Here is a 72,089-nt window from a genome sequence, read left to right as displayed (position 1 = left end):
TGATTTTCTCCCCCTTTACACAATTAGTTTTGCCCACAATTTTTGCTTTTTGCTCCTGATTTTTCTCCTCCTTTTGACATCAACAAAAAGGTGTATAATAAAAATACATGAGTGGACATAATCTTATGTTCTTCTCCCCTTTGAAATCTTAAAGTTTTAAACTTGTTCAACCATCAGATTTGAAAATTTTAAAGTTGTGTTGTTGAATGTAAATTGCATTGTGAACATACACAATGTGGCTAATTTCAAAGATTATGTGAGGATGCCAAAAGTTGATTAATGTGATATCAAATGGGAACAAATGAGCCGATATTGAAATTATTAACCAATTGTGAAAATTAAGTAACGTTGCTCCCCCTAAATTATGTCATCTACTATAATTCTAGGCAACCTCTCGACTATGCATCAGGCCTAATTCAAGCCTAATTTTGATAAACCTATCCTCCGCAAGTGGTTTCGTGAATATGTCCATCCATTGTTCATCCGTGCATACAAACTCAAGTGTCACATCCTCTTTTTGCACACAATCACGAAGAAAGTGATGTCGTATTTCTATATGCTTAGTTCGTGAATGTAATATGAGATTCTTTGAGATGTTTATTGCACTAGTATTATCACATCTTATAGGAATTGTGTCATAGCTTAATCCAAAATCCGTCAATTGTTGCTTCTTGTATAGAGTTTGAGCACAACAACTTCCTATCGTTACGTATTCGGCCTCAACTGTGGAAAGAGCTACTAAATTTTGCTTCTTGGAAAACCAAGATACTAACGAATGTCCTAAGAAATGACAAGTACTACTCGTTCTCTTCCCATCCACTTTGCTACCTGCAAAATCAACATCTGAATAGCTGATAATCTCAAAAGATGTATACTTAGGATACCATAACCCAATTTCCACAGTTCATATCAAGTATCTATGTATTTGTTTGACAGCTAACAAATGTGACTCTTTTGGTGCAGCCTGAAATCTTGCGCAGAAACATATGCTAAACATTATGTCAAGTCAGCTAGCAGTCAGATATAGTAAGCTACCGATCATTCCACGATATAGCTTGACATCTACTGGTATACCTTATTCATCTTTGTCTAATTTTAATGAAGCGCTCATAGGTGTACCTAGTATTTTTTCCATCTTCCATATTAAACTTTTTGAGCAGATGTCTAATGTATTTTGATTGATTTATGAATATTCCATGTTTTACTTGTTTGATTTGAAGTCGTAGGAAGAAATTTAGTTCACCCATCATGATCATCTCAAATTCATTTTGCATAGTGCTAGCAAACTCATTGCACAAGTCTTTATCTGTGACTCCAAATATGATATCATCTATATATACTTGAACTAGAAGAAATTCATCTTTCTTTGACTTTATGAATAGAGTTGTATCTTTCCTTCCTCTGATAAATCCATTTTCTAGTAGAAAACCGCTTAGCCTTTCATACCAAGCTCTAGGAGCTTGCTTTAAACCATACAGGGCTTTTGTTAATCTATAAACGTGACCTGGATTCTTATGGTTTTCAAAGCATGGGGGTTGTTCTACATATACATCTTCACTTATGTAGCCATTTAAAAATGCGCTCTTGACATCCATTTGATATAACTTGAAATCTCTATAAGCAGCATAGACTAAAAGCATTTGAATGGCATCCATTCTAGTTACAGATGTAAAGGTTTCTTCAAAATCTATTCCTTCTTCCTGGTTATATCCCTAAGCTACTAGTCTAGCCTTATTTCTAACAACTATCCCGTGTTCATCTTTCTTGTTCTTATATATCCATTTTGTTCCAATGATTGATTTATTCTTAGGTCTAGGAACTAATGTCCATACTTTGTTTCTCTCTAACTGGTTTAACTCTTCTTGCATGGACAACACCCACGATTCATTCTCAATTGCTTCACTCACATTCCTAGGTTCTTCTTGAGATAGAAAGGCAAAATGACTAGTCATATTCTTAAGTGAGGACCGTGTGGCTACTCCACAAAATGGTTCACCTATTATTTGATTAATGGGATGATTCTTTATGTACTTCCATTCTCTAGGTGGCTCATTAACCTCATTTTCAGTTTGATTAGTTCAGTGGATGGTTCTTTAGTTTCACTTTTCTTTCCTGAATCATCTTTAATGGACAGTTCTTCAAATTTCTTATTTATCTCAATTTCATATTCATCAGTTCTTTTTGAGAAGGGATTTGACTCATCGAACACTACATGAATGGATTCTATAACGGTTAATGTTCACTTGTTGTATACTATGTAGGCTTTACTATCTAAGGCATACCCTAGGAAGATACCTTCATCTAATTTCACATCAAACTTCCCTAAATGTTCTAACATTTACAGCCAAAGACATGAAAATATGATATGTTTGGTCTATGACCATTACATAATTCATACGGACTCTTATTTAGAGATGGTCTAATCAAAACTCTATTTAGAACATAGCAAGTGGTATTCACTGCCTCGACCCAGAAATACGAGGTAATTTATGTTCTTTAAGCCTAGTTCTGGCCATTTCTTATATAGACCTATTCTTCCTTTCAACTACACCATTCCGTTGTGGTGTTCTCGGAGCTAAAAAATTATTAGTTATCCCTAATGAATTGCAGTAATCTTCCACACATTGATTTTTAAATTCTCTACCCCTATCACTTCAGATTTGAGTGATAGTATATCCCTTTTCATTTTGGATTTTCTTGCACATGTTTATGAATTGTTCACACGCTCATCTTTGTGACCTAAGAATAGTACCCATGTATATCTTGAAAAATCATCAACTATGACGAATGCGTATGATTTTCCTCATAAACTCTAAATTGAGTTTGGACCAAATAAATCGAAGCGTAGCATTTGAAGTGGCCTAGTAGTGGAGATTTATTTCTTCTTCTTAAAGCTTGTTCTTGCTTGTTTTCCTAGTTAACAAGCCTCACAGATTTTATCTTTGATGAATTTTGTCTTAGTCAATCCCTTAACTAAGTTTCCCTTAACTAGTTTAGATATTAAGTCCATGTTTACGTGTCCTAATCTCCTATGCCAAATCCAACTAATTTCATTCATGGCAGAGAAGCATGTCACACTCTATGAGGTTAAGTTATCAAAACTGGTGGTATAAACGTTTTCATGACACTCGGCAGTGAATAGTATCTTATTATCAGTTTTGTGTTCAACAATGCATTTGTCATGTTCAAAAGACTCTTTGTAACCTTTATCACACAGTTGGCTTATACTCAATAAGTTGTGCTTTAAACCATCAATCAGTAAAACATCATCTATAATTAGTGATGAATCATTACCAACTTTACCTACACCTATGATCCTTCCCTTAGCATTATCCCCAAAAGTGACAAATCCTTCATCCATGGGTGTGATGGATGTGAACTTCGTTTTATCCCTAGTCATGTGACGTGAACATCTGCTATCCATATACCATCTGTATTTTGAGGAGAATGATCTTAAGCATATCTGCAAGACACAATCAGTTAACTACTTTTGGTACCTAGATTTTCTTGGGTCCATGGGGGTTAGTACTAGATTCTCCTTTGACTTTCCAAACTTTCTTAATTTTGACATCTCTATTTTTGAAAGGACAGTCAAATTTTATGTGACCCAGATTCTTACATTTTAAACATGTAATATTTTTATGATAGTCTTTAGATGGAACATATGATTTTGACTCTCTTACAAAATATCCCATGTAAACATGTCTCTGTTTTAGACTTTCCTTCCCATTAAAACCAAGACCTTCCTTTTCTTGGGAATTTCTTTGAGCTCCTAGGAGTTTTTCAAAATTATTTTTTCCTTCAGTAAATTTACAAATAATCTCATAATTATCTTTCAAATTCTTTTCTAACTCCTTAATTTTCAAATCCTTGTCCATCATAAGAGATGCATGAGATTCATTTTGGCGTTCAACTAAACTTGAAAGTTCTTGACTTTATTTTTCAAATCAAACATTTTCTTAGTTTTCTTCTCAAGCATTTTAATAGCGTACAAATATTCTTTTTTCAGTTCCTCATATGAAAGCATGTCATTATCATTTTCAGACTCACTAGAATAAGAAGAAGATGGTGAGAATGATGATTGTACCTCAAGGTCATCATGTGCCATTAAACACAAATTTGCAATTTCATCATCACTGGATTCAAATTCTAAACAATTTATGTTGTGCGTATCCCAACCGACTTTTAGCGCCTTCTTCTTTTTCTTAGAGGCTTTCATTAGTTCGGGACACTCGGGCTTGATGTGTCCAACCTCTCTGCAGTTGTAGCATGTTGGTGGATCTTCCTTCTTTTTCTTCATGCTTGACACTCCTCTTTCTAATTTTGAGTTTTGAAATTTTCTGTTGAACTTATTATTCTTCTTCAAGAACTTCCCGAACTTATTTGTTAGCAAGGTCATATCGTCTTTTGTATCAGAATCACTTCCTTTACTAGAGTTGTTTGACAATGCCTTAAGCACGGTAATTTTCTTTGCCTTGTTCTACTCATTTTCCTCTTATTTTTTGCAAGCTCATGGGTGATAAGTGATCCAATGAGTTCGTCAACAAACATCTCCTTGAGATTTCTCCCTTCTGCTATTGACGTAACTTTCGCTTCCCAAATTGGAGGTAGTCCCTGAGTATTTTCCTGATCAACTCATAAGTAGGGTAAGTTTTTTCAAGTGCATTTAAAGAATTTGTGATGTGTGTGAATTTAGTGTACATGGATTGAATAGATTCATCAGCTGTCATTTTAAATGCTTCACGCTTACTAGTGAGCATGTTTATCCTACTATCTTTTACTTCCTTAGTACCTTCGTATGTGATTTCTAGTTTTTCCCAGATTTCTTTAGCAGAGTTACACATCATTACCCTATTAAATTCATTTACATATAGTGCACAGAAAAGCAAGTTCATCGCAGTAGCATTTATTTGCACTGATTTCCAGTCATCTTTAGTATACTCATCTTTAGCTTTAGGTACATTTACCTTATCAATTACTTTCATGGGAACTTGATTTCCCTTAGTAACTATTTTCCATACCATCCAAACTACATTTAATAGGTATATGCGCATTCTACATTTCCAATAGGTGTAATTTACACCACAGAAAATTGGGGGTCTAGTGGATGAGTGTCCCTCACCGAATGGAGTTACACCGATGTGTGTCATGTGATCTTTTTACAAATGAACTATTAAGTCTATATACACCAGCTCTGATACCAAATGTTGATTTAGGTGTAATCCCAAGAGAGGGGGTGAATTGGGTATTTTAAAATTCTTTAAAACCTGTTTACCACTTAGTCCCTATTTCTAAATTTAACAAATTACTTATCAAGTTTGTGTGAGGTTATTCAACATACATACATGCAATATAAGTAATGAAGTGCATTGCGGAAATTAAAAAGATAAGGGAAGAGAGAAGAGAAACACAATTTTACGAGTTTCAGCCAACCCGGCCTACATCCTCGCCTTGAGCAACCCACTCAATGATTCCGCTATAATCCCCGCTCCTTAAATTGAGACAGAGCTTCCCTTACATCCGTTGCTTACAAAAGGTACAACTTCCTCCAACTCCGTTGCTTACAAGAAATACAACTCTCTCCTCAAAACCGGTTCACAACCTCAACCGTGATTACAATATAATTTCCAATCTGCAAAAAACTCAATGTTGCTTCTAACAAAGCTAGTGAGTACAATTGAAATTCCTAACACATAATCATATGATCAAACTTGAAGCTTAATATGTATGTCACGATACAATCGTTAATGAATGAATATGCTTCAACACACAATTTCCCTTTTCATCAAAACTCCCAAGTAATGATATAATTAAAAGCTTTGGAGAAAATTAGGGTTTTAATTCACTTTGCGAAAATGCACCAATATCTAATGTGAACTTATCAAAAGCTTTATCTTGAATATTATATCAATCAAAATCAAAAAGTTTTCTTTCAACTATTCAATCACAACACGACCTTTGTAATATCCAAATCTATATATATATATATAATATGATTTCCAAAGATAAAAAATTGAATATAAAGTTTTCCAAAAAAAATATCCCTCAATAAAATAAATATTTATGAACACCGAGGATATTTAATCAAGTGTTTTTAATATATCTAAAATATAGATCCTTTAACTGAATACACACTTGAATAAAAACTATTTAACCAATGACGAAACCCCTTATCAAGTAGTGATATTATCTAAATAATCTATACGAAAGTATACATAAGATCAATCACTCGGCTTATTTCAACAATAGATTTTGAGATGAGAAGTTCTTTGAAAAATATATATCAATCCAACAAATCAGTTTATAAGAAGAACTCTATGAGAAGAAATATTAACGTGCAGATCGATTTACCAAACTTCAATACCAAAATAATTCCACAATGATAGTTAGACTGCCTTTTGAAAAACAAGACAACCTTAGCTCAGATTTGATGTAAGAACTTTGAAATATCGGGGCAAAGGTTTCAGCAGCATGTTCAAAGTTGTGCTAAACTTGAAATCTCTTCAATCGTATGCCAAAGGTTTGTTCTCTTCTCTTCTCCTTTGGGGCACTAAGGTCTAGATGTTCATTATATAGGTATCTTGCCCTTAGAATGAATCTTAGTCGTTGGATCAAAAATTAGCTCGCATGTTCTTTTAGTAAAAATTAAATTTTTAAGCTTTCCCACAGGTTCAGACGATTGAAGTTCCTTAAAGCTTTGAAAAATTAACCTGGACACAGGGTCAGACGACTAAAGTTGGGGTTCAGTCTTCTGAAGTGTCGGGTTTAGACGACTGAAGTCTGAGTTCAGTCTTCTAAGGTGCTTTTGCCAAGTTATGTATTTCACCATAAATTCTTCAGATGGTTGAACTTAATCTTAGGTCTTCTGAAGAAATTCTTCAAACGACTGAACTTGAAGTTCAGTCTTCTGAACTGACCATTTCCTGGATTTTTCTTTTTAATTTGAAAAACCTATTTTGCTCTCTTTCTTGGTTCTTTTATAAAACATTTTTTGGGGTTTTAAAAATATCCCTAAGTCCATGAATGTCCTCTAATGATGTTCATGAAATGTATGAGTCCTAAGGTCATTCTAGAGTATATTTTGAGCCTCAAATTAAATCATATGAAACATGTGAATACATAAGTTCTAAATACCCATTCCTATGACATTCTTTAACTTGTCGCTTGCATCTCCATTCTTCAACTCTTTTAGTTCCATAGATTTTGCCAAGATGTGTATGTTTTAATCTTCATGACTTCCATGACTTGTTATCTTTCCATGCTTGCTAAATATTGTTCATGTTCACAATCTCAATGTTCATATCAAATACCGGGTGATTTGTCATTATCAAAACCGAATTTGACTCATAGAGTCAACAGTAATGATTTTTGAACGAGTCTAAGTTTCAATGAACACAAGAAATGGTAGTAATTAATTTGGCATTTTACTTCAAATAGCATTTAGTTCTTGGCCTTTCACTATATTTTATACATTGTTGTTCTTAGCCAAGTGTTTTAGATTTTCAATGATAAGCCTACTATGCCTCTTTTCTTACAAATTTCAACGTGTGAGAGACACGAGTTAGAATGACTTTAAGTTTTATCTGATCATGCATAGAATAACTTTAAGTTTTATCTGATCATGCATACGTTTCTTTGTACATGATTTTATTTTGGGAAAAATTTAACGAAATTTTAGCAACATGCCGTCTATAAATTGAACATTTTTCCATAAAACCTATACCTGAAACAGTATATTATATTCGATAAGGAAATCATTTAAAGCATACAACAACCTAAATCCACTACTAGCATGTAATTCACAATATACTATATCAGCGATGCAGTTGGAGTTCAACACAACCATGCATTCAGACAATTGTTCAATCAACAGGTCATATAACATTATAACAGACATGCAACGAGTTAGAATGACTCTAAGTTTTAACTGATCATGCATAGGTCGCTTAGGTATTATCAAAGATCACATTAAATTTATGTAATATATATTACATTATATAAATTAGGATATTATAATAAAACTGTATTTTTAGAAATTAGAATTTGATTCCAAAGTAAAAGTCAAGAATCAAAAAGCAAGCAAAAGAAGAAATCACATTCTTGCATAAAATGGGAATCGGAATAAATGATCGAAAAATAAATATTAGGAATAGGAATCAACCATTTTGAGTCTGATTCCTATAGTTAATTCTCAATTATCAAACACAAACTAAATTTCTTTTATTATACCTTTAGTAGAAGTAGCAGCCTATTCTAACTATTGTAAGTGTCTAATTTATCTCATATAATACAATTACCTTCTTTTATCACTTCATCTTTAAATTTTATTTTATTCTCTTTTTAGGATCTACCCCTTACATCAACCTACCTTAGTCTTTCTTTTCCATTTTTAGTGCATGTATCTAGCACTAATACTTTATATAGTGAAGAGTAAAATTTTTCACATAGGATAATTTACAATCTGTATATACATTATAAACAATCTACCTTGTTAAGAGAAAGCCTACATCTAATTTTATCTTTTTTTCCTATTTTCAAGGTTATTACGTAATTTTCTCTTAAAAGTATGCATTCATTATTATAAGATGATATGATATTTAAGATCACATCAACAGAAAATCTCCGATATTTTAGAAACCAGAGGATCATATTGTCATCATCTCTGCCATTTTTGCCAAGAGGAAGATCATGATGATCTTTTTCAAGTTTCTCCTTTACTTCCTTACTAGCTGCAAAACTTGTAAGCCAAGAGTATAAGGGCTTATTTGGCAGTTATTAATGTGTGAAAAATGCAGATCAAGTAACTAGGATGCAGTACTAATTATTTAAAATCTCTCCCACAAACACACAAAAGTAAATTTGTTTATTATTTTTTCAGTTCTGTTGGCAACAGAAGTCGCACCAATTCTTTGTGGGCAATTTTCCAAAATTATGGACATAGTTTCCTCTTTTGAGCTTGATTTCCAACAAGTAAAAGTTATTTGTGGCTCCAATAACATTACTCATCTCATTTGGTGCTTATACAGTTATATACTTCAACAACACCACCTAAATAAGATACAACCGGAAGAACAAGGCATAACACATCTCAATATCACAATCATAGCAAAACCCTCAAAATCAAACAGTATTGACAAGCAACCTTTCCCGAAGATTTCATTTTCTAATGAAGCAAGCAGAATCTTAGTCACTCTTTCTAAAAGACTCAAAGAATTTAAGTGACTGGTTAAGGAATTTTCAATCATTTCATGTTCACTACAGCCAAGCAAAGAGCACAGAAATTCCTCAACCACAAAAGCATGTACACAAGCACACAAAAGCATATAAAACAATTCGAACCCACTTTGAGGTTAATAACCTTAAATGCACTATCTAGTTGTAGAGAAAATTCAGAAAAACATGAAAAAAAAAAATTTTGAATTTCAACACACTATTGTCTCAAATGAACTATTTAGATCAGTTGAGGTAACTTTTTTCCTATTTCAAAAAACCCAAAAAGCGTAAGACGCTCATTGAGAATTTGACTTGTTTTTTTTTTTGCTTCTCGAGCCTGTGGAGCATAGAAGAAAAGAGAGGAATGAGGTAGAAGAGGAATCAGAACCTTGTGGGAATCGTCGGGCATTAAAATTGACGGTGAGAGGCTGCAACGACGACGAGCAAGGGGCTTTGCAAATGGGGACAGGCAAGGGGCTATGACGGTCTGCGAACAGCGACCAGCGAGGGGCTGGGGCTACGATGGAGAGCGGAGGATTGGGAGAGAAAGAGGGAAACAGATCAAGGAAAAAAGATGGATCGAGAGGGGAGGAGGGAAACAGATCAGGGAAATGAGGGAGATTGGGGGAAACCCGAGTAGGTAAATAGGTTTTGGGCATTAGGGACGAATCTAAACCATCACTAATACCTTATTATTAGTGATGAATTTTCTCAAACCGTCACTAATATTATTAAGTAAATTATTTTTAAATTTTTTAAATAAAAAAGACTATTAGTGATGAACCTAAATCGTCACTAATACCCTATTATTAGTGATGAATTTTCCCAAATCGTCACTAATTTTGTTAGTTAAGTAAAAAGGCTATTAGTGACGAATCTAAACCGTCACTAATATCCTATTTTTAGTGACGAATTTTCCCAAACTGTCACTAATATTGTTAACTAAATTATTTTTATATTTTTTAAATAAAAAGACTATTAGTGACGAACCTAAACTGTCACTAATACGCTATTATTTGTGACGAATTTCCCAAATCGTCACTAATAGTGGCGAATCAAAATCGTCACTAATAGACCCTATTATTAGTGACAAATTTTCCCAAACCGTCACTAATATTGTTAACTAAATTATTTTTATATTTTTTAAGTAAAAAGACTATTAGTGACGAATCTAAACTATCACTAATACCCTATTTTTAGTGACGAAATTTTCCCAAACTGTCACTAATATTATTAATTAAATTATTTTTATATTTTTTAAATGAAAAGACTATTAGTGACGAATCTAAACCGTCACTAATACTTTATTATTAGTGACGAATTTTCCCAAACCATCACTAATATTGCGAACAAAATTATTTTTATATTTTTTAAATAAAAAGACTATTAGGGACGAATCTAAACCGTCACTAATACTCTATTATTAGTGACGAATTTTCCCAAACAGTCACTAATATTGTTAACTAAATTATTTTTATATTTTTTAAATAAAAAGACTATTAGTGACGAATCTAAACCATCACTAATAACCTATTATTAGTGACGAATTTTCTCAAACCGTTACTAATATTGTTAATTAAATTTTTTATATATATATTAATACAATAATGGTAGCAATGGTTACTGAATCGTCACTAATAAGTGACTTTTAGTGACAAATTCAATTCATCACTATTACCCCAAAAATTGTCGCTAATATTTTCTTGGGATAATTTCTACAAGAAAAATTGTTTCCCGCGATAATTTGAGTGGGTTTAGTGACAAAATTATTAGTGACAGTTCTACAACCGTCACTAATATGTTCGTCACTAAAAGCCAGCTTTTTTTTGTAGTGGAGGTTGATATCATCAAAGCACTTGTTGATCTAATAGGTCATACCCGGTTTTGATTATGACAAATAATCATGTATTTAATGTCTATTAAGTTTGTGTGCAGGTTTATATTAATAAGATCATTTGATGGCATATGAAGACTTGAAGAATAAAGACCCTGAAGATTCATTCATTGTAATTTATATTATGTTCATTTCGGGTCTGTAATAGTAATACAGGAAAGGTCTGTAATTAATAATGAATGCATATCATGCATGTAGGAACCAATAAACTCAAAGACCTTAGAATGACCCTAGGTCCTTGCACTTACACGTAAGATTGTCCCCAAAATCACATATAATATCAGGGGAATCAATTGAATTTAAACAGGACTTAAAGGGCTAAAAGAATAGGGTTTCGGTCGACTGAGCCTTGGTGCTCAAAACACCTCGATCGACCGAACCGTTGAAAGGTTAAATAGTTGACTTGACTTCGGGCGATCGAACCAAAAAGGACTTCACCGCCCTCGGTCAATCAAACTTGCTCGGTTACCTTTTCCACCAACTCAGCAGCCCGAACTTTCACGTTCAAAACTACCTTGGGCTACCGAATGCTCAAGTTTGGTAAACCGAACTTGATACCAGGCGACCGAATCACGAACTTTTGGAAAATCGTCTTCAACAAATCGTTCTTGTTGGCCTGACAAGGCTTACAATTCTTATTTTGATGATAAGAAATCAAGACAAGTTTGATATGGTTTTCAAGTTAAACTGTTTCAGGAAGAAAGCAAAGATCAAGTATTTCAAAAGCCGAACTCAAAGGCCAATAAAGCTCATGCTGGACATACTTTACAAAATTTTGAAGAATTAAAGATGATTGAAAGCTCAAAGATGATATATGATCATGGAAAAGCAATGATTTACATAAAGATCAAAAGTTTAGAGTTTTAAGGATGTCTCTATGTAAGTACTTTATGTAAACCTCAATATAAATTGAATTGAAGCTCGTACGAATAAAAAGACACTAAGAAACAAATTTTTGAAAGACCTTAAATTATGTTTTAAATCAAAATAAAGGTCTCGAGAAAGGAAGAAATTTTTCAAAGTAAAAAAAGGGATTTTATGAGAGCCAGCCGATTGCCCAATATAGGCAGTAGACTACAAAAAATTAAAGAAATTAAACTTGGGAGGCAATAAGGTCCTAGGCGACTGCCTGAACCCTATCAGGCACCTGAGTGGTCAAGCTAGGCGACTACCTATGTCTTGGCAGGTGACTGCCAGCCTTCTAGATATATAGTTTTGACTATGGCAGGCGACTGCCAGGTCGTGGTAGGCGACTGCAACTTGAACAAATTTTTAGAAAACTCAACAGGAAGATTTTTTAAATGGATTTCTTGGGCTCTACTCCTTTTGTATTCCAAGCAAACTTGGGGGGCAAGGAATTATCTTTTAAACATCTATAAATAGCCCCAACTATAATGATTTTACACACAAAGAAATTTTCCAGCGATCAAAGTACTCTTAAAAGCTCTCAATCTCTCTTGCGCTCATCCTACGCTCACTACTGAATTACTGCTTATCCCAACTCCGAATTTGAGTCTTCAAAGTATGAATCTTTCAATACTTGAAAGATAAATTCGGTGATCTAAATTCAATTGAGCTTCACTCTCTTTATATTGATTTACATTAAAGTATATTTGTACTAAATATTGTACTAACCAGCTCTATTGTGAGAGTGTCTCTTGTACACAAGTCTTTCTCTACTTATGTCTTGTTTCTAGATGATTCAAGGTTTTTGGACCGTTGTGCCAAACGAGGGGATATCGTTTGGAGAGGTGGGCTCTAGCCTAATTGAAGGAGTGTTGTAAACGGTGTTGTTCCGCCCAGCAAAGGAACTGACATAGTGAATCCTTTGGTGGTTTGTCAAAGGCAAGGACATAGGCTGGGTATAAGCCGAACCTCGTAAAACCTTGTGTTCCTCTCTCTCTTCTCTACTCTTTACTTTTCAGCATGTTTTACAAACTAAGTGAATGCTTTATAATTCTTGAATCCTGAGTGTTTGGTTATTAAATAGACTGGAAGATAATTTGTTTTGGTTTGATCAGCATTGATTGCGGAAACCGAAAGGGACTATATTGGTTGATCATCTTAAACTCATTAAACTGAAGGTTTATTTAAAAGCTGAACATTAGGAAGAAGTGTGATTGTCATTTCAACATAGGGGTTATACAAATCCAACAAGCATTGCATATTACTACAAGACTATTGTCACAAGAATCAAGCGTTTGATTATGGTTGATTTGGATTGATTATTTTACAAGTATTTTGTGATTGTGTTTGGGTTGTGTTTATTGTTACTTTGTGATTGTGTTTTGTTTATTGTTGTAATATAAAAACCTTTTTAAAAAAAAGGAACATAAATCTTTTAAAACCCAATTCACCCCCCCCCCCCTTTCTTGGGAACTATATCCTATTTTCAATTGGTATCTGAGGCAAGTTATAGTAAATATTAACAAGAAGCTATAAAAATATCAAATGGCACACACAGGAGTAGCTCCCTTCGGAGAGGGTCAATCCTCAACCCGACCACCTATCTTTTGTGGACATAACTACACTTTTTGGGGGAAAAAAATCGTGTTAATTCAGGTGTAATCCTAGGAGGGGGGTGAATTGGGTATTTTAAAAATCTTTTAGATTATTTACCACTTAATCTCTATTTCTATATTTAACAAATTAATTGCAAGGGTTTGAAATTGATTCAAATTATTATCTCAATAAATTCTATTTTACTCAATTAATTATCAAGTGTGTGTGGGGTTATTCAATATACACACATGCAAGATAGGTAATGAAATGCGTTGCGGAAATTAAAAGGAGTAAGAGAAGAGAGAAGGCAAACACAATTTTTATGAGGTTTAGCCAACCTAGCCTACGTCCTCGCCTTGAGCAACCCACTCAAGGATTCCACTAAATCCCTGCTCCTTTAACCGGGACGGAGCTTCCCTTACATCCGCTGCTTACAAGAGGCACAGTTTCCTCCTCACTCGGTTCACAACCTGAACTGTGATTACAATATAGAATTTCAAATCTACAAAATAACTCAATATTGCTTCTAACAAAGCTAGTGAGTGCAATGGAAAACCTAACACATATCCATATGATAAAACTTAAAGCTCAGTATGTATGTAACGATGTAATCGTTATATGAATGATATGCTTCACAAAATTTCCCTTTGATAAAATCTCCTAAAATAATTATATAAGTAAATGCTTTGGAGAACTTAGGGTTTTAGTTCAACTTACTAGATGCAAGAATACCAAATGTGATCTTATTAAAAAATTGGTCTTGAATATTATGAAGATCTAAGTTCTTACTTTCAAATAATTTATGAAGTTGAATCTTTGAATGAATAAAATACTTTTGAGTATTGCAAAGATTTAAACACTACTTGTCATAACAATATTTCTCTCTCTCTCTCTCTCTCTCTCATACACACACACACACAAACACACACACACACACACACACACATATATATATATTGAGAACCTTTAGACTTTTCAATCAAGTAGATTTTGCAATAACAAAAATATTGAGTCTTTGAATGAAAATAAGAACTTGAAGATCACCAAATATTCAATGTTTAGAAAATCCTTTCACAAATAAAACAACACAAGGATTTTTATTTTTCAATAAGAGTAATAGATGTATGAGTATAAGATATGAAAAATCTTCAAGATATCTACATATTGAAAATGCAAACCAATCCTTTGTTTACCAAACCTCAATCACCAAAGCTTGCTATCAAGATGTGTAAATGAAATCCCTTCGTTTTGCTGAGATGATTTGCCCAAACTTGATGAGTATAAGTTGGAGTGCAGACAATCATATTGTAATATGTTCAAGTCTCTCAATTCCATTCCAAAAGTTAGGGCACTAGGGTTTAGAGGTTGATTATATAGGTAAACTTGGCCTTAGGATAAGTCCTGACCGTTGTATCAAATTGATCAAGTGTATAACCCATGTGTTCTCTCGTTAAAGATTAAATTTTTAAACTTCCCGCAGGTTCAGACGACTAAGGTCTAAGGTTCAGACGTCTGATGTTCCTTAAAGTTTTGAAAAAATTGAACTGGACACAAGGTCAGACGTCTAAAGTTGAGATTCAAACTTCTGAAGTCCCTGCTTCAAATGACTGAACTTAAGGTTCAGACGTCTGAAGGTGTTCTACCTATTCTATGTTTCAACAATTAATTCTTCAAACTACTGAACTAATTCTTCAATCTTCTGAGGAAATTCTTTAGATGTCTGAAAGTAATCCACAGTCGTCTGGGCAGTCCAACTTCAGCTTTTTTTTTTTTATTTTATTTTCAAAAACCATTTTTGCTTTCTTGATTTGCTTCTTCATAAATCATTTTCCGGGGTTTTAAATAGAGTCTCTAAGTCAATGAATAACCCCTAAAATATTTTCATGAGATTCATGAGTCTTAAGGTCAGTTTAGGGTATATTTTGAGCTTCAAATTAAATCATATAAAATATGCAAATACATTTAATTCTAAATACCCATTCCCATGACGATCTTGAACTTGCCACTTGCATCTTCATTCTTCTACTCTTTTAGTTCCACGGATTGTACCAAGATGTATATACTTTAATCTCCATGGCTTCCATGACTTTTTAGCCTTCCGTGCATGCTAAATATTGTTCTTATTCACAATCTCAATGCACATATCTAATACCAAGTGATTTGTCATTATTAAAACATGATTGGACTCATAGAGTCAACAAAACGAATGCAATTCTATCTTCAACATATGGATTGGAAATTTTGGGAAGTTGTCATGGATGGAGACCTAATTCCTACCTAATAGTGGATGGAAAACAAATTCCTAAAGAGAAAATAGACATGACCAATATAAATTGCAAAATGTTACAAATAAATTCAAATGCCATAAATGCCTTGTATTGTGCTCCAAACGCTAATGAATTCAATAGAGTCATGGCCTACAAAACGGCCAAAGAAATTTAGGACAAGTTAGAAGTAATTTATGAAGGAATGGTAAATGTTAGAGACAATAGGATTGACATGCTAACTAGTGAGTATGAAGCTTTCAAGATGAATCTAGATGAAACAATCACTAGCATGTATACTAGATTTACTCACATAATAAATTCTCTAAGTGCCTTAGAAAAGACTTACACTACCTACGAAATGATTCGGCAAATACTAAGAGGCCTTCCCTTCATATGGGAACCAAAGGCCACTGCAATAACTGAAGGTAGGAACCTTAAGAATACCGTACTAGATGAACTTATAGGTTCACTACTCACTTATGAAATGACATTAAAAGAAAGAAACCCTGAACCTAAGCATAAGAAATCCATTGCCTTAAAAGCGGCTAGTGAAAGCTCAAGTGAAGATGAAAGTGAATGTAGTGATCTAGACCAAGATGAATTAGCATTCATCACTAAAAGACTTGGCAAGTTATATAGGAGAAATAAAAAGCTCCCTAAAAAGTTTAGTAAAAAGAAATTTGAAAAGGGGGAAACTAGTAGGAAAGAAAACTAAAGTAAAAATGACCCTCCTATATGTTATCATTGCAAGAAACCAGGACACATCGAGCCGGACTGCCCTTTACTCAAGAAGGATAAAAAGAAGAAGAAGAAAGCCATGAAAGCTACATGGGATGATTCAAGCTCAAGCGAAACGGAGAACGAGTCAAGCGGACAAGAGATAGCGAATATGTGTTTCATGGCAAATAATGAAGAGGTAAATTCTTACTACTCCTCATCAACGGAATCTAGTAATGAATCTTGTGATGAATCTTGCGATAGCATGCCCTCCTATATAGAACTACAAGCTGAGTTATTTGTTTTACATAAAAGGTTTATCAAAGTCTCCAAAAGAAACATAAACTTGAAAGAACAAAATGAAAAAATAATGAAACAACTTGAATTTTCTAAATCCATTGAAAAGGAGAAAAAATTTCATATTGATAAGTTAGAAGAAAAAATAGAAGATATGACTCAAGAAATGGTCAAAATACAAGTAGATGATCAAACTAAAAAGGATTTAGAAATAATTGAACTTAAGAAGTCAATAGAGGATAAAGAGAAAATCATTTATAACTTTACCAAAGGAAAAAAAAAATTTGAAAAGATGATTGACCAACAAAGATTGCATGGAAATAGAGAAGGAATCGGATATAATGGAAAAACAAATAAAAGAAGTAAGAAGTTATTCATGGGATATTTTGTTAAAGAAGCAAAGTACTATGTTAGTACTTCCTCAACCAATATACATGAACATACGACTTGCTACATGTACAAAAATAAAGGACATGTGATGTTTAACTACCCACTCAAAAAGAAATATGTTAAAGTTCAAAATGAATGGAAAGTTAACAATGGAACTAGAAATAATTCAAAGAAATTTAGGAAGGTTTGGGTTCCTAAAACTAACACCATGAATCCTTCATTGTAGGTGTGCTTTAGGACAACACCATCAAGAGAAAAGTGGTACTTGGACAGCAGGTGTTCAAGACACATGACCGAAGATAGGACCAAGTTCACCACACTAAAATAAAAAGATGGTGGATACGTGACCTTAGGTGACAATGCCAAAGGTAAAATTGTTGGCATTGGTAAAATAGGTAAAGAACCCTCTCTCACAATTGATGATTTGTTGGTAGAAGGTTTAAAACATAATCTTTTGAGTATTAGTCAATTAAGTGACAAAGGTTTTGAAATAATTTTTAAGAAAGACAAATGCATTATTCAAAATCCTAAGAATGATGAAACCTTATTCACAACTCATAGGGTAAATAACGTATATTGTGTAAATCTTGATAACCTAGTTAATCAAAATATGACATGTTTGGCTGCCATGAATGAAACTAGTTGGCTTTGGCATAGGAAACTAGGACATGCAAACATGGACCTATTATCTAAACTATCCAAGAAAAATTTAGGAAAAGGATTACCAAATACAAAATTTATAAAAGATAAGATTTGTGATGCATGCCAAAAAGGAAAACAAATCAAAACAAGTTTCAAAAAGAAGAAGTACATATCAACTAGTAGACCCTAAGAACTCTTGCACCTAAACTTATTTGGTCCTACTAGAACACAAAGCTTAGGAGGCAAACAATATGTCTTTGTGATTGTAGATGATTATTCATGATTCACTTGGGTATTGTTCTTAGCAAATAAAGATGAAGCTTGTAACATGCTAATCACTCTATACAAGAAACTACAAAATGAAAAAGGCTATAATGTAACTAACTTTAGGAGTGATCAAGGTAGAGAGTTCAAAAACAAAGATGTTGATAAATTTTGAGATGATCATGGAATAAACCATAACTTTTCAGCACCTAGGACTCCACAACAAAATGGAGTTGTTGAAAGAAAAAATAGAACCCTCCAAGAAATGGCAAGAACCATGATAAATGAAAATAATTTACCTAAATACTTTTGGGCGAAAGCCGTAAATACAGCTTTGTTGGCCTAATAAGGCTTACAATTCTTATTTTGATGATAACAAATCAAATGATATGTTTAATATGTTTCAAGCAAAAGTTTTCAGGAAAATAGTAGAGCTCAAGTGCAAAAGGAAGATTATGAATTACAAAGAATTCTTGAAGAATACAAAGTAAAGCATATGGACTATAAAGAGCATGAAGAACAAAATCATACTGTGAAAAGCTCAAAGGAAAGATTGCAACCACAAGGCTGATGGAAGAACAAGTTTGAAGACTAAAAGAGTTATATTAGGGATATTCTAATTGTAAGTACTTCAAGGTTAAACTAAAATATAAAGTGGTTTGAAGCTCATAGAAAATCAAAAATATTTTTTAAACATATATACTCTAAAGAGTTTTTTTTTTTTTTTAATAAATAAAAAAGGCTTAAGAAGAGAAGATTTTTTTATAAATAATGAAGGGTCAAGCGACTGCCATGATGAGGCAGGCGACTACTACATTAAGAAAATGATTTTTCAAAAAGTCAGTAGCTAGACAGGCGACTGCTTAACCAGCCAGGCACCTGCGTGAACAAGCCAGGCGACTGCCTTGGTTCTGACAGGCGACTACTTGCATTCTGTGTTGAGAGTTGCTTTGTGACAGGAGACTGCCACTCGAACGTTGGTATTAATTCTCTCAACGGGAAGATTTTTTAAACCATGTTTTTAAACATATTTATTTCAAAATATTTGGAAATGAATTTTAGGAATCTTTGGGAGTAATGGTTGGCTTCTAAAAACATCTATAAATAGTCAAAAGCTTCAAAGGTTTGAAACAATGATTATAGAGGCAATATTGAAAGGTTTTTTAAATTAAGCAATTCTCAAAAGCTTTTAGATCCAGCAATCTTCAAAGTTTTTAGATCAAACAACTTTTCAAAGGTTTTTAGATCAAGTGATCTTCAAGTATTAAAATTTCTCAAAGGATCTAAAACTCTCTTGTGCTTAAAAATTCTAATCTGATATTGATTTATATTTTGAAGCAGAGCTTTCAAAAATCAGAATCTTTCATCTTTCTTTGAAAAATTATTTGGTAATTCATACTAAATTCTGAGCTTCAAATTTCTTATATTTGAATTACCTTGAAGTATAAGTGAGCTTATCATTGTACTAATTTACTTTATTGTGAGAGTTCTCTTTTGTACACAAATTTCTTTATCATCATTCTTAAATGATTCATAGTTGTCATTGGACCAAACAAGAGGTTATTGTTTGGAGAGGCGGGCTCTAGCCTAATAGAAGGAGTGGTTGTAAATAGGTATTGTTCCACCAGGTAAAGGAACTGATATAGTGGAATCCTTTAGTGTTTTTCCAAAGGCAAGGACGTAGGCTATGTTGAAGCTGAACCTTGTAAAAATTCTTGTCTCTTTCTCTCTGCTTTATTTTACATTTCCGAGTATAAACAGGTAGCTCTCGAGGTGTGTGTGATGTGTGTGACTCAGTACACCTAAGATACCGATGGACACCTACAGAACGATCACTTAGACTCGGCCTAATTGATGTACCCTCAAAAACACTCAAAGAAAATGGGTTCACTCGTTATATGTGAGGGAGAGTATTGTGATCAAACATCCCACATACTAAAAGGAACAATGGTAAGTGTACGAAGTGGACTAGTATGGAAAGGATCTAGCCTATCTATAAGGTGTCGGGTCCTTCACCCTAGTATCTTCTCACCTACTTGCCACATCCAACCGAGACCACCCTAGATCAACTTACTCACAAACTTGTCATGAATACATCTGAGGCGTTAATCTGTTGAAGAATCTTCATACGTGGAAAATATGTGTCGTGTCCTTGACTTTTTTGTGATATGTATGTGGATCAAGCATTAGCGTTTCATCTTATGAGCATATGTATTTCTTGTTCTTTCTTCTACTCATTCTTCATTTTCTATCTTTTCTTGATTAATTAGGACAATCATAACACTTCTTTTGTAATCTTCATACCACCAATGGGAATTAAGCTCGAATAGGGGTTCATGAATTAAGTCTATCTTTAGGGGTGGCTCAGCCTTCACATTTTGAGTAGGCTACAAGACCTAGGTTTCTATCTCCCCACTAGGCGTCACCTCTAGGCTAGAAAATCAAAGACAAAGACTAGTGTACAAGGAATCATCCAGAAAAAGAGAATTGAGTTCCATGAACTCTAATTTGATATTAACGCTCAAAAGGATGATACATAGCTCAAGGATATCTCACAAGGTGTCATAGTCGTCACGAGTGTTCCCTCAGTGCTCACAAGGAACCCTAAGTGCAATGAATCACGTGAATGTGTCTATTTAGTCTCGTGAGATAGATGTAGATACAAGAAATTATATAGCCAAATTAACACGAGTGTACTACCATTCAATTCTTCGTGAAATCACAAAATCATATAAAGAGAAACTACGCATGATTGACTCAAGTGTGTCATTCTTAAGTTATACGCAAGTATGTGAACGGTATGAGACAGTGTTAAGCATGTGGCATAATGCAGTGTAATTCCTCAGTGCTTCTCTTTCGTTCTTTCTCTCTCTTTTGTTGATCTTTTTTTTTTTTTTTTTTTTTTTTTTTTTTTTTTTTGTAAAACCAGTATGTGTACGTGCACAGTGTCACATGCGAATACTCACCCCCCCCCAACCAAAGTGGAACATTGTCCTCAATGTGAAAGCGCAGGGGAAATAAAATTGTGCACAATAAACAACTAATGGAAAAGTACTACTGACTAATGTAACAAGAAAGAAAAAGGAAAAGCACAACTAAAACAAATAAACGAAAAGAAAAAAAAAAAGAAAAAGAAAACAGTAACATAGAAAGGTCAGAGGACTCCCCTAGGGTCTTGCAAAAGCAAAACCGTTTTGTCGACATCGAATGGGGTCATGAAAGGCTTTAGGCGCTGTCCATTGACTGTGAAGCGGTTGCCATTCGTCGGATCTACAATCTTTATCGCACCATGAGAATGAACTTTTTCAACGATGTACGGACCACCCCACCGGGATTTCAATTTCCCAGGAAACACATGCAGTCGGGAGTCATAGAGTAGCACTTATTGAGAAGGGAAAAGTTGTTTGTCTTTGATGTTCCTGTCATGTAACAACTTCATCCGCTCCTTAGCCAAACAAGCATTATCATAAGCGTCCCTTCGAGATTCTTCAAGCTCGCATACCTGCAATTTTCTTAAACCTGTGGCATCATCAAGTGAAAGGTTAATCTGTTTGATAGCCCATAAAGCACGATACTGAATTTCAACAGGTAAATGACACATCTTACCGTATACTAACATGTAGGGAGATATCCTTAAGTTTGTCTTGAAAGTTGTTTGGTAGGCCTGAAGTGTATCAACAAGTTTTTCTGACCAGTCCTTACGATTAGGATTTACGGTTTTCTCAAGTATGGTTTTGATCTCTCTATTGGCCAGTTCAGCTTGACCATTGGTCTGAGGGTGGTAAGGGGAAGAGACTTTGTGGGTTACACCATATTTTTGCATGAGTTTTTCAAAAGGTTTGTTACAGAAATGGGACCCTCCATCACTAATTATTGCCTTGGGCATGCCAAAGCGTGCAAATAACTCTTTGAGAAGACGTATGACAACCTTGTGGTCATTGTTCGACAAGGTATTGCCTCCACCCATTTAGAAACATAGTCCACAGCAACCAAAATGTAAGAATGCCCGAAAGAAATTGGGAAAGGTTCCATAAAATCAATACCCCAACAGTTAAAAATCTCAAAAGTTAATATGGGGGACATAGGCATTTCATTCTTGGCAATAATTTTTCCTAACTTTTGACAAGCCTCACATGCTTTAGAAAAATTTTCAACATCTTTAAACATGGTAGGCCAGTAGAGTCCACTTTGTAATATTTTTGAAATAGTTTTCTTGACAGCAAAGTGGCCTCCACATATCCCACCATGGCAAAAATGTATCACGGAATTAAATTCATCATCTAGAACACATCTATGCACCAACTGGTTAGAACAATATTTGAACAGGTATGGATTATCAAAATAGTAATGTCTTACCTCAGTTAAGAACTTACGCTTGTCTTGGGTGAGCCAATGGTCCGGCATTCGGTCGGTGACGAGATAATTCACAATGTCGGCGAACCATAGAGCGTGTGACACAACAAAGAGGCGTTCATCAAGAAAGTCATCATTCTAGGGAGGGGACACCGGTATCTCGGGTAGCTACAACCGAGAAAGATGGTCAGATACAACATTTTCCACGCCCTTTTTATCGCGTATGGTGATCTCGAATTCCTAGAGGAGTAGAATCCACCAGATCAACCTGGGCTTGGCGTCCTTCTTTGCTAGTAAATATTTCAAAGCAGAGTGGTCAATAAAAATAATGATAGGTGCACCAATGACATAAGAGCGAAATTTTTCTAAAGCAAAGACAACAGCTAACAATTCCTTCTCAGTGGTGGTATAATTTTTCTGAGCATCATTCAAAGTTCGAATGGTATAATAAATAACCGACAGCTTGTTATCAATTCGTTGACCTAGAATGGCACCAAGAGCATAGTCGCTAGCATCGGTCATGATCTCAAATGGCAAGTCCCATCGAGGAGGTTGCATGATAGGCGCAATAGTCAAAAGTTGCTTTAGTGTTTCAAAGGTCTGTTGACAATCATCAGTCCACAAAAATTCAGTTTCATTTAGCAACAAGGTACATAATGGTTTAGCAATACTACTGAAACCTTGAATAAAACATCTATAGAAACCGACATAACCAAGGAAGGAGCGAATATCCCGTACTGTCTTAGGGACAGGTAACTGAGAAATCAGCTCTACCTTGGCCCTGTCAACTTCTATACCAAGCTCAGAAACCAAATGTCCAAGTACTAAACCACTACGTACCATAAATTGACATTTTTCCCAGTTCAGAAGTAAATTCTTTTCCTCACATCTTTTCAAAATCACAATCAAATGTGTCAACAATTATCAAAAGACTTACCGAACACAGAAAAGTCATCCATAAAAATTTCACACATATCATCTAACATATCAGAGAAAATACTCATCATACAATGCTGGAAAGTAGCAGGGGCATTACATAGATCGAATGGCATTCTGCGGAAGGCAAAGGTACCGAAGGGACAAGTGAAGGTAGTCTTCTCTTGGTCCTCAGGTGCTACAGCAATTTGATAGTAACCAGAAAATCCATCCAAGAAACAATAAAAGGAATTACCAGCTACTTTCTCTAATATCTGATCTAGGAAAGGTAACGGGAAGTGATCTTTTCGGCTAGCCGAATTCAACTTACGATAATCAATGCACATTCTCCAACCCATTACTTTCCTAGATGGAATCAATTCTCCATTAGCATTTTCAATGACAGTCAAACCAGATTTTTTTGGAACTACCTATGTTGGGCTTACCTATTTGCTGTCGAAGATCGGATAGATGATGTCAGCAGCTAATAATTTCAGCACTTCATTTTTTACCACCTCTTTCATGATTGGATTTAGCCTCCTTTGTGCATATCGAACTGGTTTACCATCTCCTTCGAGGAAGATGTTATGAGTGCAAATGGAAGGGTCAATACCCTTGATGTCAGCAATAGTCCATCCAATTGCTCATCGATGCTCTCAAAGTACCTGCAATAGTTTAGTTTCCTGTTCAAGAGTAAGGTGTGAAGAAATTACCACAGGGAATGTGCCGTCTACTAGACCCAGGAAAGCCTATTTCAGCTCGTCAGGTAATGGTTTCAACTCAAGAATGGGAGTTTCTTCTGCAGACGACTTCAGAATTTCTGGTAGGTCAATGGCCTCAAATGTAGGCTTACGCCAACTACTTATATAACTTGCATCAAACATATTAGGAACACGATCTGGGATCTGCTCCTCTGATTCTGTCAATATTTCATCAATCTATTCAAACTGCGTAAAAGAGTCATTTTCAAGTGTGGCATCGACGTCGAGTACTGACAATAGCTCTAAAGTGTCTAAATCATCTATCACATCGACTGCATGAGTATTTGCATCGTCAAACCCACTTGACATCTTGTGAGCATTAAAAACGTTCATTTCCAGTGTCATGTTCCCAAATGTGAGCTTTAGGACTCCACTTCGACAGTTAATCAGGGCATTCGAAGTAGTAAGGAATGGTCCCCCCCCCCCCCCAAAAAAATGACAGGAGCCTGATATATGGTGGAAACATGCTGTTGCATATCCAAAACAACGAAATCCACGGGGTAGTAAAATTTGTCAACCTAAACCAAAACATCCTCAACAATACCTCATGGAGCCTTTACAGATCTGTCTGCCAACTGTAGCATCATAGTAGTTCTCTTCAATTCACCTAAACCCAGCTGGTCATATAATGAAGATGGAAGTAGATTCACACTACTCCCAAGGTCAAGTAGAACTCTCCCGATATGAGATTCACCAATCATGATTGGTTTTGTGGGGGACCCAGGATCTCTAAGTTTCTGTGGAGTCTGACTAAGAATCAATGCACTGACATGCTCAGTTAAGAAAGCCTTTTTCTTCATGTTCAGTTTCCTTTTTACGGTGCATAAGTCTTTCAGGAATTTTACATATGCAAAGATCTGCTATATGGCATCTAAGAGTGGAATATTGATTTTTACCTGCTTGAATATCTCTTAAATCTCCGTATGATACTTGTTCTTTTGACCAGATGTCAAACGCTAAGGGTATGGGACCACAGGTTGATATTCCTTTACTGGCTCATCCTTCTTATTATCTGGCTTTGTAGAACTCGAGCTAGCTTAATCTGATTTTTCCTTTCCTTTATCTATCTCATTTTTCGCCTCAGATGCTGGCACGACTGGTTGTTTATCAGTAGGTATTTTAGGACGGGCAACTTCTTTTCCACTTTGCAAAGTAATAACTGCTTTTGCTGACTCATAAGCATCCCCTAAAACATTGTGCACTGATTACTGTTGTTGTTTGAATACCTGAGGATTAGGCTGAGGCTGTGCAGGAAATTTTCCTTTTCCCAGGGTATTGAGCTATGTACTCATCTTGCTTATGGCATCTTTCAGTTCTCAATTGGTCGTAACTTGCATTTGCATGCATTGTTGGAGCATGGTTGCCACCTGCGCTATACTATCATCAGAAGCTTTCTTTACTGGAATGGGGACTAACGCTAGTTGGAATCCTGGTGGTGCGTAGCTTCGGGAAAACCATTGCGATTGATACTACGGTTGAGGAGCTACGATTGGATTATATGCCGGTTGGGGAGGCGGTGCATATGATTGAAGTGCCTGCTAATACCGTGAAGATGATGGACCAAGCTTATCATTTCTCCATTGAAGGTTTGGATGATTCCGCCACCCCGAGTTGTAAGTGTTTGAGACCGGCTGATTCAACTTCTTGTTGACCCAATTTGCCAATGACACCTGATCAGATCTGCTCTCTTGCCACACAGGTAAGAATTAACAATCCTGAGGTCTGTGGTCTGAAGTCTCACAAATCGTGCAAATCTCAGCTTTCAACTTTTCGGATTCTATGACTTCCAATTTCTTAGATAATGCAGCTACAAGGGCCTGTAAGCTAGTTTCCTCTTCGACCTTGTATCTGCCCCCGCCACTGATTGCTCGGATAGGTTAGGCAGCTATCGACCCCCGTTCAGGTCGTGCGTTCCACTATTGGGCACTCTCAATGAGATAGTCTAAAAATGATAAGCCCTCATCTGGTTCCTTACGGAAGAACATCCCATTGCACATACTCTACACAAAATGTTTCCACACAGGGGTTAAAGCAGTAAAAAAGTAGTTCACTAACCTCCAGGATTCGAAACCGTGGTGCGGGCATATGTTCATTAGGTCCTTAAATCTCTTCCAATATGCCTAGAATGTCTCGCCATCTTTTTGCATGAACTGACTGATCTGCTCTTACAAGTACTGAGTTCTTTAAAGAGGAAAGAACTTATGTAAGAACTTATGCTACATTTCAGCCCAGCTAGTATTAGAGTTAAGGCGCAAAGAATTAAACCAGATTTTTACCTTTATTTTCAGAGAAAAGGGAAACAAACGCAGTTTAATGTATTCATCAGTCCCAGCCCTATTAATGAAAGTAATGCAAACCATCTCAAAATCTGTCAAGTGTTGGTACAGACTCTCAGAGTCCATCCCGTGAAACTGGGGAATCACAGATAATATGCCATGCTTAAGAGTGAAATTTGGTGCATCTTGTGGCAACACAATGCATGAAGGTGTAGATGTGCGTGCAGGCTGTAGAAAATCTTCAAGTGTACATGGTGCATGTGCAGCCATAGCTTCTTCGAAATAGTGGCTAAATAGTTTATTCAGCTCAAATTCAGAATCACTCTCAGGACTAATAGGTGAACAGTCAGATTCGATGCTATGTGTATCCCTACTGGTGCTAGGTGAAACTCTACACAATCGATTCAAACTATCTCGAACTCAGGGCATCAAACATCACAATGGCCAGCAGAAATCCACTAACATGACAATAGACAAAAAGTTTTTTTTTTTTTTTCAATTTTTTTTTGTTTTTCTATTTATTTGAAGAAAAAAATCAGAAAATAATTGGGAAAACTCAAAATTTGAAATTAAAACTGGCACTCCCTGGCAATGATGTCAAAAACTTGACTCACTCGAAAAATGAGCAGCTCGGAAGCTACCCCAAATATAGGAGTTATGTCATGAAATATTCAGCCCAATGGTTAGATCGTCTCCTTAGGGAATGCGTTTTAATCACAAGTTTTACATTCTCCCAATCGAAAACAAAAGGAGTATTGAACTCAGTTCAGATTCGGGGTTTTGCAGAATTGTGGAGACTTACACAAAAAATATAAATTAAAGTCCTAAAACTAACATGCTTTGAATTAAGGAGTAAGAATGGAAACTCTAATCTACCCAAGGAATATCAAAACACGACCTAATTAAAAATGACAACTTTGAACACACTAATATCATATTAATATTCAGTCAAATACTAAAAAAACAAAAAACAAAAGGTAGAGAAGCAAAACTAAGTAACTTGCTAACTTAAAAATTAAAATAACAGTTAACTACATAAAAAATTAAGAGAGAGAGAGAGAGAAATAGAGGGTGGCTCGATTTGGTCTTAAAAAGCCTAGAAAGAGGATGGCCTCTGCTGCTGTGTGTAGCTTGAGAGGCTGGGGCGGGGTGCAAGAAGCAGGGCTGGAACAAGAAGCTGCTGCAGACTGGTACTCGGATTGGTGCTGGTATGGTCCTCGAGTCTTGAATGCTCAGCTGCTGAAACTGTGAAGGATAGTATGGCAGCAAGGGCTGCTGTGCTCAGTCGTGGCTACTGGTGGTCGGTGGTCTGGTGTTGTGGCCGAGAGTGACTGTAGAAGCTACTTCGGGTGGAGGCTGGAACAGAGGGAGAGAGAAAGAAAATAGGGGCAGGGGAAGAGAGAATAAGAGAGGGAGAGAATGAGACTTGAAAGGAAGAACAGGAAGAGAAACAGGGGAAGAGAAGAGAGGGGAGAGAGTAAAGGCAAGGAAAAAAAACAAGAAGAGGAAGAAGAAGAACAAGAAGAGGAGGAAGAGAAGAAGATGGAGAGAAGGAGAGACCCATCTGAAGACCTGCGCTGGAGTTATATAAAGAAGGCACTATGCGGCCCTACTCAGATGGAGAAATCTAACCCAATTGGGTCTGACCCGGCTTGCATGGCCGGGTTACATCACATGTCATTTGCTCTTTCTCCAGAAATTTGAATCGTCTCAATCGGAGCTCAGACGGAAAAGCTATGCACGAAATACGAATAGGTGTCGATTTTGGTTCCCGGGAATTTTCCTGCGATAAAAAATTACCAAATATTCATAAATTGTGCAATAAAGTTCAATAATCATAAATATGGTACTTTATTAAAATATCAGACGTAATTGGACATTTAATTAAAAATAAAAGTCATAAAGACCGGATTAAAGTGCCCAATTACACAGTTTTGGCGCGTAATCAAGAATTTGTGGTGTCGAACGCACACTCGATCCTATGAACTCATATTCTTGCTTCCCAAGAGGTCTAAACACCACCACTTTCTTACGATAGTCAATCACAACAAAACTAGAGGATAACCTATCCATCCTAGTATAACATCAAACCCGTACATGTCATATACCACCAAATTCACCAGTAGCGACCTTCCCTGAATTACCACTAGCCAGTCTCTTAACAACTTCTTACAGATCACTACACTCCCAGACGGTGTAGCTACAGACAACCCCTTATCCATCACATGGGTTTCAACCCCACACAGTTTCACAAAATTTGCAGACATAAAGGAGTGGGTTGCTCCTGAATCAAATAAAACAATAGTTCTATTTGAAAGTAGTAACATGGTATCGGTCACCACATTGCCATCATGTTCTATATCTACTGGAGTAAGCAAGTACACCGTCGCCTGAGCTGTGTTTCCTCAAGGCACCTGGTTCTTTCCTCGGTTCTGACTTGGTGCAAGCGTGTCATTCATCAGTGTACGACAGTTTCAGGATACATGACCTGGTTCGCCACATCGATAACAATTACCCACAAACGGCTGGCATTCACCATCATGCCATATTTGGCACCTGGTACAACACTCGCGAGATTGGTCCCCCTGTGGACCTCGCGGTTCCATACCCTGATGATCACCCAAACCATAGTCCCTCTTCTTCCACTATCCCTATCTAGAACAAGTTTGTAGAGACCTGAAAATTTATAGCCATTAAATAATAAAGAGAGAAAAAATAGGTGGAAGGAAAAGAAATTCAAAAATAGGAAAAAGCAGGGTTCATCGACGAACCCTCTAGTCTCATCGACGAACTCCTTCACTGGTTCATCATACACCACGTGTCTCGTCTACAAAATGTACCAAAAGTGGTGAAGTCGGGCCTGAAGTTCATCGACGAAGGTTATGAGCTCGTCGACAAACTCCCTTCCTGACCTCGTAGACTACGTGATGTGTCTAGTCAACGAATCTAAGTGTATAAATATGCCAAACTCGGGATTCAGTAAGAAATTTGCGTGGAAACTCTTTCTCTCTCTCTCTCTCCCTAGAAGTTCATCCCCTATGCCTTCTCTCTTCGATTCCGGCTTCGTTCTTCACCAGGTCGACGATTGGAAGCCGCCACGCTACTCCTAGGAAGATTCTCTTCAAGTCTGCTGGAGTAGATTATTGGTTAGGGCAACTTGGGCACCATCCCAAAATCTAGGTAAGTTGGGTATTTTAAGTTTTATAAGGTATTTGGTGCTTCTGGACTGAGGAAAATGATTTAGATAGAATAATATTGAAGTTTTGTTGGGAAAAATGGAATTTCAGGGCGTTGAGCTGGGGAACACACAAGTGTAGGTTTGGAATATTTTGTGGGCTTCTCGATAAGTCAGGTAAGTGGATAAATTAAGTCAGCATTTTTCATGAAATTATTTATTATTATACAGCATTTATTTTCAGGAAAATATGTATGATATAGAATTATGTTTGGAAATACTGCTGTTGAATAGAAAAATTATTTTAACACATTTCATATGGAAATATGATTTTAGAATAAATTATGAGTTTATAAGGCTATGTACATTTGTGTGGCATGAGTATAACATTTCCATGAAAATTGTGTTCTATTGAAATATTATGGTTTTTTCAAGATAAGTACGTTATGACAGTTTCAGGAAAACCCTAAAAATAGTACAGGAACTATGTTTTTAAGATTATGTTAAATAGTACAAGAATCTATGTTTATTACATTATGAATTATGCCGACATAAAAGCCGTGATTTTTACGTTATGAATTATGTTGGCGTAAATGCCGTGATTTTTACATTATGAATTATGTCATGTGACACCGTGATTATGTATGATATGTAAGAAATCATGAAATATGTTCATGTTAAATATTACTTTGAATTACGAAATAGTTATGTTTTAATACAAAATATTTTATATGTTATCAGAACCCGGATAGCTTAGTTCAGTTCTATGAAGCATGGTACCGTAGCTGTATGTTTATGTTTACGTTTACGTTTATGTTAGTGCTACCACACATCTTATGTAAAGTGTGAAAGATGGCAGTCAATGTGGCTTTATGGGAGTGTCGTAGTTTCCCTGGTAGTCCAGCACAGGTGGAACAGGCCTATCGTACTTACACTGTAACCTATATTTGACTTAGTATGGTCGGTCAGCTATAACTAGATCCTACCTTCGGGCTACACAACCCTGTCATGTGGGGGGTAAGACATGACAATAGCTAACTAACTATCTATCTTGGGTAATAATTCAAGTATGATATGTTTATATAAGATGATTTTTTAGCACAGGAATTTAGTATGTTAAACTATGTTATGTTAAATAATGTTTTATTCAAATATGATACAACTGTTTATACCTGAAATGAATTATGTACCTGTTTATATGTATATCACGAAAAATACTCATATTGCCACACAATGATATTAGTTTATCTCCCTTACTGAGAGGTGTCTCACCCCAATATTACAAATATTTTAGGAAATCCAGGTAGGAGGGCGGATAGAGTCTCGCAGCAGTAGAAGTGGACTGAGCTACCCTGTTTATAGGATAAGTGGGTGAACTAGGGTCAGATAGATTTTTGGGTTATGACCCTAGGATACTTTTTGGTCTTTTTGGGATGTATGTATATGTATATAACAGATTTAGTAGAACTTTAGTATGGTTTCTGGTGTTTTATGGCATGTACGTAATTTTATGTTTTTCGCTGCTTAGGTATCAGAGTTGTATGATAGATATATCCCTGGAACCCATGGGTCCAGGTTGATCATGACTATGACAGCTTAGCAGGATTATTATGTTTGTTATTATGTGGAAAAGAAAATAAAATATACATAGAAAAATAGGCAGGTTGTTACACAGTCTGTGAACCAGAAGGTACCAGCCTCTTCTTCTGATCCTGTGCCACCTCATCCTCCTAGAGACCAGCCTCAACTACGGTGGCTTTATCCACCAAAACAGGAAACTACCCAATCTGCAACATTTCCACCACCCTACGGATGTCCTTCCTCGGGCCTTTCTCGAACCTACGAGTTTTCTCGTACTCGTTCGAGATCATACAAAGCGCAAAGCGAGAGAGCTCGATGTATCTAGCTGCATAACTCTGCACTGTCAGGGTCCCCTGAGTTAGAATACCTCCTTAAAATGGCCCCACATCATTGATGAATCAGTTCTCTGCTCCTCAAACAAACTCACCACCATCGACAACCTCTTAGCTTCTCTTGCCAGCTAAAACGTAGCACAGAGAACTTTCTACTCGTCAGTGCAATGTGGAACTTTTAGTATCTTTTCGGTCTTTTGCACCCACTTCTCCGCCACAATCGGGTCAGACCCTCTAGTAAACGTTGGAGGATACATGTGGGTGAACTTCTCAATGGTGCAACCCACAACCATAGGTGGACGCTCCTGTCCCCTAACACTTCGCCTGATCTCTCACATAATATGCCTAGTCAAACCCTGAGGCACGGAAGGTAACCCTTCACTCACAGTCCCCTCCAAACTACTATCTCAGTTGTTATCCTTAGGCTCCATTCTGAAAATAGCATAGGAATAGATTAACATTCCTATATTATAGCACAATTAACACAATCATTGCAGGATATCATGTTAACTTCTAGACTCTTAGGTCTAGGTCTGTCCTACCACACAAACACGAAACCATCAATGGTTTGCCATGATTTTACTGAAATCGTCATTCTAGGAAAAACACATAACATTGTCAATGAATCCCTGTCTAGATACATGACAACTCTCGACCTACTCTACCCATTCCCTACATCCTATACTCTGGTATGTTCACAAATCAATTTTAACCAAGTCTACAAGACCTAACAACCTAGTTAGCTCTGATACCAAGCTTTCAAGCCTCGAACCCGAAAATGGGTCCCAGGGTGTGATTTAGTAACCTAACTTGTCCCTATATCATACAACCATCCATGATACTACATAATATAAGGGTCCGACCCCGTGGGGTTCATTTATACCCTATCCACAATCATATACACAATATACGCAGTGGAATAACTCAACCTATTACATCATTATACCATACCAAAGTCTATACAAAAACAGGATCTAATTCCCAAAATACATAACATACCCCGAGTATCCATATAACCCAAAATGACAACCCGACCAAAGAATAATACGTACACAAGTACTCCTACAAAGCTAACCAACAACCACGCTTCTGAAACACTAGGATGCTAGTGTCAGCTACTCAAAGGACCTAAAAAACATTTGTATAATAGGGGTGAGACACCTCTCAGTAAAGGAGAAACAGGTTATATCAGTGTGTGGATACATGAGTATTATTTCAACAGTAAAACATAACATTTCACAATTTCAGTATTTTCACAATACAGTTCTAGTATACATACGATACAAAGCAATACGATCTAGTGTCGTCACACTCTTCGGCCTAAGCCGGCCATTCTAGTGGTATTTCACACCCTTTGACAAAAGCCGGTGCCCCCGGTAACCTGGCATAGCATAAGCCCCCACAGCGTTGAACCAGTGCTGATTTGGTGTTCTCACACCTTTCGGTATAAACTGGCCTGTCTAGTGGTATTGCACACTCTTTAGAAAAAGTCGAACATCTGAACTTACTGTTATTATTCTAACTCAGTTCAATATCTCAGCCTGCGGCATTTTAATCCGGCCCGCTTTGATATATCCTCTATGATATTATCCCGACTCGACATTTTCACAAAACTTGGAACATTTTGGAACTCACGTTCCTATATCTCATTTCAACAACTCACAACACATGGTAGTTAACCGGCACAATTTTCCATGAAACACATCATTCAATTCATCATCTCATTCTGCACTTATTTAGGTAAACAAATAATCTCATAACATATAATTTGAAAATACAGTTTAACATAATCAAAGGTATGGTCATCTTTATATTACAATTTATACAAATATATAATTTTCCAACGGAAACAGAGATGATACTCGAAACCCCAATTTTCCCAAAAATTGTAAACCCAAAAATCCCTTAATTTCATGTGATAGATTTTCCCAAATAAATAACCAAAACATCCGTAGAATCGTAAAGCATAGTTCTACCAATTTAGATTACAAAAATAACTAATATAAATAGAAACCTCTTACCTTATCCCAAAAATCGAAACACGAAACTAATCGGTCCAAAACAATGATACGGGATCCGCAAAACCTAAAAACTGAAGAACAATACTTCAATATAATTCCAACCACTACAGATCTACCGAATTGAAACCGAAATCAGACCCTTACCTCAATTTTGGAACAAAACCCAAAAATCTTTGAAATGAAGATCTGATCCGCTATAACTATATAAATTCTCCTCCTGATCCATGTAACAACGGCGAATCGTTGATTTGGGTAATAGATAGCTCGAATCTGAGAGAAAGAGAGAGAGAGAGAGAGAGAGAGAGAGAGAGAGAGAGAGAGAGAGAGAGAGAGAGAGAGAGAGTTGGTTTGAGTTCTAGAGAGAGAGGGAAAGAGAGTTGCTTTCTTCTCCATTAACCAATGAAACAGATATTTATAACTTAGTTGACCCAGCCAGCCTCGTAGTAGGATATTTTTTAAAATTCCATAGCAGCTGATAATTCTATTATAATGATTCTTAGTTTAACTTCATTATTATTATTATTATTATTATTATTATTATTATTATTATTATTATTATTATTATTTACATCTAGTATTTCATCCTGACTAGAAGTGTTCTTTTTTGGATTTGGTATTTTTCTAAAATTTTAATTTTTTAAAAATTCAAACTAGAATATACTTGTTATTGAAGAGTTTATTGCAAAAATATTGTTGTCCTTGGGACAATCATGCAATGGCAAACCAAATTCTATTATTAAAATAAATAAAAAAAATTGTGATTTCATTGGCATTTATTTTCAAATAAAAGAAAGACCAAGTAGGTATATCATTAGAAATTTTCATTAGTACCTTTCCATTTTGCTGCACTATTCTTCAATCCTTCCGAAAAAATTATTTGTATGAAATTTAGATCATATGATGGTTGAATTTCTTGGATAATCTTTTGTTAAGTGAATGTTGCAAAAATTGCAAAGAAAATTTAATTTGTCATTCCATAAATATATTAGACTGATAATGCATATTTGTATGCATGTATGATCATCTTTGTATGAAAAACATTTTTATATATGTAAATAATAAAGTTATTATAAATACAAATTACCTTTAGATAAAAAAAAAAAAGTTCTAAAATTTCCTTGCTATTTCTATTTCTTTTCTATTCATGAAATAAATATATTAAATATTATTATTTTATTTTATTTAATAAAAATATTTAAATATTAATTAAAAGTAACAGTAAGCATAATTATTAATTAAACTGTTAATTAAAAATTAACCAAATATTTTTTTATCATGCATTATAACCTATTAATTATTAATAAAATATAATTAAATTATGGAGCGAAAAAAAAAGAACCATCTATAAATTTAAATTAACATTAAATAAATCAAAAAATTAATTTAGTTATAGACACTCTTTTTAACATAAATTAATGTGATAGTCAAATGTTATGAATATATATTAATAATAAGATTATTGGTAATTAATAAATAATACTATGTTATTTTAATTAATATAAAATAATTAAATTTTCATTAAAAATTAAAATAATTAGCTTTTAAGTTTCTAATTATAAAAATATTATTATTTTTATTCAAAATTTATTTTAAAATGGCTATATATTATTTTACTATGTATTATGACATATTAGTTATTATAGTAATATGTTGTAAATATACTTTAATAACATGATTATTGTTAATTAAAAATAATAATCTTATATTATTTTTTAATAGAAAATATTTAAATATACATTAACCAGCAGTGGGAGGGTTTTTTAATAGAAAATATTTAAAATGTTGCGTAACTCATACTCATAATCGGTTTCGATATCATAGCGGATACCCGTAACCTGACGTTGGAACCTGACGTTGGAAGTCTAACCTCTGGTTTAACGAAGTTATGGCCATCGCTGGCGAAACCATTACATAATCATTTGCATCTTTTCATACTCATTATCGGTTTCAATATCATAGTGGATACTCGTAACCTGGCGTTGGAAGTCTAACATCTAGTTTAACGAAGTTATGGCCGTCACTAGCGAAACCAATCATTTGCATATTTTCATACTCATTATCGGTTTCAATATCATAGTGGATACTCGTAACCTGGCGTTGGAAGCCTAACCTCTGGTTTAACGAAACTATGGTCGTCACTGGCAAAACCATTGCATAATCATTTGCATTTTTTCTACTTATTATTGGTTTTAATATCATAGTAGATACCCGTAACCTAGCATTGGAAGCCTAACCTCTGGTTTAATGAAACTATGATCATCACTAGCGAAACCATTGCATAATCATTTGCATATTTTCATACTCATTATCGGTTTCAATATCATAGCGGATACCCGTAACCTGGCGTTGGGAGTTTAACCTCTGGTTTAACGAAGCTATGGTCGTCACTGGCGAAACCATTACATAATCATTTGCATATTTTCATACTCATTATCGGTTTCAATATCATAGCGGATACCCGTAACCTGGCGTTGGGAGTTTAACCTCTGGTTTAACGAAGCTATGGTCGTCACTGGCGAAACCATTACATAATCATTTGCATCTTTTCATACTCATTATCGGTTTCAATATCATAGCGGATACCCGTAACTTGGCGTTGGAAGCCTAACCTCTGGTTTAATGAAGTTATGACCATCACTGGCGAAACCATTGCATAATCATTTGCATCTTTTCATAATTATATTCTGATTATATTCTTTCAATTTGATTTGTAAACCAGTGACAATTTGATCTGAATGCCTCCTGCATGGCTGATGCAGTGATATGAATTGCATGCCAGTAGATATTATAGGTTCAGATTGAATTATTACATTGCTTGCAAACGTTTCAGGGACATGGTAAAAATGGAAAAATGTTCAAATTACAGACGCCCTGCTGCCAAAATTTCGGTAGAACTTTTCCTAGAAAAGTAACCATGTACTGAGATGAAAACAATTAAATGCATGCAAAAATGTTTTTGAAAGGATGAGTGAAACATATAGGGAAGATTGCATGCTCATGAACGTATAGGGAAGATTGCACTAGTCAGATGATAAAATCTGAATAATAGATAACTAGTGTAGTTGCATTAAAATGAAGCTTATACTGTCTCGTATGCTTAATGAAATTAATTCTTGATTACTATAAGTAACACATATCACTTATCCATACAATTTTATTTTGCATAGGTATTTTTTCTTTCCCAAGCACCGATCTAAATGGCAGGAAGCTCAAGCAGTGCTCCGGTGACAGTATTGTTATATATAGAGGGGGACATTATAACTGAAGCAGATGGTGTAAGTTATAGTACTCCGCCAGTTCGACCAATTCGAATTGGCTATATGTGTAAATTAAATAAATTGTATACAAAAATATACAAATATTTGCATATTGATCCAGATCAATATGCATTGTGAGTGACCACAAGATACCCTTTACGAGGATTCAATAATGCAGTCCTTTACGAGACTGTTCCCATATTTGATGATTATGGTCTGCGCATTGTGTTGAATGCACACTGTGTAGGTCTGACATATTTAATTGTGCAATTATATGTCAAAATCATTCCTCAAATGGGTGTAACCACGGCTAGGTAGCTAGAGGTGCCTGCCGAGCATTTGGATGAAGTGGAGGAAAACACCCAACAAACACGTCATATCGATACGAGTGGGAGGTTAGTGGTATGCTTACTATGAATTTTAACGAATATCTAGGATCATTGTTCGAGTCGCCGACGTACGAAACACCTATTCCTAATATGTATCCGTGAGGAGGTTGCGAAGAAGTCCCGACAGGATCATTGTTCTCCATTGCGAACGACGCATTGGACGAGGGAATGAACATTACAAACGATGTTAATCTTCAAAATGAAGAAACATACGAGCAGAAAATGGGTGAAGGGTTAAATGTGTTCCCCTATGATGTGAACCCACCCCCCAGTGAAACTGATGATCCCATGTACGATGCCCAGTTTATGGATGAGCCTCCGATGTACGGTAATATTGACGTAGATGTTGTAGATTTAACTGCGGTAGATGAGCTTCCTATATGCGTGACTCATTGGAATGAATCCTCTGAACTAAGTAGGGGGATGCTTTTCGGGTCGAAGGATCAGTTGGTTGTGCAATGCGAATGCATCACGCTCGAACCCACCATGATTTCCACATTGTGCGATCTACCCCAGAGTTATGGGTTGCTAGGTGTAACGAGCATGATTGCGGATGGAGATTGCGTGCAATGTATCGAATGAAACACCAATTATTTGAAATCACCCAATATGGTGGTTTGCACACGTGTCTGAATGAAATTCTATCGTAGGACCATAACCAAATCACATAGCCCCTCATTACTAAGGAGATAGTGAATATGATAAGGGGAGATGCATCGATATCAATCACCATATTGAAGGAGTTCATAGATCATCACTTTGGCTATTTGATCTCGCATAAAAAGGTTTGGTTGAACAAACATAAGGCAATTGCCCAAGTATTTGGCAATTAGGAGAAGTCCTATCAAATGTTGCCAAAGTGGATGGAAGTGATGTGCGCGTACAATCCTAAGACTATAGTCAAGTGGAGGTGGACTCCTATTATAGGTAGTGAGAACACCGCAACCTTTGTATCCATATTTTGGTCATTTGCAGCATCTATTCAGGGTTTTCTTCACTGTCCTCCCGTCATATGCGTGGACGAAACACACTTGTATGGTAAGTATAAGGGCAAACTCCTAATTGCGACATGCCCGGATGCAAATAGACAAATATTTCCCCTTGCATTCGCTATTGTCCAAGAGGAAAGCCTCGACACATGAAATTAATTTCTATTTTGTCTTCATTCCATTACCGATACGGACGACATTTGTCTTATATCAGATCGGCATCCAGGAATTCTCGCTGTAGTGCAGCGCAATCCTAATTGGCAACCACCATGTACCCACCACCGATTCTACCTTCGACACGTGGTCAGCAACTTTAATACGAAAGTACAGAGTATCAATCTAAATTGTATGGCTGAGCGAGCGGGAAGGGAGCATCAGGTAAGAAAATTGACATATGGATGGAGAGGATATTCGATGAGGGTGGGGAACCAGGGAACTAGCGAAGTCATTTTTTGATCAGATCCCTCCTCATATGTGGACTCAGTGCCACGATGGTGGATGAAGGTATGGAAACATGACCACTAACCTTGTGGAATGTTTCGACGCCGTCTTGAAAGGCACTCGTAGCCTTCCAATAACAGCCCTTGTGCAACTAACATTTTATCGCATTGCATATTATTTCAATAACCGACGGGAGGCTGCTCGTAACACAATATCTAGAGGAAATGTATTCAATCTGCATATATTGCTAACGATGGAAAGAAGGAAGCTGAAGGCGACTGGTCATTGAGTCACGACGTTCAACCGGTCGAGGGGCAGTTTTAGCATCACAACCACGCAATTAAGGCCATATAAAGGGAATAATGTCCACAAAATTTAAGCATCTAGAAACGCAAATGCTTATGTGGGAAGTGGAAATCATTACACTTTCCCAACTCCCACCTTCTCACTGCATGTGTAAAGACACAGATGAACGAGCTCCAGTATGTTGAGTCATGTTGGAGCACTGTTGAGCACTATGTGACATACATTATGGATTTTCATCTGATTATGTACGAGGTGTATTGGCCAACATCCTCGTTGCCAAATTTGCAGGAAAATCCTGCATACGCTCAACATAAAGGTCGGCGTAGGAGCTCACGTATACACAATGAGATAAATGCACGGGAAGGTAGGAAGAATATCACGTGCAGCATATGTCATCAAGAAGGACATAACCACACGAGGTGCCCAAGAAGGATACGACTCAGGGATGTAGTTGGGTCTTCACACTGACCTATCTGAAACTCAGTAATCTCTTTGATTTTCCTCATGCCCCTATTATTATTATATTGATTGTATTTCACTGGTATCTTTTGCGGGATCGATCCAGGGCCAACTGATTCCAGTGTATTGACAATGGGCAATCGTCACTGATCCAGTTGGGCGTGGGCTAATTCGTACTCTGACGTCTTATATTGCTGAGGTGGGCACATAGGTAGTCCACGACAAGATAGACACAAACACCCACATCATTGCTTGGATACGAGAGGTGGGATTCTATGGGATATAACGGATTGGTCATATCTAATTGAACACACACGTTCCATCTACCGCACGAGGAGGCGACTATTTACGTCTAGGACATTGCGGTGTTGTTCGGGCTGCCGATTGATGGGAGGCCCATCACTGGTTGTACTGTTGGACTAGTATAGGAGGGGGTAGCCGATCAGGGGGGAGCATTGCGCCGCATGTGCTAGAGATTGTTAGGGGTGGTGCCTCCTTAAGGTGAGATGGTTAGTGCTCGCATCTGCATGCAGTTTCTTAAGGGCGAGATGTTTTGCCAGCTCCCGGCAGCTATAGATGATCACACAGTAGCGTGCCATGCACGTGCCCACTTGTTGCGATTGATATATGGGACACTATGTTGCGAACTTTCAGGGAGTTATGCGCATTTGATGTTCCTTCCACTCCTCACGAAGCGAGCAGAGATACGCGAGTACAATTGGGGGTCTACGACGTTAGCATGGCTTTACCAGGAGATGTGCCGCACTGCTGACGTGTCTTATTCACAGATTGGAGGAGCACTTTGCTTATTACAGGCATGGGAGAGATTCACGTCCTTAGCTCCTACGTGCCGTGGTGTCCGACGTATTGTGAAGGACCAGGACAATCGTTCGATTGACTCAGTCCCACTCGTATGAAGGTTAGTAAGTTCATTCACAATGCATTGGTGGTATGAGTACTACGAATATTAATTTGTAGTGCGTACTAGTCGTTACACCTGTTGACTTACGTATTATTTTGTACAGGTGGAGGGATTAGTTGTTGACGCCAAATGTTACGCAATATACATTGTTTTGGTATAGGTTCGAGTTGGACATGCATCAGGAGTATGAGGTATAGTCCAATTCAAGTGTAGCACATCACAATTGCATATTTATTAGATAGCCTTACCTACCTCTTACATTTTGCTTATGTTTAAGAGCAGTTCATATGGGCACCCTACACGAATGACATTCTAGCCGACCTACCAACTGATTATGTAGCTGGGAAGGACCTGTGGGTAGCCTGAGTGCCACTCATGTGTTTTCATATTATCGAGTGACATCTCTGTTATAGAGTGATGTGTCAATTCGGCTATCGGTAGGGCATTTCCACTTGCTTTTTGACATCGAGGGTAGATGTATATGGGGACGACCTATATGAGATTGATGGCCACTATCAAGGGAACACAGATTGGGCTGCGGAGCACGAGATGTACATGACTATGTAGGGGCATTAGCGAGAGTACATCATACAGGGAGTGGAGGTAGACGGTCTGATGGGTCCGGAGGGCCCGTATTATACGTGGTATAGTCCATCACACAATGCTTCATGGATAGGACCGCGACTGTCTACATGAGTCTCGTAAGAATACTCTAACGCACACCTAATTTTTTACCGTTTACATTACGATGTCAATGTGGTAACCACTTTTTTTCGTATGATGCAGGCGGACGTACTACACTAGGTCGACTTACTCTCTTCAAAGCCCGCTGTCTAGAATTTAGTGAGAGCAGGTTTGGACATTGTCCACGAGGACGGGTGATGGATCCCTACACCACGACGGGCCCTAGCACCATGAGGAGGTCGACCAGCTCCAGTACGAGAAGGTCGAACAGCTTTCTCCAGTCGTTTGTCGAGTCTGACCTTCTCGTTGCCCATTGTACAGGTGGAGTACGTATTCGGCCCGTTCGCACCGTATGTCCCATCGATAGCTGCCAATATTGCGGGCCCGTCTAATAGATAGGCGGACACCTCATTTGGCTCTGTTGCCACCCCATCGATGTTATACCTATTAGACAACCCTCTCGATGAGGAGGAGGTGGATACACTCGCTTTGCCACCTCAGACTCGTCCAGAGACTTCATATGAGTTAGCTCACCGTCTGCTTCACATGGATATAGATGATGCAGTACCTATTGGCGGAGATGACGAACATGTAGCGCATCGATGAGCTCGGACGCCATACATAGAGGAGTAGCCAGGAGAGGGCAGACGCAGATGGTAGCCACCCCAAACTGGAGACGACCTCCCTATGACACGGAGTAGTAGGATCGATTCTTTTGTCCGACTTTGTACAACATCTATTTGTTCATTATTTCATTTGTATAGATCATTGTTGTATTATTTCATTTGTACAACATCTATTTGTTTATTTTTTCATTTGTATAGATCATCGATGTATTATTTCTTTTGTACAACATCTGTTTGTCCACTTTTCCATTTGTATAGATCATCGTTCTATTATTTCATTTGTACATCATTATATTTTTTTTCAATTGAATAGAGCATCGTTGTATTATTTATCTATAATTAGAAATATTTATTTATTTTCCACAGGATGTATATGTGAATGAAATTTGGTCATGACAGGTGTGAATGAACGTTTTATGGAATGTTTCCTGCAGATGTATGCATGAAAGTGGTGAATGTAACGTTGTGAACATACTTGTATCGATTGTGTAGGATAAATGTTTTCTTTGAACAAGTGCATGGATGGATATGCTCAATTTTTAAAGGGGACTCTGTTGAAATTTTTACAATAATTTGATGCGTTGAATGTGTATGAAAGTTGTGAATGTAACATTGTGAATGTAACATTGTGAATGTATTGGTATTGATTGTTTAGGATCAATGTTTTCTTTGAACATGCACATAGATGAGATATGCTCAATTTTTAAAGGGGCCTCTGTCAAAATTTTTACAGTAATTTGATACGTTGAATGCATATAAAAGTTGTGAATGTAACGTTGTGAACGTACTAGTATCGATTGTTTAGGATAAATGTTTTCTTTGAACAGGTGCATGGATGAGATATGCTCAATTTTTAAAGGGGACTCTGCCGAAATTTCTATAGTAATGATTCTTTATATAATTGGATGCCCACACTACGCTAAATGTATATCAAATTTTGAGTTCCAATACTCAAATTACTATTATTCATATTATAGAATATTGGGTCAACAAAAAATAAACAACTCAATATAACAATCATACGTTATTAATATACACTAATAAGAAGATTATTTTTACTTAAAACTCTCCAATAACCATTATTTCGGTAGCTACAGTAATTCCCACTCTTCCTCATCTTAGGGCATGTAGCAGTTCCTAACTTGTATCCCATTGGGCATATACCATGGTTTATGTCAAAACAATTCATGCCTGCAAAGTAGGTGAAGAACTGTATGCTTACCACAAAAGAAAAAAGAAGATGACGCCAGACTTCATGAATTGTGAATGAAAGTTGCTACCAAATGAGTATAGCATATTAGTGCAACTGCACACATGAAGGTTGACTATAATTAGAGGGCTGAACTTTATTCCTGAAATTTGAACCCTTTATCTCCCTCCCCCCCCCCCACTGAACTCAACATGCATGCTCAAGCATGTACCAAACGAAGTCAAATTTCGAACCAGAAGGCTATATTTATTAGCCAACATGCCTACATATATGAAACATTGTTAACAAAATTTATGATTCGTTGACCTGATAGGTCACACCCAGTTTTGATCATGACAAATACTCTTAGTATTGATGGTTGTACTAAGGCTTGCATGCAAGTTCACCTTGCGCTCGTACTCGAACTGAAAGACATATCGTGATGGCGTGCGGTGTTCGTGCCAATGAATGAAGAAGTTTGTGTTGTATTTGTAATTCTTTTTCTTCATTCTTTGATGTAATATTATTATGGATTGTACACTCCTATGACTTGTAATAATTTGCATCATGCATGATAGGGAGGTATGCTCAAAATGACCATAGACTGATCATAAGGACTAAATGACCTTACGAAGGTCGACCGACGCCAGATTTCTCTCGTAGGATAGAAAGTCCTTAGGTCCCTAAACAAATGCACAAACAATCCCCATATCACTTACATAATCAGGGGAATTAAATAAAGAAAAATTGGACTTTAATTGAAAATTTTTTCAAAGCTTGGGCGACCAAACCCATTGTGTTTAAAACGCCTCAGGCGATCGAACCCTAAACAGGTCAACATGTTGACTTGTGTTCAGGTGCCCGAACCATTTTGAGCGTATCTCCCTCGGGCACCTGAACCTATGTCAGAACACTTTATTACTACTCGGGCGCCCGAACCTTCACGTTCATTATGGCCTCGGGTGACTGAATTGGTCATATCGGTTAACCAAACTTAGCTTTGGGCACCCGAACCTCAGATAGATTGACCCTAGGCTTGTGTAATACTAATGTTAGTGAATTGACCTAGAGGATAAAATTTTTAAATACCAATTCACCCCCGCTTGGGATTGCACCAAAGCTAACATGATCACATATCTATTTCAAATTAATCCAAGGAAATAGTGTGGGTAACAAGTGTAAAAAAATGACTTGGATAAGCACAAACACCTCTATAATTTGATCTAACTCAATGTTCAAAACCTAGTTGAACTGAGAATCGCTAACCCCATCCCTAACTTAAACAATTAATTAATTAATGAGTGAAGATTAATCTAAGTTAATTAACTAATGGATCCAAAGGATATGGATACAATTATGAGAAGAGAAACATATATATAAGTGCTAAAAATGACAAATAAAACAAGATCAAAGTTGAATGTAATTACCTGAACAAGACGTATCAAGCACCTAAAAAATGCTCTGATCGAAGCCACTGCTGATGATCTCCACTAGTACACTTTAGCCATTATTTAATTATATCTTTACAAGAAATAAGAAGAAGAAGAAGAATAAGGGAAACAATGGTTAGGAAAGAAGACTCTCCATCTTTTGCCGGGTTGAAAAATGCGGTTTCCTTGGCTTCTTCCTCTGGTTGTTTGTCCCATGCATGCATTTATTTAGCTATGCTGTATATTTAGTATGTGTATTAAATGAAGTCATTTTAGGCCCCCAAACACATGGCTATATATAAACTCTGCTCTCCACATTCATTTGTGTTGGTAGGTGCCCATTATTGTGAATCAACATCAGTATCGAATAGCCATTACAGTCCTTCACCTACCCTGACCCATTTCTGCAGAAACTGCAAAAGTAAATGTAATGTTGAGCAACATTATGGAACCAACCTGTTCTAAACATGATCTTGGTCAACCTGTCTCACAAGAAACCCCACTGGTGGAATTTAAAAAAGTGTGAGAAAGTGTTGCTCAAATTCTCAAGGAACAACCTGTGAATGTTGCGCATAGTGAAAATACCTTTGATGGAAGTGGCATTAAGAGACTATTATCCACCAAGTTTGAACTGGACAAGGTCAGTAATTTGTTTTATGCTGATGTTGATAAAAAACGGTTTTTTCTTGCTTCAAGCTTTTGGGTACTTTGGTGTAATCTTACAACAATAAACCTCTGCAATGGTGGAAACTAGGGCTACACATAACTTTCTCTCAAAGCCAAAAGCATAGAGACTCAACTTGAACTTGGAGGACTTAGAACGTATAGAAGTGGCCAGTTCCACGAAAACGTACTCTAGAAGTAGCCAAGTAAGTGACTATGAAGCTTGGACAGTGGGTGGGACATCCAAATTTCATAGTGGCGATGGATGATTTCCAAGTGATAGTTGGAATGATATTCTTAAGGTAGAGTAAGGTAATATCAATGTTGTTTGCTAGTTCCTTTTGCTTAGTTAGGGGTTGTCTTGCATGGTGCAAGCTGTTACAAAGAAAGGGGATGACGATAAATTCCCCTTAACCATGCAAATAAATAGGCACTATGATCTAAAACTAAAGTCTTCAAAAAATTCTCAGATGAGGGTCATTTCTTGGATAATTTTGTAGATTTGTAGAATGGAAAAAACTGTCAGGCTCTATTTGCATCTAAGATTTTGTGGAAGGGAAGGAAGCTAGAAGAAATAAAAAAAGAAAACAAATTAGAATTATTAAGATTCTTAGTTAATAATTTCAATAATAATTATTTTTAATTAATATTTAAATATTTTCTACTCAATAAAATAATTGAAGATTTCCCTATTTAATTAAATATAATATTTCTATTAGTGTATATTTATAATGTATGACTGTTATATTAATTTATGATAAAAATAATATTTTTAATTAAATTAAAAAATATAATTTATTCTATCTGAAAATTTAAATTAATAAATGAATATTCCCTACAATAATTTAATTAATCATTATTATAATAAATAAACAAAAATAGAGAATACAAAAAATTTCACATGCACAGCAAATCTCGCTAATTAATGTAGCGAGATTTAAACAAATCTCGCTGCATCAAGTAGCAAGATTTAAATGGCAGCTCAATTTGGTCTAGATGTGTGGTAAAAATATCTCGTTAGATCAAATAGAAATTTGCCGATTTTATCTTAGACGTAATAACTGGAAAATACTTCCAAGAATAGAGTATTATTTAATATATATTTAAAAAAAAAAAAAGATAAACCGGAAAAAACCTCCAAAATAGCGAATATACCAAATTGGATCCGTTTATATATGAATCTTCTAACGAATCACCGTTGGGTCGTGACCTGGTTTACCATCCCATTCGGGTTTGGGACTTCTCCATAGAACAGAATATTACGCTACTCTGCCACTGTCTCAAGCTCTGGCGAGGGTTTGAGGAGACGCTGTTCTCTCTTTTCTGCTGCTAGCAACAGACGTACGCGCATGGCGTCCGCCGCAGTTGAGAAGACCGAAGAAGAGCTCCGTAAAGAGATCGAAGAACTCCATCGCCAACAACGGGAGGTCCTCTCTCTCTCTCTCTCTCTCTCTCTCTCTCTCTCTCTGAGTGCGTATGTGTGTGTAGATGATTGTATATGTACCGTTTCTGGCCCTGTTAGTTTCACGTCTTTAATCTGTTGTTTTTAAGTAATACAGATTACAGAGCGGCTTCGTGATCCGAGGGGACTTCGAAGAGGGGGTTTAGCGGGTGGTGGTCCTCGAAATTTTGCTGCCAATGGAGCTCGGCAACGGGGCTTTGTTCGACCAGTAACCTTCCTTTGCCCCTTTCGTCGTTTTCCATCCCTTCTTAATTTAACTTGAAGTTTTTAAACCTAGGTTTTATGATTTCTTGATTTGTTGTTTGATTTCAGGCTGATAGGACTGGCTTAGAAGATCAACCTCCACCGAAACGGCGTCTATCTTCGGCCGTTGTCAAGGTAAAATCTTTATTATGATAACTTTAAAACTAGTCCTTTTATATTCACTGCACTGATTAAGTGATTGAACCTAAGTACTCTTTGAGGTCATGAAAGCCAAAATTGCGTTCTATATATCAAGGCAAGTACTTATAAAATGGTCATGAAAGTGGACCCAGATGTTTCTTGTTTCGTGTAACTTGGAATTTTTTGTTTATTTGGATATGAAGGTGGAGGATGGAGAGATCATTGAGGATGTCGCTGTGACAAAGGATTTCCAGAAGGAATCAGTTCTGGATGGCACTATTGAGAATGCTGCTGCTGCAAATCAAGGTGATAGAACAGCGTCCAATTTGCAGCAGCCTAGTCAGTATAGGGGAGATGGCAATAGAAGAGCCGTTAAGGTGCCTGAAACCTGAAGTGTCATTTTGCATTGATGGTTGTTTATTTGATGTAGAATGTTTTTGGACTAAAAGGCTCATTGTTTCTTTCTCTTCATGTTACTTTTTTAGGATTTTGAAGCTCCAGTTACAGAGCATGTTCCAAGGGTTTTGCCAAAGGACGTGGACCCTAGCGTGGTCAATAGGAATAAGAGAATGTTGGGTCAACTTTTGGGAACATTAGAGGTATGTTTAGAGTTGTTTAGATTTAATCTGCATTTATTCTATCATGCAGTAATGCATATTAACTACTTGGTTCTCTTATTGATTGATGATTGGGATTAATCTTGGATAATTTTGTTCCATTTGAATTAATGATAGGAATTTGCATTTTAGTTTATACTCATATACTTTTAAATTATAATATTGTTGATATTGTCACTTTATAGTTTGTAGTACTGATGATGCTATAACTTCTTGGCTTATATTTGACAATGCACAGATGGTAAAGGTCTCCAGGGATAGAATTAGCATATAATAAGGAAATTTGATGTTACTTTTTCAAATGTGGAGACTCTTTTGATAGAAACATTAGCGATGTGGGTGTAATTATCCACACCTAGTTGATAAGGTGCTTGGTTTGTTATTTTTTTAAGACAGAAAAAAAGATCTATTTAAAGGGAGAGCGATACAATGAACACAAAGCATTCTCCGAAAGAGGAAACAAAAAGAAAACTACATTAATATTGCCTTCTAATCACTTTGTAAATCACTTGAAGATATATACACCCTAAAGCTCCAGAAGAAAAAAAGCTCAAAGTTAGTACTAAAATGCAACTTTATCCCAAAGCAAAGGTGGAGAAATAAAAGTATCGAAGTAAACTTATGCCAAAAACCCTTTAAAGCTTCTCATTCCACAACATCCAAAGTCAGGTAAATCACCATTGCATTCTTATGTATCCTACCAAAACCAAAAAATATAGGATAAAGTTGGTGTTTGAAGCTGGACAAACCTTGTGACTCCCAAAATATCTAAAAAAGTATTCCACAACAAAAAAGTCTTGGTAAAAGACTTCATTTTAATAAAACTTGACTTCCTATATAATTCTGTCCAAAACATAGTTGTTAATGGTGCAAGGCATGCCAAGACGCAGAGGATAACTTAGGCCTAGGTGCAAGATACAGGACTGTAGCATCTTGAGGTGATTTTTTTTTTCCTTTTTTCCGGAATTGTGTATAAAGTGCCTATATTAGAAAATGCAAAAAGATGCAACTCCTAGTGCACAAAGTTCTCATGCTGCATTGGAGGTCTGGGGAGGGTGTGAAGTGCACAGCCTTACCTTCACTATTGGAGATGCTGTTTCTGTAACTTTAAAACCCGTGACTTTCGATCTTGAGTGTTACACCTTTAGTAATAGGTCAAATCTTGTCTCCAAATGCCTCATATAGTAGATTTTCAAATGCAGAAATGGCAAAAAAATCCAATTGCAAGTTTGCAGCAAAGCGAAATTCACTGATGAAAGAAAAACTAAGTGGAAAGTTTTTAGTAGCAGATTTTCTTCCTAAGTTTCTTTCTCATGAATAAGAATAAAAATTTAATTTTAGGACTCCAAGAAAAAAAAAAAGGGAGAATGGGAACAGAGGAAAGCAGAGATATGGCTCCCAAAAAAGTGAAGGAAAGTAGAAAAGAAAAAAATAAAAATGAAAAAAGTGAAGAATGAAATAAAATCTTGTGCTGAAGAAAGGGGAGCGGATGATGGTGACCTGGTTGTGAAAGAGGTTGTAGGAAGAGTAGGTGGTGAGAGAATGAGAATCTCATTGTGACATGGAGGAGGAGAAAGGTAGTGACCTTATTGTGAAAGAAGAAGAAAAAAGGAAGAAGAGGGGCTGATTGTGAAAGGGTAAAGAAAAGAAAAGAAGAAGAAAAGGACAAGAACAAGAAGAGAAGAGGATGTTGGGGGGTGGTGGGGGGTTGTGACTGATCTGGTCATGAAGAAGAACCAATATGAACATAGCTAGCTATGAACAGATGTTACACACATGCCCAAAGGGATTGATCTGCTTGAGAAGGAGTTTGGGAGAGAGATAAATTGTTTGTGCCCTTTTGGCCAAAGAATAAACTCAATAAAGAGAAGAGATATAATATCATCACATATTTATTATCTTGCATACAGTTCCAAGGAATGGGACCGAAGTGCAACGAAATTGAATAGGAAAAAAAAATTGTTCACATGCTTAGAGCGTTGTGCATAGCATCCATTGTATTTGCTTCATTCTGCCTCTTAAAAATTGCCTAAAATGAAGCATTAGTTACTTGCCTTAAAGCCTTGACTCTTGAGGTGTAGGGGCCAGCGTCTCAGATCATTAGTGCCTATCCTGTTTTGAAGCTTTAGCATCAGACACAGATTAAGGGATGAAAGATGCAGGATCCTTTGCCAAATGAACAAGTTCCTCAACTTATATACCATTTAGTTTTGAATAAAGATTTAAATGAAGGAAATAGATTTTCCAACAAATATAAAGAGGTTATAGGAGCATTGTGAAGAGAAATTCTATGTAGTGTGGAAAAGAAGCTGGCAGAGGAGCATTCCCAATCCAAATATGTTCCAAAAGTGGACATGGCTTGGCTTCAGCTTCCATTAAAATCAGTGTAGTTCTAGACCTAGTATGATCAATTGTACAATCAATTGAGATTGGGCTGTAGTCTAAGTGGAGATCCCACAATGCAAAATTTAAATAAGGCTGTGCTGGCCAATCCTTATTAGGAAATTGAATTTTGCTGATTTGCCTAACACTTAGCAAGGAGGAGTTAAATTACAACATTCCCACGATTTAATTAACACTAGTTCATCACCGTCCTTGAACAAGCAGATTGTTGGCTGACCACTCAGCATAAAACCCACATCTTCATAGGACTGACCATTCTTTGATCCACCCAAACTCCAAAACTGAAATGACCAACATACCCTCCACTGATTCTGGAAAAACACAAAATATCCCCAATGAAACCAAAAGCTTGTTTGATATCCACCAAGAGAGAACAAGCATAAAAAAATGAATGGAGATTCAAAACTGTCAAAGCGAAAGACGCCGCATCCAGAAATAATGTCTTGGAGAAGGTCTCCTACTCTGCAAAAAATTGTCAGTGTTAACTCTATTAACAACAACCAACCAAACAAAAGCCTTAACGTCAGAGGGAACTTTGGTCTTCCAAACACTATGATAGAATGAATAGGACATGTTCCTCCAAATCAAGAACTTAGAGAAAGATTTGCAAGAAAAGTCCTTGGAAGAATCCAGCACTTGCTTCCTCACAGCTTTCCCTATTGGAAGGACAGCAACCCTCCAAGAAATTCAACAAAGACGTAGCGCGTCTACCTCTCTATCATTTAGAGATCCAAGGAAATGGGAATCCCATGAAAAATTCTCGCCATTAGAAAGCAAAAAAAAAAGAAGAAGAATTGGCCCTATTATATATACCAAAATGAAAGATAATACAAACGAAGTAACGTGAGGAGCTGAACCCCCCTCCCCCCTGGCGGTCAATGGACTGGTCTTCCTAGAAATGAATATGAAGCCCATTAACAACAACAACAGCAACAAACCAAGCCTTAAATCCCACTAGGTGGGGCTGGCTACATGAATCATTTTCTACCAATTTACACGATCATGAGCAATTTCCTCCAACAAATTCAAGGCTAATAAATTCTTATTATCTCATTCCATCAAACAAAGATGCACCATGTTTTGTAATGTTTGTGCCAATTTGCAGTGCACTGTGTTGATATCGTTTTCTGTTAACCACGGTTGTGCTACAGCAACATGAACAATTACTAAATTTCTTTCCCTGGTTTTCATATTGCATTAGTTATCCCTGAGTTGGAAGAGAGAACTAGTTGAGTTTGGCTATGCTGTACCATGTGAAAGAATGGCTGATACTTGCACCAAAATTTATTTGTGAAAACTCTTATGGTGTGTTTTGGAGCTTGGATTTCAGGCTTTGGATTTGGACAAAATGCAGCATAATTTTGTATTGCATTTTGTCCAAATCTATACAAATCCAAATCTAAATCCAAGGCTCAAAATCCATGCTTCCAAACACAACCGTAATGTAGCTTCCACTTGATTGTGTTCAATTGATTTTCAAAGCAATCTATTTTGGAAGAAAAATTAAAATACCTAATGTTCCATAGTCTTGTGTTTAGAAAGCTGGAACATCACTTCTATTGTTTGATTATTTTTCTTTCTGATTTTTTAAGCTAATTCCCGTGCTAGAAAATCTTCCTAAATCTGATCACATGGCTATTCTTTCATGTTGGGTACATCGCCCAAAGCTATATCATGTGAATAACTATCTTTCCAAATTTATAACACACTTGATGCATGCCCCCTCTTAAACAACTACTTGATTATAAAGTGAAAGACTTTAGCCAACCATATCTTCATTGGAGTAGATATTCTAAACTGCAGAGATTGCAAATTTTCAATTTTCATAAAACAAACTCCATCTTGTTCATGCATTAATCTGTCTCTTGTTAGTTTGTGAATCCTGCATCTGCTTAGGAAGCACCAATCCTCCAAGAATCTTCAAGTTTCAATACCTGATGCATGTTGGATGCTGCCACCAATCCTCCAAGAATCTTCAAGTTTCAATACCTGATGCATGTTGGATGCTGCCTCACATTATGTGTCAAAAATTAAATTAATTTATTTTTCAGTATGGCCTTGACATGGTTTGACATATTAATGGCAGGCCCTCCAACACAGCCTATCTCATCTTCTATGGTTGTTATTCGTTTTTTAAAATGTTTTTTATTGTTAGATTACTACTTGTTATTGGTCTAATATTTATTTTTCACGCTCCATTGCTTGTTGGCTATTTTTTTGGGTGTTGGATTGTTTTTCATTGTTGATGGTACTATTATGGATGAGCAGCATCAAATATGAAATATGAATGCAGGCAATGAATAGATGAAATGTATTTGTATAGTGTGCATTTGTAATGCGTTTGATTCATTGTAAAGTAAGGGGAAAAACAGTGCTAAATTGTTGGTCGGCTAGGCACCTTTTTTTTAGGTGGAGGGTGGGGAGGGTTGAGTTGGGTGTTTTATAAAAAATTAATCTTCATCAATTTAATAAAAAATGATGTGCGGAAGGATAAACAAGTAAATGACACAACACACACAGATCTTTAGTGGTTTGGCTCTCTTGACCTACAACTACTCCCTAACCAACTTCTTGGGTATCACAATGTCATAAAGATTTTACACACATGCACTTGGATATTTGGGCCAAATCTATACCAGTTATACAAGTGGCAATGGCTATCAAAGCCTCAAGCTAGTGTCTATGGTTTAACAATCCAACCACCAATATCGACAAGAATATATACTACAATTTATCTCAAGCTTGTTTACTGTTGGATATATGACTCATATTGAGTGGAACACATGGACCGGGAAAACATGGTGAAGCAAAGGACAAGGAAGGGGACTGCAGGAAGAAATCGTTAACTGTTTGGTCGAATGATCGACTGTTTGGTTTCAGTAGATAACTGTCAACGGTTTCAGTCCATACCGTTGACGGTTTGATGAAATTGTTGACGATTTTGTTTGGCACAGATCATGAATTTTGAATCAGGAGATCAGTAGATTGGTAGATTTGGAGGATTTTCCTCTGGAATTTGCTACATAATTGTTTTAGATGCATTCTAAGTCTTCTGTGCGCATAGGGTTAGAATATAAACAATATTTTGTATCCCTTGATGTAAGCTTTGACGATTGATAGTTAAAATTAGCCGCTTGCTCCTATGGACGTAGGCACATTGCTAAACTACGAAATTTATTGTGTAGTGTGTTCTTATTGCTTTATTTTATTCTCTTTGTGATTGATTATTTCTGTATTCATTCATTGTTGGTTGTTGCATTGCTTGTTCCGGATTCGATATGTGTTTTTTTTGCTGCGCATTGGTATACTACCACTTTGCACAACAAATTGGTATAAGAGCTATTGGTTGCAATGGTTGAGATTTCTTCTGTGAAGTTCGATATTGGTAAGTTCGATGGAATGAGAAATTTCGGACTTTGGAAAAGGAGGGTTAAGGATGTGTTAGTGAAGCAAGGTATTGTGAAGGCACTATGCGGAAGGAAGCCAAAAGACATGGGTGACATGAGTTTGAAGCGATGGCTGCGGCTACTATTAGGCTTTGTCTGGCCGATGACGTGATGTGTCATGTCATAGATGAGGAATCACTGACGGTAGTTTGACTAAAGCTGGAGAGTCGATATATGTCCAAGTCTTTATCGAACAAGTTGTATCTTAAGCAAAGACTTTATGGGCTTAAGATGGCAGATAGTTTGGACGTGAATCAACACATCAACATATTCAATAAGATCATCAGCGATCTGAAGCGGGTTGATGTGAAGTTCGAGGACGAAGACAAGACGTTGATGTTGCTGAATTTCTTACCTATGTATCCTATGTATAAGAATCTGGTTATGGCTCTGACATGGGGAAAAGAGTTGGAGGATATCACGAGTGCATTGTCGGGGTTCCATCAGAGGAAGAAGGCCAGCGATGAGAATTCACAAGGTGAAGGGCTCATGGTGAAAGGTAATCAAGATTGTGAGAGGCAAGTTCTGGAGCGGATCGAGTGATAATAAAACGCAATTGTAGTCCAAGAAGAGGAAGAACGTTCGGTGTTTTAAGTGTGGGAAAATTGGGCATATAAAATCGGAGTGTCCGGAATGGAAGTGCAGAAACACAAGAGTGTTCGTCAAAATCTGCGAATGTGGTGAAACAAGGAGACTCAGGGAGTAGTGATGGTGATATGTTTTCTATTTCATCGGGTTCAGAACACCTCACGAATTATTGGATCTTAGACTCAGGATGTTCTTATCACATGACGCCCAACAAAGATTGGTTTACCACTTACATATTGGTGAGTTTTGGTTCCATTTTGATGGGGAACAATGCTGCCTGCAAAGTTGTCGAAATGGGGAATATCAGAATCAAGATGTATGATGGTGTGGTAAGGATGTTATGTGATGTAAGGCATGTACTGGATCTACGGAAGAATGTGATTTCATTGGACACTTAGATTGTAATGGATATAGTTACAAGTCTGAAAGTGGGATAATGAAGGTGTGTAAAGGCGTCTTGATGGTGATGAAGGGATAGAAGCTAGCGGGGAATATCTATGCACTGGTGGGTACCATAGTTGTAGGTGGAGCTGCAGCTGCAAATTCTGACTCAGATAATACTATTTTGTGTAAAACAACCACACACAAGACAAAGGGTATTCTTAACTGCATTTTACTTGAATGTTTGGGGACTGGTGAGGGTAGCATCACGGATTGAACATATGTATTTCGTGAGTTTATTACAAAAGGTCTGGGGGTACTTCATGCGGCACAAGTAAGAGATGCTTGCCAGGTTTAACTTGTGGTCGAGGTGAAAAATCAGACCGGGAGAAAGATCCTTAGGTCAGACATTGGAACTGAGTACGCTGGTGTTCAAGGAGTTTTGCGAGCAGCATCTCAGGTTGTATACAGGGCTTGCAAGGAACTTCTTGGTAAAATCAGTGAGTATGGTGTGTTTTTCGATTAACCGATCGCCAAGGATGTCATTAGATAGGAAAGTTGTAGGAAAGGTTTGGATAGGTTATGCGATAGACTACTCTGGTTTGAGAGCGTTTGGAGGTCCAGACATGCACGTTTCTAATGAAGTGAGATCTAAGCTTGTTGCAAAGTCTAGACGGTACATCTTTTTGGGGTATCAGAAAGGGGGGTTCAAGCTATGGGATCTGATGATAAATAAGGTGGCGATCAGTGGAGACATGGTTTTTAATGATAAAGCCATGGTGCAGCGTACTTAGGTAGATAAAGAGAAACAGGTACCAAAAAACTGCAACAACAATGAGCATGTAATGCAGGTGGAGTTGAAGACTCAGTGTGGAGATGACATTGTTCATAATGTAGGGAGTTCTAGTTCAAGATATCAGTAGTATGACAGTATAAATTGCAGTAGAAAGGAGATTGTGATGCAGGTGGAGTTATAGACTCAAGACAGAGATGACATTGTTCATGTTGCAGGGAGTTCTAGTTCGGGAGACCAGTAGGATTACAATGGGCCCAGATGTACTATCAAGTTACCGCCCAGGTATGAATTTGATGATCTGATGTCTTATGCATTCATTATTACGAGTAAGGTTCCTACTATTTTTCAAGATGCGGTGCACAACAAAGGGAAAAATATATGGACGAGTGCTATGGTGGAGGAGATGGAGTTACTGCATAAGAATTAGATGTGGGAATTGGTGGAGCTTTCAAAGGGGAATAGGGCGATGGGATGCAAGTGGGTAATTTTTCTGTTGTTTTATGTTTATGACATGTTAATTGTTGGGAAGATTTTGACTGAGGATAATCAATTGGAAACTTTGTTGAGAAAGGAATTTGACATAAAGGTTTTGGGTGCGGCTAAGAAGATTCTTGGGTTGGAGATTGGTAAGGATAAAGCTGCAGGGAGATTCGAGTTATCTTAGGGTGACTTTGTGGACATAATTGTAGGGAGATTATGGTTATTTTAGGATGATTTTGTGAAGAAGTGTTGGAGAAGTTTAGCATAGTTAATGCAAAATCGGTCATCGGTACACTGTAGGCGAATCAATGTAAACTGTCTACCACTCAGTACTCAACGACGGATGGTGATGTTCGGGACATGTCAAAGGTCTCCTACGCTAGTGCAGTGGGGTGTTTCGGTATACAATAGGGTGATTTGACAGTTGTAGGATTTGTGGATGTAGACTACGTAGGGTACTTGAATGACAAAAGGTCTACAATAGGGTATGTGTTTACTGTTGAAGGAAGACCTATTTGTTGGAAGTCCAGGGTATAGTCTCTGGTTGCATTTTCAACAACTGAGTCGGAGTACATGGCAGTAGCTGAGGTTGCCAAGGAAGCATTGTGCTTTACAGGGTTGGTCAAGGAACTGGGTATTCAGTTAGGTGGAGTTTCTGTTACCATAGCCAAGTTCAAGCATCGCTTGGACTTGGTTAACGTCTCTAGGTGCTAAATGGGAGGCGGTCCCAATCTAATGTCCTAGGTGGAGCAGCGGGTTATGCTTTCATATTTCTCCTAAGTGGTGAATATTTGCTAAGGTGAAGATTGTTGGATATGTGGCTCATATTGAGTGGAACACATGCACCGGGAAAGCATGGTGAAGCAAAGAACAAGGAAAGAAATTGCAGGAAGAAACCATCGATTGTTTGGTCGATGTTATGATTGATAGTTTGGCCTTGGTAGATAACGGTCGACGAACAAGGAAAGAAATTGCAGGAAGAAACCATCGACTGTTTGGTCGATGTTATGATTGATAGTTTGGCCTTGGTAGATAACGGTCGACAGTTTCAGTCCATATCGTCGATGGTTTGCTCAAACTGTCGACGATTTTGTTAAGCGCAAATCACGGTTTTTGAATCGGGAGATTAGGAGATTGGGAGGTTTGAAGGATTTTCTATTGGGATTTGCTACAGAAGTGTTTTAGATGCATTGTAAGTCTTCTGTACGCATAGGGTTAGAATATAAATGGTATTTTGTAACCCTTGATGTAAGCTTTGACGATTGATAGTGAAAATTAGCCGCTTGCTCCTGTGGATGTAGGCACATTGCTGAACCATGTAATTTCTTGTGTCGTGTGTTCTTATTGCTTTATTTTATTCTTGTTGTGATTGATTATTTCCGTATTCATTCGTTGGTTGCTGGATTGCTTGTTCCAGATTCGATTTGTGTTTTTCCACTGTGCATTGGTATACTACCACTCTGCACAACATTTACATAGTCAATTATAAAAATTGAATCCAATTTACTTCCAAAGTGATGACCTATCTCCCGATGTTTGGGGCCTTTGTTTCAGGAAGGGGGAAACCTACTCTCGTTTCTTTTTATATTCTCCCTTATCTTAGAGACTTTGGAATAATGATTGGGATATTTGGAGAAAATTGGGCGTGCTTGGATTCTTTGGAGCACTTTTGTATTATTATGTTTGGAGGTTTTGGTCAGAGGAAAGAGAGGAAAGATTTATGGTGGTGTACATTTTTGGCTATTATTTGGTGCATTTGGTTGGAAAGAAATGCTAGAATCTTTAAAGGTGTTGCCAGTCCCAGTAATATGCTTTGGGTCATAGTGATATTCTTGGTGTTCCCTTTGGTGTTTGGCAAATGGATTCTTTCGGTATGTTCTTTGGAAGACATGCAGCAGTATTGGCTGGCTTTAATTTTTTGATTTGTCTTGTGTTATTTTCTTTTATTTAGCTGTTTCATAATGGGAAGATCTCTTGTCATCTCTGGTTTTCTAGGATCTCGTCCGCTCTGGTTTTTTCTTTTTTTAAATTTTCATGATACTACTTCATTCTGCATGTAATACATTTCTACGTTTATTAAAAAAAGGATTCTTATTAAATTCAGCTAAGTAATGAAAGTCAATGACTTTCAAGCTTAATGAGATCAGAAATAGATGTAAGAATAAAAATAAGGCTCTCTAGCACAGTTTTCTTGTACATGCAAGCTTCAAAATAAATCTCTCTATTCTATCAATTATAACATAAGAGCAATAAAGATTTTAGGCTGTTTTTCTTCTTGTTCATGCCTTGTCCATAGCCTCTTTAGTAATGAAAATATGTTGAACATTGCTCGATGCCACTTAGGATTATATACGGTTGAAAAGTCAAAATAGATATCCCCTAATAATTTTTACGTACAATCATACAATAAAACTATCTTGAAAATTAATGTTCAAACGGTCAATTGAAAGTCTAACTATGTAGGGCAAGGAGAAAACATTCGTTTGATGGGGAGTGTATATGTGGTTAATGGAGAGGGAAAATGAAGATGATTTCCTTGTATTTAGATTTTTTAATTTTTTGAACCACTTTCAAGGATAAGGGAAGATTAAAATTTCGATTAAAAAATTAGTCATGTTAATAAAAAATATATCAAGGAATTACATTTGAATTTTTGTTTAATAGGATTAAAATTACAAGTAAATTTGATTGATTGAATATCCAAAATACCAGTTGTTTAATTCCTTGATTTATTTATTTTTATTAATGGGACTTTCCTTAATCCAATAGGATAAAATAGCTCTCTAATTTTTATTCGTAGACCCCACACATTTTGATCCAAGGATTTTATTTAAAAATTAAACAATGATATTTTGAAAATTTACTCAATCAAATTTACATGTAATCTTAATCCTATTGGACAAAGATTCAATTGATTCAGTTGATTTTTTTTAGAATTTTTTTTGATTGATGGGGCTTTCCTTTTTTTTTTTTTTAAGTGAGACTTCTATTTCCCCCCTTTTTTTTAGGAAAGTGGTTCAAAAAATTCAAACTTGAATCTACATGTAAGAAAACCATCTTCATTTTCTCTCTCTTAACTGTGGACACAATCTCTCCATCAAAGTGTATGTTTTTTCTTTGCCCTAAGTTGTTGACTTTTTTTTGATAATTTGGAAACTAATTTTCAAGATTGAGCTTTTATTGACATAAGTTACTTTGGAAACTAGTTTTGATGGTTTGGATTTGGACTGAGCATTGTATTCAAGAAGTTGCTTGGGGAGTGGATACAGGTCAAAGGAAGACCAAACCACGGTAAAATTTGTGCATTTGTGTTGAAAATGCTTGTGAATGATGCCTCGACATAGGGTTTAGCATGAGAATGAATGGGAGGGAAATGGAAGTCTCCCACTTCTTGGTTGCGGACGAAACCGTTATTTTATGTGAAAATGACCCTTGGAAGGTCTTCAATCTTTGGTGCATCCTCTTTGGATTGAAGAAGTTTCTGGGTTGAAGGTGAACTTAAGGAAAATTAAACTTTTTCTACTCGGGGGCATAGTTGAGGTATCCCTCCTTGCTGGCCATTTGAGGTGCAAACTGAGGACTCCTCCAGTTACCTAGTTCATCCTTTTGGTGCTAAATTCAAAGACAAAAGTGTTTGTTATCTTATCATTGAAATATTCAAAAGGGAGCTAGTTGATTGGAAAAGGAATTGCCTTTCTAAAGGGGGGAGGCTTATCCTTGTAAAGAACGCTCTTTCCAACCTATTGTTCTATGTCCCTATTCCCTATCCCTTGCGCAATTACCAAAAGGTTAGTGGGAATTCAAAGGAGATTTGTTTTGGGGAGTTAATGGGAGGAATTGAGATATCATTTGGTAAAATGTGGAGTTGTCAAACAACCTCTAAGATTTGGAGGTTTGGGGCTAAAATCCCCATCTACTTTCAATAAAGCTCTCATTGGAAAATGACTTTGGAGATTAGAAGTATAATATTTGGAGGAAGTAATTGCTTCGAAGTGTGGTCTTCTTAATGGTTAGACCACTAAAGTCGGGAGAGGATCACATGGTGTCGGAGTTAGGAAATTCATCAGAAAAGGTTTGGGATTTTTTCCCCTTACATTAGCATTTGAGTGGGGAATGGAGATAATATTTTCTTTTGGCTTGATAGTGGGTGTGGTCAATCTCCCCTTCGTACCGAATTACCTTCTACCTTTAGTTTGGCTTGTGACAGGGATGCCGTCCTTAGTAATCATCTCCATTTCTGACCAAGGGAATATATGGATCATTCCTCTTATTAGGACTGCTTTTGATTAAGAATTAGAGCAGCTTACTAATTTTTGTGATTACATACACAAAATACAATGCTATAACACAACCAATGATCCTAAGTGGACCCTGGAACGTAATGACATGTTCACACCCAGATCCTTCTTTAGGTTGCTCTCCTGAAAGAATTACTGGTAACTTGGAAGCTCATCTAGAAAACAGCAGCCCAACTAAGTTGCTTTCTTTGCGTGAGAAGCAATTCTAGGAAAAATATCATTGTGGACAACCTTCAGAAAAGAGGGCTACCTCTTGTCAACACATGCTTTTTGTGCTTAGAAAGTGCAGAAACCATTGATTGCATCCTCTTGCAATATTCCTGGACAAGAACCCTATGAGACCTGGCCATCCCTGTAGTGGCATCAACGGTAGTTCATGGAGAGTTATGGGCATGGAAGGGAATTCAGGCTAGTAAGGTGAGGAAGAAAGCCTCGTCTCTTATTTCCCTCGCCATCTTTTGATTGGTATGGAGGGAAAGGAAGAAGAGAGCCTTAGCAGGAACCACAACATCCCTACATGTTTTTAAAGGCTACTAGATTATTACTGTTATTGGATGGAAAGGTGGTTTGCTCTTTGTTGACTCATTTGTAATGATTGGGTAAGTATATTGATGTTTGTACATGGGTGGCATCTCCTTGATGCCCTTTGATGAATCTTCTTCAAATATATTGAATTGATTTTGTGATAATCTATTTCTTTTGTCTAAATTAATCAACGTCCTCTTTTTCTTCTTGATTCAATATTTTCAAATTATTGTTTTCTTTCTCCAATATCATGATCTTTTGGCTACTCTTTAAGTACTTAGCATAGTTCCTTAAAAGCATCTTGAAGTTAAGTATTTAACAAATGAAAAAGGAAGGTTGGTTCCAGATTTTTGTTTGGGAAATGAAAAGAAAGGAAAATAAGAAGGAAAATCATTCTATTGTATTTTTTCTCTATATTTAATAATATTAAAAATGAAAATTTGTCTAATATGATTAAAATTTAAGAAAACTAAATGTAAATGATGTGTAAAATCAAAATTTTCTTTTTTTATTTTCTTTCTCACTTTCTTTAATACCCATACATGAAAAATAGATTCTTTCGTATTTCCCTTTTCTTTTCCTAATATTTGTTTTTTCAAAGTTCCAAATGGGGCCTAAATTGAATTTTTGTTTTACAAAGCCTTTATTTCTTGAGAACATAGCTACGTTGGCATGCCTTTCTTCCTCATCATCAGCCAATATTTTGATGATAGGAGTCAGCCTTGGCCTTGAGTGCGATTACCTTTTTGTCCTTTGAGTATTCATAGGTTTTGTTTAAAGTAATTTGTGGGTGATCAACAAGCCTATCGTGCTAGCTTGTTGAGATCCTTTGTTTCTACTGCAGCAACCATGTTCACTTTTCATTTTATCGAGAGGGGCCCTAAGAATCCGCTAACAAGATCACTGCTAGCATAACACTTCCCAATTTCATTGGTTTGATGATATTTGTAAAACGAGAATTCATTTCTTGAATTGGCCCATCTTCTTTCATGCAAAACAAATTAACAATTCATAGTCATGCATTAATAAGTTAAGTTTTTATTCTTGAACTTGGTTAATCTGTTCATGCACAACTGCTAGTTTATCCCATATTTCCTTAACAGAATCAGAAAAAAATATGATTAAATTTTTTAGGATCTAATGCACATTGTTTGAAGTTCATGGCTTTTGCATTCAATTGTATTTTCTATCATTGGCATCAACACATTCATTTTCAGATTTTACCATAGTAGATCATTAACAACTTTTGACGGAGATATAGGGGTCATTCATAATGATTTTCTACTAATTAACATCTATAGGTTGCATGTGGATTTTCATTTATGCTTTCTAGCCGGTGTAGTTCTTGCCATTGAACACGTGAGATATTAGTTGATTGACCCTCAACAAGACCTGTGCTTACTATGGACACCATTTACATTTACTCTAAAGCGTATGGTTAAGTATGTACAGCAACTGCTATAATGCCAATTGTTGACTTGGTTAGGCACCCATTTTGGGGGAAGAGGGGGGAAGGGTTGAATTGGATGTTCAATAAAAAATTGAACTTTATCAATTTATGAAATAATGTACAGAAACATAAGCAGCAAAGGTGGCCTGTATTTGGCCCTAGTGTCTGTGTTGCATGTTCATGTGTGTAAGATTGTTTTAGTGTACTGAAATATCCAAAAGTTGCGCTGGGAACAGCCATAGGTCAAGAGGACAGAACCACTGTAAAATTTATGTGTGTGATTTACTTGTTTATGCTTTTCATTTTTGGATAGCATATGAGTCATGTGTCATGCCCCTTATGTGTTGGTGTTGGTGCTTCTTAGAAGGCTTTTCTTGCTCTAGATCATATGAACTTCATCCTCAAAAAATTGTTAGGCATGCCCAAGGGCTCCAAATCATTTTCCAGTGTTCATATAGTTTCCAATTCTTCAAGCCACACGGATAACTGCTTCAATTTTAGTCAATTTCTTTCAACCAGTGTTTTAAAAGGCTCAATTGAGGTTCGCCTCGAGGCAAGGCATGCCTAAAAAAATGCCTTAAGGCTCTACCTAAAATCCCAAATCACAAAAAGGTTATTGCATTACAAGCTGAGGCTTATGCATTAGTACAAAAGGCACCTTTGCACCTTTTTTTTGTTGAGGCTTATGCATTTTGGGTGTGTGATTCTCAGGTTAGATTTGGCCAGAAAATTTTGACTCCATGTTTATGTAAGGGGAATGCCATAGTATGAGTTGATTTCTAAAATTCTTGAATCTCAGTTTTTCCAAAATAATTGGGAGTATATCTTAGATCAGGAAAATAATTTGAACTTTGTAATATTATAGCTATCTCTTGTCATGATTTACGTGATGAATTCAAGTTAGCAATTTTTTAGTAGCCAACAAGTAGTTTGCAAATTTAATTTTATTTGTTTTCTACATTATATTTTTGGTTTCCTTTTATTTTATTTTATTTTATTTTTATTTTTGAAATATATGTAATTTATTTATATATCTTTATCTAAAGTATGGAAGAGGGAGCCTTGATGCAATAGTAGAGTTGTTGTTGTGTGGTCTATAGGTCACGGTTCGAGGCATGGAAACAATCTTTTGCAAAATGCAAGGTAAGACTGTGTATTATAAACCCATTTTGGTCAATCCCTTTCCTAGACCCTGCATACGCAGTAGCTTTGTGCATCGGAATGCACTTTCAAATTTTTATCTAAAAATAACAATCTCTAAAGGCGTATGCCCTAACGTCTTAAGGCTTACGCCTTGCCTCTAAAGCGTTGATATGCCTTGCCTTGCGCCTTCACCTTTTAAAACATTGCTTTCAACCCAATGTTTTAAAAAGCTTAACGAGGTTCGCCTCAAGGCAAGGGATGTCTAAAACTCTCGAGGCTCAATTTAAAATACCAAATTCCAAAAAGGCTAGCACATTACACACTAAGACTCATGCATTTGTATGAAAGGCACACCTTTTGCATTTATTTAGTTGAGATTTACGCATTTTGGATGTGTGATTCTCAAGTTATATTTGGCTAGAAAATGTTAACTACATGTTTATATAAATGAATGTGAAAATATGAGTTGATTTCTACAACTTTTGAACCTCAACCTTTCCAAAATAATTGAGCTGTATCTTAAATATGAAAAATAATTTGAACTTTGTAATAGTATAACTTTCTTGTCATGATTTACGTCATGAATTTAGCAATGTTTGAGTGGCCAACAAGTTGTTTTCAAAGTATATTTAATTTTTTTACATTATATTTGTGATTTTCTTAAATTTTATATATTTTTTAAAAATATATAATTTATTGAAATATTTTTATCTAAAAATAAAATTCTCAAAAGGCTTACGCCTTGCCTCTTAAGGGAGGATATGCCTTGCCTTATGCCTTTGCCTTTTAGAACATTGCTTTCAACCTTTGCATTCTAGTTTGATGCAAAGCTGAGGACATCTTCAGCTCTGCTACCCAACAACGCATTTGGGAGTGCTACGAGAAAAGGACTTTCTTTGGCTCTCCATCAAAGTCAATGTTGTTAAAGGGCAACACAGCAAACTAATTGGCTTGTAATCATGTGCAGCCTAAGTTCTTTAGAGAGCTTAAAAGCCAAAGGCTGAAATTTATTGATATTAAAAAAAATCATGCACTTTAAAGTAATCCCGACATGCACAATCTAAAGAAGTAGACTGCTACAGTTGCACGAACAGTCAGTTTGTCTAGATTCTCATGAATGCTTTTTCTTCAATGGCTAGCCACTTAAGTGAATTTAGAGTGTTGAAAGGGTAATTATAGAATTGTTAAAGACTGAATGAGTAGTACTAGTAACATTGTTGGTGATTTACTCTACCACATTAAGAAGTTAGATATCCATACTTGGAACCGCATCTTAACCTGTGAAGGGATAGAGCATAATTGTGAAAATGCTTTAAGGAGCTCTCATCATTGGAAATTTTTGTGGCATATCACAAGCTTGGAGTTATATGCGTATTTGCTTGTTTTCTGTGATATTTACCCTCTGTTAGAACGATTTCCTGGCGGGTGGTTTTCATGAGACTTCTAATTTAATTGCTATTCATCCTCCACATTCATTATCATATGAGTATTAGCTTGTTTGAATTTTGGACTTCCAACAATATTCAAGACTTGAGGCTTGGTTGTTTTTGTTGCAACATTATTTGAGACTTGTGGGCAGTGGATACTCCTCTTTTTGTGATGCATTTCCATGGTTATATAGGCCGTCCATGATTTATAATGCCCCCCTATTATAGTCAAGGTGACCTAAAATTCCAGTTCTTTATTATTTGAAATAATGGGGTGGTGGATGATAATTCTTTGAGGCTGAATTCTTGTCTTCAAAGTTCTTGTTTTTTCCTGGATAAAAAATTTTGGTGCTTCAGTAGTTCCGACAAATGATGGGGTGGTGGATGATAATTTTTTGAGGCTGAATTCTTGATTCTTGAAAGTTCCACCTTTCCCCTCCCCCCCTCTGGATAAGAGACTTTAGTGCTTACCATAAAAAAAAAGGAAAAAGAAATGAAAAAGAGACTTTGGTGCTTCAATAACTCACATGCTTTTTCTTTGAATCTTTTTAGTTCTATCTTGTTCAGATCCTGACCAGTCATCTTTTCATATTGAATATATTTATTTGATAGGAAGAGATTCCTTTAAAAGTTGAGGCTTTTGTTTGGTGCATCGTTTTTGAACATGATAAACACCAATGATTGTTTGCGGAAGAGGAGGCCTACTAAGGCTTTTTGGCTTGATTTATGTTTTGTGAGAGTAGTGTAGTGAGACCATTGCTCATCTCTAATATGTTAATGCATTGTCTTGAGCTTCGAGATTGTGGAATGTTCTCTTCTATATTGATGAGTTTTGGGTCTGTCTGATTACCATGTAGGAGGTATTTTCATAGTTGTCAAATTGAGATTCAAATTGTGAATCAAAGTTCCAATTTTGGTAATTGAGAATTGAGGCTTGAATCAAATCGAAAGATTTGGTACAAATTTCCATTATCAGTTCTAAATGACATACATATATTTATATGTGAACAACAAGCAGAATAGTAAAATACATTTAAATTTCAACAATAAAAAATCATTTTTTGTGTATGCTTTCCCTAAACAAATGAAAAGTAAGGGAAGGAGTGAAGAAATATTAGTTAAAAAAAAACCTTTATTAAAGGAAGGAATTGAGAAAAAATAATAAAAAACTGAACTGTTGGTGTTTATCAACAACTAAAAAAATATTTCATGCATATTCATTCTCGAATGAAAAAAGGGAAAAAATAATTAACCTAAAAAAATGATAATAACTGAACAAACTACTAAAAAGACCAACTTTTGAATCTTAACAACACAACCAGGCATGAGCACTGCCTTAGCCGATGCCTGATGAGTCTTCTGCCCCCCTTCTCAATGGTATAACGCTATGCTCCAAGAGTAAATAATGGTTTTGTGAAGGCAAAATAAGATGTGAAGTTCCATTTTATCCTGTCTCTCTTTTTTTTTTCCCTTTTCTTTTTGCACAAAACTGATACATACAAGGAGTGGAAGGTAATCATGTAAAAATAAAAGCAATAAAAAAAAAGAAATGCTGTTTTTGGGGTTTTAAACTAGTTGGTTATGTCAGGGGATGACATGTCCAGAATTGTGTGAATTGATGGATTCAGATTGATTGAATTCAGCAATGATTCAGTTGTTTTAGATTCACTAGTAAGATTTGAGTTGATTTTGTGTGGAATTGATACGAGCCTTAATAATTGAATTGTGAATTGTAATATTCTGCATTCGATTTTGGGTTTTGGGTGAAGGGAAGATTGTATAATTTTATGGGTTGTGCTTTAATGGCCATTGGGTGGTATGTTTGGTTAGAAAGCAATTCAGGAGGCGATTCTTGTGCCATTGTTTGCTTTGGTTTAGGGTAGTTTTCTGTGCCTCTCAGTGGGTGGCTGGTTCTTTTGCAGAAGGTCCTTGGAGTAGTGATTGGACATCCTTATTATATTGACTTCTATTTGAGGATTGATTTGATTCACTGTATCATTTTATTTTTGTAACTACTGTTCATTTTGGGCGGACTTGTGTATTGTATATTCTTATTTTTTTTGCAATATTTGTTTTTCTCTTTATCAAAATACAATATTACTTGCCTGCATCAGCGTGCTCTAGAGCTTTCTACATCTTTTAGCACTTAAAAACTTGAGATTGTGTCTTCACCAAAGGGGGAAATGAAGTGGGAATGAAGAAGATATGAGGTCTATTTTATTTAATTATTAATTTTATCTATTTAGAGATTTTAGGGTTTATTTGTAATTTTATTTCTTTATGGATTTAATGTTTTTTTAATTATTAGTTTTATCTATCTAGAAATTTTAGGGTTTATTTGTAATTTTATTTCTTTATGGATTTAATGTTATTTCTCTTTATTTATTTCCTCATTTGGATTTTGGGTTTAAGCCTATATATAAAATTTAGCATTTATATTTTTTGATGGGGATGCTTTTTTGAATTGAAAACCCTACTGTGTTTTTCCCTATTTTCTCTTTTCACTTAAATTTTCCCTTTATTTTCTATTCAATTTCTACTTATTGTTTTTTCCAATACTAGTTTCTTAGCCAATTGGTCCCACATCTTTGCACAGTTTCTTGCAATCCCAATTTAGATGTTCCATTAATGCATGAACCAATATGCCCTACATAAGTTCTTAGCTGGAGGGGCTTCCATTTGCAATATTTCCTGTGTTGTCAATGTAAATAGTTGGTGTTTCTTATTTTTCTCCTCATTGTGTGAACTCCAGAAATTTAGGAAAGAAGACATGCAACTGTCTGGAACAGAGGCATACATGCGGAGGTCAAATTCTTTGCAAAGAGTAAGTACTTATTGGCTTGTACTGTTTAATAGTATTTCAGTTTCATTGGGCTTCTTGTTTGTAATGTGACATTTTCTGCAAGTGTTTCTAATGTAACTTAGGCCTGTTAATTTAGCTACCATATTAACCACAATCCAGCCAAGAAAAATAATTATATAATCATTTGGTGATTCTGGCATTGAACAGTAATCTTATTGTTGTGCAGAAAGGATGAGTAAGCATAGCCAGGGCTGGCCTCTTGGTCTTGCCATCTTAAGATACCCTAATTGTATAAGAAACTGCATTTGTAATCATTGCCAAGGGTGTTCCAACTTGTGCATATTAGGTGTAGCTGCTATTGAGGGCATAGGCTGCACCTCTGGCTTCCACCATTTTTTTTCTTTACCTTTCTTTTTATCTCCCCTCTTTTTCTTCCCTTATTTTCTTCTCTTCCTATGCTTCTCAATTATCTTGCTACCTGAAAAGAAAATTGAATTTATTCAAATGTAGGGTCATGTAGTTTATATACACTGCATCAGTTATGGTGGCAAAAGTACTATCATTTGTCTGTCATTAAAGGACCTGTCTATTTAGATGCATCTTCTGTTCCATTGTTGAATATTTATGGCAATTGAATGTCACTTATCTCTTTCAGGCTGAGCAAAGAGCGCGTGAAGAAAGTGAAAGGTTGAGGCAACAAGAGCGTGAACAAATTGCGGAGAAACGGAGACGAGATCTGGTTTGTAATGTGTTTATTTTTATTCTACGCTCTGCATCTCTGTGAGCATAGATTTAAAACAGCTCTCTTTTTTACCCGTTTTAGAAAGAACACCCCTTTTTCCCCATAATAGGAGAGATGAATGGTTCTTGCTTACTCTTCTATTATTATTGCCCCTTTTTTTTTTTTTGCATTAGACACTCAGGGCACGTGTTGCTGCCAAGGCAGAAGAAAAGAAGTTGGAATTGCTGTTTCTTCAGTGGAGTGAGCACCATAAGAAACTATGCAATTATCTAAGGTATGTTTATATTTTATTTTGTTAGCTTGTCAGTCATTTTCTGACTGTTTTCAATCTTGTCTGAATGTTGCGTCACTCTTTGACAAATTAAGTTTCCTTTTTCTTTGTAAAAGATACCTAACTTGTTATCTTTACCATTGCAGGTTATTTTTAATTTTGGTCCAAAAGTGTCCATATTCACAATTTTATTGACACGAAGATAAGTTTCTGTTCATGTGCAGCTGGGTGACTGGATGTTTCCTGCTTCTTTGCAGGACCTTAGGTAGAACAAAGAGTTACTTCTTAATAATATTGGACTCGTTTTTGATTCTTTCTTGGATTTTTATTTTGCTTCCAGGACTAGGGCTGAGCCTCCTATATATTACTCGTTTAGCAAACCATTGGAGGAAGATGCAACCTTGGTTGAGAAGCTGAGAGAACAGGTGAATTTCTGTTCCCCATCCTTGTAACTTGGTTTTTGTGGAGCATTTGGAAAATTAACTGACATTTTGGTAGTAGTAGCAGGTAGTTTAGTGTAACTTTTGCAAATTAAAATACTTGGCATGTGCATTAATGGAATTTCTTAAAGTGGAGATTTATTCGAGTTAAAAAAAAAAGTGGAAAGAGCAAGTTTCTAAATAAATATCCTCAGGAAAGGGCAAGTTTCTGAATAAATATCTCAGATTCCCTTTTAATGTGAATCAGTTACAAATATTTGAAGCTGATTAGATCTTCTCTGGATATAATAAATCTGGATCGTGTATTGCTAAATGGAGCACCTACTGTAAAATGCGAATTTCATCATGACATCTTAATTTCTTAGTAATGCCTTGTTGATTTTTTTTTTTGTTATTATTGTTATTATTTTTTTTAATAATTTTTGGGGATGCCTTCTTGAATGATAATTGTTTGATGGTTTAGTTTATCAAAAAAATGGGAAAGAAATTTGATGGAGTGATGAGATAGGAGGGAGACGGGAATGAGGAGCCTGGAGGGTGAAGAAGATGTTACAATTTACATTCAACTGCTTTAGAAACTTTCTTTAAGACCAAATTTAGTTACATTTGTCATCGAAGCATTCATATAGCAATTAAGGTATTGATCATCCTTCTGTCAACAAAATTATGGAGTGACATGAGAAGCCTTGAGGGTGAAGATGATGTTACAATTTACATTCAACTGCTTTAGAAACTCTTTAAGACCAAATTTTGTCTGCAATCAAAGACTATAATAGGGCCTTGCTTAGATTTGTCATTGAAGCATTCATATAGCAATTAAGGTATTGATCATCCTTCTGTCGACAAAATTATGGAGTGGCAATGATTTTTTTCCCCCTCCCCGAGTGGTAGTTTTCTACTTGGTGCTTGTAGAATTTTAAACAGGTCTGCTAACATATAATCACAATTGTATGACAGACATTTTTAGAATGGAAGGCTGCTAGGAGAGAGGAGCTGTCTGAATATCAGAAGCAGATTGGAGAGCATTATATTGCCAATGTTGAGAAGGAGCTGGAGAGGTGGCAAAATGCTAGGAAATCAAGGACGGCAAACAATGATATGTTGAACTTACAGGAAACTATGGACAAAGAATTGGAGAGCCATAGGCTTGAACATGGGCCGAAGACACGAAAGATCCCTGGTGGGAGCAATAATAACGAAGATGAGGAGGATGTAGAAGACATAAATGTTGCCGAAGATGACATTATGGATGATGTGCTAGGGGTTGATGTGAATGGGCGACAGGGTGATGAAACTACAAAACCAAGTGCAGGTAATGCAAGTACCCATCTTGCTGATGCTATCGACCAGTCATGATTGAAGCCATTCCATTCAGGCTATTCTCATGCTAGGCCGTCTTCTGTAATGTGTACTGGTCCCTTGCCTTTTGATGGGGCAGTTTTAGGGCTTTTCCTCTCTCCCCTGTTATATCTTAATGTTTTGCTTTGATGAACTTTTATCACTATTCATCTTCTTTTGAGGTCTTGCTTGTGCCTTAATGGTCAGATGATCCTACTATCATTAGAGGTAATTGGGTATGGATTTGTTTTGCCATCCAACGAGTTTATTTAATATGGCGGTGTTTGTAATTATTGCCCTAAATATTTTGTGACTTTTATTTGGGAGTCTTGCGTGGCTCTTAATTTTGGAGTATTCTTTTTCTTTTCGTTTGTTTTTTCCACTTTTGATCTTTAAATAATTACAAAATGCTTGATATTTTTGTTAATCTTTCAGAGTTATTCAATTCGTATACATATTAAATTATATAACATTGAAAAAGCTTTGCAGAATTCTGCACAAATGACCGACCTTGAAAAGTGAGGTTATAATTTTCTCATTACATGTGGATACCATGTCCTGCATTAAATATTTAATGGGTAAAAATTTTGTCTAATAGAGTAATATCTTGCAGGGAAAAATTGCATTTAGGTTGTTACCATAAATGTTGAACAGTTTATTCTTTATGGTCGTTTTTAAAATACAAAATGGGTTATATATATATATATCCTTAATCATAAAAAAACTCTGAATCAAATGCTTGATTTCTTGTTATGAAAAAATATTATCTTAAAATTAGATAGATTTGAATAATTTCATTAATCATGGTTGAATAATTGTACATAATTTTATCTTCTCAAATGAATTAATATTTTTATCTTTGAAGTAGATGGAATTTATGCCTTCGCTAAAATTTGTACGGGTTTTTTTTTTTTATTGATTAATTAGAGGCTGGTATGGGGGTTGGGAAAGGTAGTCACTTCCCATTTTATATATATTTTTTTCCATCTCTTTTAGGGTTTTATCTTGAGTGAAAAAATTAGCCAAGAGATTTGTATATAATAAAGGGATTATGAATTGAAAAAGTAAACTAAGAAATTTGAAAGTTTCTAAAAGTTAAAACTATAAGAAAATATACCTTCGACTCAAAATTAAAAATTTGTGTTTAAATTTTGATCTTAGAGGATAAAAAGAAAGAAATATTTGCTTAAAACATTATTGACATTCACAAATCAAAAATATTTTCTTAAAAACATATAATATAATATACTCCCATCATATTATAAAATGAACCCATTAGATGGAGTAAATTTTAACCCTAAAGACGCACGTGAGCTTATCAATTATTGGTCAAAACATATTTTTAAAAGTAAATTGATTGTGAACTCTGCAATCTCTACACACTTGAAGTCCAACACCCCATAATGACTAAAGCCAACAATTTCAACTTTTTGTGTGACGTTTCTTTTGGACAAAATGTTCCTAAATATTTTAAAACTTTTTCAATGAAGTTTTCCAAAATATCAATCTCATACTTTTCTCTTTCCACCATAACTTGAAATGAATTTCTAGCTTTGTACTTTTATCAGCAGTAGAACAATTGTTATTCAAAACCAACTATTTTGATAAAAACAAAAGAAGAAATGTATAGTATTTTCGCAATGCATTTTCAATGCTATTTTTTTTTAATTATTTTTTTGGTTTTTGGTTAGACGACAACAATACTGATTAATACATTTTTAATATAGACTTTCTTTCATTGCATCAAAGTGGTGAAAACGAAAGTATAAATAACCTATAGATTAAATTTAGACCTAACATACACACTTGTGTTACTCACAAATCTACACCATATGAACTAAAGTGGATAAAAAAAGTAGAGTTCATCATTATTTATTGCACATTTTGGTAGAAAAATTAAATACACAAAATAAAAATAGTAGTTGGAAAACAAATAGTACTTTGAGAGAGAGAGAGAGAGATTCCAATTGATGATGATGGTTGGAGAAAACTAATGAATGAATTAAGATCCAATTCATTTCAATCTTTGATGGATTCTATTCTTTTAAATAATGGATTTGGAAACATCAAATTAAAACACTAGTGCTTTATAATCCCTCCTCTCTTGTACAATTGTTATCATGTTAGTGAAATAATTTTC

The 72,089-nt window shown here is 36.1% G+C and overlaps 1 protein-coding gene across 1 annotated transcript; it reads left to right on the top strand.

Annotated features, from left to right (window-relative positions):
- Positions 1 to 46,152: 46,152 nt before the first annotated feature.
- On the top strand, positions 46,153 to 70,315 carry LOC131163897 (uncharacterized). Its single transcript, XM_058120717.1, has 10 exons — positions 46,153 to 46,382; positions 46,515 to 46,625; positions 46,730 to 46,795; positions 47,005 to 47,178; positions 47,287 to 47,400; positions 67,108 to 67,179; positions 67,814 to 67,897; positions 68,074 to 68,174; positions 68,512 to 68,596; positions 69,569 to 70,315. Exons 1-10 carry the CDS (start codon positions 46,305 to 46,307, stop codon positions 69,965 to 69,967), a joined length of 1,284 nt encoding a protein of 427 aa, XP_057976700.1. The 5' UTR covers positions 46,153 to 46,304; the 3' UTR covers positions 69,968 to 70,315.
- Positions 70,316 to 72,089: the final 1,774 nt, after the last annotated feature.

Source organism: Malania oleifera, chromosome 9, assembly GCF_029873635.1.
Source record: "Malania oleifera isolate guangnan ecotype guangnan chromosome 9, ASM2987363v1, whole genome shotgun sequence".
Lineage (NCBI taxonomy): Eukaryota > Viridiplantae > Streptophyta > Magnoliopsida > Santalales > Ximeniaceae > Malania > Malania oleifera.
The sequence above is the reverse complement of the archived record's forward strand: the minus strand, read 5'-3'. Positions and strand labels throughout refer to the sequence as shown.

Excerpts from the sequence above, each read along its gene's own strand:
- LOC131163897 (XM_058120717.1), top strand. The coding sequence starts at position 46,305 with ATGGCGTCCGCCGCAGTTGAGAAGACCGAAGAAGAGCTCCGTAAAGAG. Across the intron at positions 46,383-46,514 it reads TCCATCGCCAACAACGGGAG|ATTACAGAGCGGCTTCGTGA; the intron begins GTCCTCTCTCTC and ends TAAGTAATACAG. Across the intron at positions 47,179-47,286 it reads GCAATAGAAGAGCCGTTAAG|GATTTTGAAGCTCCAGTTAC; the intron begins GTGCCTGAAACC and ends TTACTTTTTTAG.